Below are 72,089 nucleotides of genomic sequence, written 5' to 3'. Positions count from 1 at the left end.
GTGAAATCCGGCCTCTTGACCGTTTACCGCAGTTAGGGTTTTTCCCCGGTCGGGTCACATTAAGCACTCATAACTGAGAGGTTAGAACAAGGAGACAGTTGGATCGGTGTCATTATAATGTGACCGGAGGGGGTGTCATGTCTGGTGTCTTCGGCATGATGTTGCAGTGGCGGAAGCACTTTGGCGGCATGAACTTGCCCTGCCAGAAGAAGACACTGTGTATATACATAAACGTACAGACTTCTCGTCATCATATGACGGAAAAATTGTTAAGCACGACGGAAAAAAACCAAGAATACGCACATGCATGTGAATGGTAATCATATATATGCATGATATGGTTAATCAGTTCCCTCATAATGGTGAAAGCCATGGCTTTTGTGTATGAAATAATTGTCCCATCAGTGTCCAGCGTGGTTGGAATTGTAAAATGAAGAGTTGAATATCCCTTGTAAAAAAAGTACTACGGTAAGTTAAGTATGTAGTACATTAATCACATCATCAAGAGATTCTACAGTGCCACTTTAAGAGGGCCAAAAAAATAAAACGATAGATGTGTGCCATTGAGTCTTCATATAACTTAATACACTGAACAAAAAAAAACAAACTTCACATTTGGAGAAATTAATTATATTTACATGGTAGGTAATATGAGCGAATATAATGGCCAGGTGTAACGTGAACCGTTTAAAACCACCCCAACGGGGGATGGGGGGGGAGTTTGGACTATATTAGCGGTAAATGTGAAAAAATCCTACTGTATCACGTGATCTGTCAATACTGTTGCAGGGTCAAATTTACTATAACACGGACGTCTGAAAAAAAGTTTCGTAAAAATTTTTTTTTAAGGTTGATAAACTATGGAGAAAACTGAGGGGGTAAAGGTTTGTGAACTTGTGTAGTTCTCATGCTCCAGACTACCCATTACCGGCATACTGTGTGTGCAACAAAAGGGTACAGCATCTGGTCTCCTCAGGTCAGGACCGTCACTTGTGACGACACATGTCGAGGGCGCTCAAATTCGGCTACGTCATTTGCGTAATCGTTTTACGGCCGCAAAGCCAACAAGTAAACCATTATTTTGGGGTGACGTAACTGAAAATTGCTTGCTGTCGGAACGTCTTTATGCTCGAGTTTCTTACAATGGGTTGCGCAAGCGTGGCGTCTTAGCGGTGAGTGTCTACGTCCAATGTTGCGTACAGGAAGTTGATCGATTTCATGGCGGTAGCCCTCAACCATGTCAAGAGGCCGGATTTCACCGGTTACGTGTGATCAACCATGTCAAGAGGCCGGATTTCACCGGTTACGTGTGATCAACCATGTCAAGAGGCCGGGTTTCACCGGTTACGTGTGACCAACCATCACACTGTTGTTGGTGTTTAGTTTTCTTTCTGGCGACAGCGGGAGGTTGTGACCAGATCCTTGCCCTGGAGCGCGTGCCCTTCATGGCTGCCCATTGTTCAGGTCTCCAATTCCAACATGGCAATGCGACACCACACCACAGCAATGGCGCAGATTGCTTAATTCTGTGTTCACGGGTGTCACGTAGTTAACGGGACGACTTTGCTGTTGTGAATGCCAACTGGCTACAATACAAATGGCTAGTCCCAATGAAATCAAATGACCACAAGGAAGCGCACCTTCATACCTAACCCTTTTAATGTTCATTACGTCCATAAAGCAGATATCAACGTACTTTATTTTTTATTTGGGTATTTTGGAACATAAAGTAAGATATATGAAGTTTCTTGTTTTGTTCAGCATGCTATTTAAGACAAATTCATTCTTAAAACGAGCGTAGGGGCAGTTAGAAAAGCTGTTAAGCCAGAACTTCCGGGCCTCTAAGACTACATACTGTAATATTTTACGTGACAAATTACTTTTGTCGAATGTAGCTATTTTGTCATAGTTGATCAGTATGGTACTTTTCCGGCATAATGGCGACACGACTCCAAGATGACTTGATTGTTAATATCTTGCAATCAGCAAGTACTATGTCAGCGGTTTGCTCACTAAATGTCTTTGCTAACTTCCGGAATGAACTATAGACTACATGTACAATTTTGACAAAGTTACTTCCAGCGGGAAATTTTCCCCCATTTTGCTTAGGTAGCTGATTAGGACAAACTATATCATCTTTACGAAGCTTTTGAATTTCCAAGGTGAAATATCAGTAGGATGACATGTCTGCGTGTCGGTGAAGAAGGACCAGCGAAGACTGGCTAAAATTTTCAACAATATTAGAGAAGGCAACATGTTCTGACTTCACTGATATTTAGCAGCATTTTTAATTTTCTTCGAATTGTGAGTGTTTGACAGGCAATATAGCTTATTAGTATTTGATTAAAATCTGGTTAAATATTAGCTTTCTTTTTAGTCAGAATATGTTTATGTTTTGAAGCTTATTTCTAAAGGATTGTTAAAATTGTTGTGCTCTGAATTATGGTTAATTTATGCATACGTGCTCTTGTCATTAGGCATTAATGCAAAAACTGTTTAACAGTTCTGTTGGCATATATTGGCAGAGCATTCAAGGCCTCTAGCGATCTGTGTCATAACTGTCACTAACTTGAAGATTAGATTCACTAGGGACTCATCAAATCCAACAAAGCCTTCTTGGCTTTCAGAGTTATAGATAATTTCAATAGATCTTAGCTGATATCTGAATTTCAGGGTGTTTTGTACAAGATCGTCTGGATATAGATTCTGGAGTTGGTCTAAAATCCAGATCTAATTTTGAAATATTTATTTGATTTCAGTTTTGTGTGGATCAGGATAAATTGAATACCTTCGAAACTGGTCCAGGAACATTATTTATAACTCTGTTTGAAACTCTGCATAGCTCTGTGTCAAATAAACATAGTGCAAGGTAGACAGCAATTTTGAGTAGTCCCCAAGGGGATGTTGTTGGTAGTGCATGGTCTTTTATATGGGTGTACATAACCCAAAAAAGATCCACACACATATGTATATATAGTGTGACGAAAACTTATGGATAATCTCTTATTCATATCAGATTGACTGGTGTTACCTAAAACTAACTGTCGTCTGCAGCTTACCTGCACCTCTGCTGTTAAGTTCTAAAACAATAACACAATACAGCATGAATATTCAGAGGAACACACGTATCGACTGATCGAATCAGAGACAAGCGATCTCCACTATCGAACATTAGACCTAGAGATTTTTTTGGACACTGCGAGGGGCCTCCGTGGCTCAGTCGGTTAGCGCGCTAGCGCAGCGTAATGACCCAGGAGCCTCTCACCAATGCGGTCGCTGTGAGTTCAAGTCCAGCTCATGCTGCCTTCCTCTCCGGCCGTAAGTGAGAAGGTCTTCCAGCAACCTGAGGATGGTCGTGAGCTTCCCCCGACTGTGCTCGGTTTCCACCCACCATAATGCTGGCCGCCGTCGTATAAGTGAAATATTCTTGAGTACGGCGTAAAACACCAATCAAATAAATAAAATAAATATTTGGACACTGAACTGTGAGTCTTCCTACACCAAAGGTATGTGTTGTTGACAATTGATTACAACAACAACAGTCGAATCTCCGTGACCGATTGTCACAGAATTCTGGTATAAAAATGTACTCAGTGTTGGCTTAGAACTCATACTTTATGAAACAGGTATATATTGCTGTAGTTTCTATGGTCTTACCTTAATTAGAAGCTATTTAGATATTTATTTCCGACCGAAATGATTCACGTCGCTTCGTCGTGGTTTGTAAATTCCGCCATGACATTCAGCATTTCGGATTGGAGGCTTTAGAATCTAGGAATTTGATAATTACGAAAACGGCTCATGTGTTATATTGGTATCGTTAGAAAGAGGAGATTTTATAGTGTCTGTGTTCTTCAAATTAATATTTAATATAACACTATTTGATAGAAATTACGGGGCTTTTCTTTATGTTGGCTTGGGGGAAATTACGCTATTTTAGCCATATTTGCTTCGCCATCATAGTAAATTATAGGCGGGGCGTAGTAAGAGGCGAACGCTGTGCAAATGCACGTCAGCCAATCAAAATGTAGAATTTTTGTTGCTTAGAACAGCCTACTCGGTCTACCCGCTACAAAATGGCATCGTTCAGGCGTCTGACAGATGGTTTTGGAGGTGTATAACAGTCGAGATTGAAGACAAAGACAAGAGCAAAGTCCAAAACAAGATTTAGACAAGGCACTGAGGATTCGTTAAAATATACCCCAGATGAAAATGTACAGCTACTGAAGTATACAGATGCAAAACAGCTATACAGTCTCAAAACACAGCCTATACATCGATGAGCATCCCGTTGGGATCCGCATAGAGATTTGCCAGGGATCGCCGATCTTCCTGGGAGGAGCCGATCTTGATTGACAGCGGGCGAAGCTTGTGTATTCGAATCTTCGGGAGATTTGCTCGATACCGCGAAATTTGCTCGATCCCGCGGGAGATTTGCTATCTTCAGTATATTACGCAGGAAGGATTCAGTGTTATACTGAAGGGACTGTGATTATATGAGTTAAGGAATTACTTCTCTTATATTAAAATATACCTGAGGATTACGATTAAATAGAAATTCCAGCACAAATGCCTGTCGTAATATTTTTAAATTGCTAAAGACTGTTCACCGTCCAAAGCGTGTCAACAAGCTATCCAGAGTTATTCCCCCTGAAACTCTCTCTCGCAAATGGTATTGCTGATTCTGGAGGAACATTTGATGATTTGAGTGTATATATGTGGATAAATGGAATTCACTGTTTAGTGTTCGAACTGGAAAACAAAATCTTCCGATCTTCTATTATGCCTTTCTTGTTGATTTACTGAAACAAGTAGTTAACCCGGAACAATACAGACTGGGAATGCATAATTTGGTGTATTAAATAAAATAACAGCATTGAATTAATGATTGGAGTATGGAGAGTAAATCCGTATTTCAGTAGTGGTGTCTTCAAATACTTGAGGTAAATATCGGTCTCATACGCTACCAGCTTATAAAACTTTTTATCTCGGAGTCGATAAAGATTAACTGGTGATGAACAGAGAGCTGAGCAAAGCCTGTATAATTAATCTCTAAAGGTTATAGGACTGGGTTTTGAAGAGAAATCCGCTACAACAGTATCAATATGTGTGCTACATTACTTCTAATCTTATCTTAATCTACTCTTTTATTTTTACGATATGTCAGAAGGTGTCTAACCTATTCCTCAAATGTTTGCTCGATGTTATCCAATAAGTATAGTAAGACAATGGTTTGAATTTAAGAGCGAAAATCAATTTTATACCCTTTTTGCCTCATCTAGCTTTCTGTAGAATGTAGAGAATGATTTACAGGAATACATTCTTCGCCTGCACTGAACGAAATGCGCTCAAATTTATTGCATTTTAAATCGACAAACATAGGTATAAAACTAGATGTTAACTAATGCAGTAAGTGTGAATTTCAAATCTGAGATATAGTGGCTCATCAAATAACGGTAGACAGACTTTATAAGTGATGACGCATTCAAAGATGTAACCTGTACGTACATTGTCAATGTTTTCGAAATGGACCTTAAATAATTTATGACAAACCTTCCCAAATTTATTTCGGTGTTCTTCCCTTTGCATGATTCCGTCCTGTTTTCGTACGTTATATACTTTCTTTGGTGGTTTGTGCTATACGATTGTTTGTTTCGACGCATAGATTAAATACGATTAAATACATTAAATTGAAAATATTTTCAAGAATATTAAATATTTATGTTCTTAATGTTACGACCCAAACTGTCTGTATTATATAAAGAGATGGCTTGTTCGAAATACACGACAGTTTAGCCGCACAAAAAAGTAACCAAAACCAGCAGATTTTATTTTACAGCAATTTATTAGCTTTAACAAGAACAGATAATAAGACTTATACAAATACTAAAGTACTTAAGTTTAGCAAGAAAGAATAGCAGTATCTATACAAATACTAAAGTACTTACGGTGTCAAGTCCAAACGGACGCATATATTCCACAATATATACCACACAGGCATAAATGCTCAGAGGCAAATTCACAAGAGGGAAAATCCACAGTATAACTGAGTGTATGACGAAATATACACAAAATTCCACAGACAGGGTCCGTGTATTAAGCACTGTGTACACAAAAGCACGAATCAAATATACAAGCTCGGACTGAACAAGTGCTCGGTGGAGATATAACAAAGCCAGAGGCTATAAAGACACCAAAATTCAGCACAAAAGGCCTACTAAAGTTATACACAGCGAAACCATCCAAAACTCTCAATAATTCTCCTTTCTCCGTTCTCTCCGTTTGACCTGCTTTCATAGGTCTTATATAGCCTGGTGGAATTGTCTAGAATGAGAAAATTCCTAAACACTTGATGTAAACAAACAGGCACCGAACTGAGCGCATTCTGGAATATTCAAAGGTAGAGGCAGACAGCAGGCGCTGAACTCAGCGTATGTAAACAGTGGCAAGCTAAATTTAGAAACTGACGGCAGTCGTGCACATAACATTAAAAAAATAGTTTTACAAATTTTTTTAAAACTAGTACAAGCCTACAAGTATTGTCCTACAGGAAAGTGACAGTGATTACTGGTGACAACTGTTACTAGTGAAAAGGTCACTGAAGGCAGCGATTTCTGGTGGTAACAGTTACTTGCGACAACGGGTACCGGTGACAGTGATTACGGGTGACAAGTGTTCCTGGTGACAACGGTTATTGGTGGCAAAGGTTACTTGCGACAACGGGAACCGGCGACAGTGGTTAGTGGTGACAACTGTTACTGGTGACAATGGTTACTTGGTAGCAATGATTACTGGTGTCAGCAGGTACCAGTGACAATGGTGACTGGTGACAACGGTTACTTGTGGCAACGGTTACTTGCGACAACTGGTACCGATGACAATGGTTACTGGCGACAACTGTTACTGGTACTAACGGCTCTTGGTGGCAATGGACACTGGTGGCGGCTGTTACTGGTCATAGCGCATACAGGTTTTAACAGGTCTTGATGGCAGCGGTTACCGGCAGCGAGAGTTACTGGTGACAACGGCAATTTTAACTGATAACATCTATCGCTGATGGCCAGGGTTCTATCTGTCCAACATTACTAAAGGCAATCTTCCTGCTCATTTGCGTAGGCACGTGTTCACCTTTGGAGGGACCCTGATGAGCTCTACTGGGCAAAAGAATGCAAAGTTTTATGCCCCATGTATAATAGTACCAAGTCATTACCGTTACAGTTTTAAGGGAAATGCAGAAAATTATGATAAAAATAAAACAGAAAACAAACTTTTGAAATAAAAGAAAAACAAATACGTTAGCGTCAGTGTAAAAGTCCATAAAAACCATATTAAAAATATCTTTACTCTTTGTTTAGCAGAATACAATGCTGAAATGAATTGTTTATATTCTAGTTACATATAGAAAGGTTTCACTTGACATTGCTGTCCTGCAGTATTATCATTATGACTCATAAAACCAAACGCATTCTTTTATATGGTGAGAAGTAAAGTGGTGAATGGAAAATCTAAGAATGAAACGTTAAGGTTTTTTTATGAGTGGTGATTTCGTGGCTTTCTTATTTTTTTTTTTAAGCCCATTATATTTTGCCGGTGGAGGAATCCTTTAATTTAACTGTCAGTTTATGTGCCTCACCTATATTTTACAGGAATCACCCGCACATACCTACGTACACAATTAGGTCAATTAAGAAAAAGTCAACTTGTGGGTAGATGAGATTTGAACATGCACAAGCAGCAGAAATTAGTTAACTGCCCCTAGCGAGAGCTTTTCCACCACTGTTCCAGTAATAACATAGACTGTAACACATGGATTTAGTAAAAGTTACCTTCTGAGGGTTTCTCACATGCAGTGTGCATGGGTTGAACATTGGCCTCGTTGCAGGGGAAGTCCGCCCACATCCCGTCTGTACCAATCACAGTCTTCGATCAGACGTGGACCACGCCCATGCTCTCCTGTACGATATAGAGGACTGTATCACGCAGAGTAAGAGCAACGCGGCGACAACAATGTTAAAGTTGTCAAATGATAACACATAACCGGTGAAATCCGGTCACAGTTTTATCTCGGTAAAGGTTAACTATTCGAAACAAAATTTTAAATCAGTAGATCTAGACCAGTGATCATCTAAGTAATTGCAGTTACCATCACTGCATATATATTTTCAACTGACTGTGCGGTCTTAGAGGAAGTCTCATTGCTAACATTACAGCATTTACATGACCAGTTAGAATCAAAACTGACACCAGTTACTTCACCTGTTACGTGTAAACATTTGCCGACTATCACACTGCCGTCGATCCTATGGTTTTACCCTCTGTACTGTAGCCTTTTTTATAAGCACCGCAAGATGGAGGATACATGGGCTCAGTTGGTTAGCGCGTTGGCACAGCGTAATGACCCAGGATCCTCTCACCAATGCGGTCGCTGTGAGTTCAAGTCCAGCTCATGTTGGCTTCCTCTCCGGCCGTACGTGTGTAGGTCTTTCAGCAACCTGCGGATGTTCGTGGGGTTCCCCCGGGCTCTGCCCAGCTTCCTCCTACCATAATGATGGCCGCCGTCGTATAAGTGAAATATTCTTTAGTACTGTGTAAAACACCAATCAAATAAATAAATAACCAACTATAATTAACGACTGTTACAAACATTGTAATATGCTGAAGCAGATTGTTCTAATACAGGAGCTATAAACCGTATCTGCAGAGGGCTTGGAAGCCGTAAAGCTGTGTGCAGTTTTCGTGAATAACGTTATGGATCAACCAGAGACCAGCTCAGCTCTCTCCGTTTAGCCAACCCACTACTCGCTGCATTAGCAGTTACTTAATGCACACACTGACAGCCGATCCTTTAGGACATTTGTAGATGACGTCCCAAGAAGTCCCAAAGAAGTAACCTGAGAGGAAGTTTTTGTACCTATGCGTATGTCAGTATTCATTCTAAACTGTATATTAAGAAATAAAACCAAACGTTTCATGTGTCCTGTAAGCAGAACGGTTTTTTTTTAATCTCCGGAAAGGGTTGGTAGTAGCATAAATACATCCCGCTTTACGGCTTCCAAGAGGTCTGCAAATGCGTTTTGCAGCTTTTGTATTAGAACAATATTTTCCAGAACATCATAATGTTTGTAACAGCTGTTAGGAAAACAGTATTTTTGGTATGTTAAGACAGATAGCCGTATAACCCATCTCTGTTTGATGGACTACAACCTAAAGCCTGAATCACAGCTTTCAACACAAAAGTCATATATTAAGATATTAAGTGATTAAGGTTTTATTTTCCTTTTTAGCTTAACTCTCTCCATTTCCCTGGTGCATAAAAACAGCCCAGTAAACTGAGAATACAGCGTCGGTCTCAGTAACTACGCGAAAAGTTATTTTTTAGCTCTTCCATGGTCTAATTACAGTAACAAGGCTCAGTGTCCTTTCGGGACTGAAGGGAATGCGAACTGGCCGCTTGACGTTTACGTCCATATATTACCCATCGAAGGGAAAACGTAGGTTTCAAATCAACCATATCAGGAACCAAATATTAATAAAATAAATCAATAAGTATTAAATCAATTAATTAATTGATTCCTGTACCGGAACCAACAAAATTTGGACTATAATAAAAAGTTGTGGCAATCTGAAAAGAAGTAGTCATCAGTTGTCAATGGTGTCAATAGAATAAGGGCTAGAATTATGAGAAAAGTTGACAATTAATATAAACTTTAACTAATAATAATAATAAAAATATAAAATGTTATTCCGAAGATGGGTTAAAAAAAAAAACACCTAGACCCTTATCTGGAATACTTTGTCGATGTATATATCTATTTGGCCCAGTGCTGTTTTTTTTCTTTTAAAGGTGGAGAAAACATAAAAACTACTAAACGTTGAGAATAAAGAGTAAATATGGTTTTGAATAATTTTTTTCGATTTTATTTTAAACAGCAAAAGTCTCTTGAAAATCATTTTTGCATGGTATATTGTCTGTAATGTTGTAAGTGAGGATGTAACTCATTTTAATAAACATATTATAATATGTTATATATGGTCTTTTCAGCTAACAAATGTGTTTCGCCAGGATTCATATCATATTTATACTTTTAATATATGCATAACTATTATCATTATTCAGATTAAATACATGTGGATATAAACAACAAATTTACATTCAAATAAATTTATTAGACATACATTATAGTCCTGATTAGATCATTATTCTGCAAATATCCTTTTGTAAATACGTTTTTATTCTCTTTCATCCGATTTTGGAATAATTTTTATATTTTAAACCTTCCCCATGTTGTCAATTTTCCATTGCTAAAATACCATTGATATCAACAAACAAGGACACCGTTATCGCACCTGTCCTCCACCTAAGTGGGTCAGCCTTTGATCCATCGCCCCACCTATACACCCCTTCTTCGTCTCGATCGTTCAGCCCAATGCGGCTGTATTCCCCAGTGCTGAAGAAGAATCGGCGGCCATGTTGTTCAGCTCATCGTCCTTTGGGTTCATTAAAGACCCTTTGTTTGTCTTGCACTTTGTTTCAGCTTTACTAACACTGCTTACGGCTGGGTCGGCCGGAAATATTATGTAGCATGTTTCTCTGCTCTTGATCCAACCCCTGGGGCAATAGCCTGGGAATGATCATTAATGTGTATTATCCAAGAGACCAGCTGTCATTGTGTAAGGGTAAGGTGAACAAATAAATAATTTACTCATTGGAAAAGTCAGTCAGACACGACGTTAAAACTGTACCAAAAATACCTTTACTTACTTTTTTTGTTTTGTTTATTTTGTTTTGTTATTGGTATTTTTTTGTCTGTTTTCGTCTTTATTTGGTCTTTTCAGAATTCTTGAATAATATGCAATACCCGTACATCTAAATATTTAAATTTAAACATGGGCTAGCTGACTCACAGTTTTTGCTTTGGCATGAAAAAGACATTTTGTAACCCTTGTCATGGGCAACATTCTCTTGAACACGTAAGTGGGCTGTGGCCGAGTGATTATGGTGGTCCCACTTTAATAAAGAGCTGTAGGTCATACGACAGGAACTTGGGTACTCTACTGCACTCACTATTTGTGGTGCTTAGGTGACAGTAAGCTGCTGATGACGCATGTGCAAACTTTTGCGCAGTCACATGTTTTATTGAATATCAGTCGTTTCCTATTGAAACAGTGTTCAGATCTGCACGTCACACGTAGGAACGTTCGCTAATAACTTGCCAAAGGTCGGTGATTTTTCCTGGGTACTCCAGATTCCCCCAGTCTCAAAATTGGCTGCTATCGTGTAAATGAAAGATTCTTAAGTATAATATTGGGGGCCTTCGTGGCTCGGTTGGTCAGTACAGCGTAATGACACAGGATCCTATCACCAATGCGGTTGCTGTGAGTTCCAGTCCAGCTCAGGTTGGCTTCCTTTCCGGTCGTACGTGGGAAGGTCTACCATCATTCTGTGGATGGTCATGGGTATCTTACAGGCTCTGCTCGTTTCCTCCCACCATAAGGCAGGTCACCGTGGTATAAGTGAAATATTTTTGAGTACGGCGTAAAACACCAATCGAATAAATAAATAAATTAAGTATAATATTAAACAACAATCAAATAAACAAATACACTAATGACCAATCAAATATGTAGCTCAGGACACAAGAAAGCTTTTCACGTCATCGTTGTCCAGCTCTGCCTTTTAACTTCGTGAAAACATCTTCAGAATCTGTACGTCGAACAGACATTTGTGTACCAGTCATCATCCATTATGGATATTCCAGGTCAGTTATCGTAAAACCAATTCCAAAACACGTTCGACATAAAAGAAGACCAAAAAAACTAAGAAAGAGAAGCGGCCAACCTTTTCCGATAATGTTGAAATGGCACAAGGTATGCTCTACGCTAATGAGTAAAATTACGTGTCTTAAATATTCCATGGTGAGCGGTTTGATAATCTTGCATATGGATAACGCGACTAGTATAATTTTGTACATTATGTACACTTCATCTACCAAGCTTTCGAACTATAACTATAGTCATCGTCAGGGTGAGTAAGTGGCAGTCCGCTTTGATTGCAGCTGCTCATATATCAACGTAACACGATGAATATACTTTCCCTTGTCCCGGGTTAAGCGAATTAGAAGCTACAATTCGTGTTATTATACCACTTAGTGTGATTCTTGGTTGCCATTGGTCAGTACGCGGACACAAGATATTTCGCAAAATATGATGTATAGCGATAACAAGCTCAACCAAACAACGTCACGCTTACACGTTAGTATTATCCCAACGTTCACTGGACAATACTCAACGGCCACGTACTTTTTTCTATTGTAGTTATCGAGGCCTTCATCCCCGAAATGTTTCGCGTACAATGCGGTCGCTGTAAGTTCAAGCCCAGCTCAAGCTGGTCGTACGTGGGGCTGGGTCTTTTTGACACCCAGCCACAGAGATTCCTTGCTTCACACTAGCTAGATGAAAGCCCTGGGTAACTTAGCCACAGAGGCGAATATGTATGTTCTTATTATTTTTGCAGATAGAATGCAAATCGCCCTAAATTTAGCTGATATTGATGACCTCAAAAGACTTGGAGGCTAATTCTTACAATTATTTTTACTCACCTCTTGCTACCTGTACAGTGAGCGTTTAGAGGACAACAAGTCTAGATATTGTCATCATCCTGAAGTTCTCCATGGCCTATTTGCTCAATCTCCTTTCTGTCTGTGGTTATTTTAAACAACACTAACACATTAAGTGTCAGAGGCTGAAGGCATTCGTTATGTCTCCAATACGAAGCAACTCCCCTTTTCCAAAACTGATCTGTGTTGCGCGCCTCTCTAATCATCTCTTTGTCTCGAGCAAGGACGGACTTCTGGTCAACGATCAGAGTGCGTTAAGTATTCATGCGCATGTCCGTGATACTTGTGATTTATAGACAATAGATATACAATGAGTATTACTTCCAATTGTCCCTTATACGCATTCTCGAATTTTCTCGTTCGTAGGGCATTAAAAATTATACTCCGTAAGTTGGAAACAGTAATGAAGCTAATTACAGATATTTATGCTTTGTTTCAATCTCGTACATGTATAATGAACAGTTCTACGTACATGTATAATGAACAGTTTTACATATTTATTTGTCCAGTTTGCTTCTCAATGTCTGATTTCGTTAGTGTATGTAAATAATAGAATAAAGTGTTGAGCCCCAACTATCACGACACAAAATGTATATCATTTACTCATTGTTTGAATAGTGGAAGACAAGTGGTCTTCAACGAGCGTTAGACTGGACAAACGGCCTCACGCGTTGACCGCTTGCCCACTTGTATGCAATGAAAGCGGGAGAGACGTAACAGTGTTATAGTTAGAAGCTTATCGCTTGAAACGTATCTAGATGACACGAGAAAAGAGTTTTCTCCTTTTCATTAAAAAGAAAGACAACGCTAGACCAAATGTACATATACATGTACATTGATAAAGAGCTACATTTAAAGTTCACAAAATGTCACTTTTATTTCTGTGATGTAGGGTAACCGGGATACATGTATTTCATTTCAAAGTAAGCAAAAAACGCCCATGTAGGAAAAATCAAAGGAGCTGCCATGCTTTCAATTTTATCAAATCAAGGGCGAGATATTTCTACAACCCGAGAGGGCATCTGTTCCGCTGTGACGTCACACGTTCCTGGTTCACTATTTTGCCATATAGTAGTGTTAAATCAGCTGTTTTCCTTCTGATTACGAGACAAATCTGATATACTTTAAAGCCATTTTCATGCAGAAAGTAGTAGTGGGATACGTCTGACAATATTTCCCAAGGTCTCAAACAGGAGGCCACAGTGCATGGCTGTCGTAGACGTTATATGTCGTTTTTGGGAATTGGCCTTGCGCTTACTAACATGGAACGTCCTTCTCGGTAGACTTTTGCCTGTTTCGACACACGGATTCGCCTCTAACACTGAACACCGTAGGGTACGGTTGACGCGACATTGTGTTTTCAGTTTCGGTCAAATGGTGTTTCCCAAAGCATCGTAAGAATTCCACCGGCAAATGTCTGTGCCTGTTTAGGCCTGTATGGATCCCTCTTCTGAAATAACTTCGGTTATATTTGTTGTTGCCTTTTCTTTTATGTTTGTCTTCAGATTACTTTCAATTTTCCATTTAGGCCTACCTTCATGTTAACCTTCAGTTGAACGAATGTATTCTGGTATAAACGTATACTTAGGTGGGTGACTGTTTTTGTGGGTATTTTTGAAGCATATGCAGGTCCCTCTAATGTCAGAATTTTTTAGTGGCGTTCAAAGGCTGGTTTACCAGTTGACTCAAACATCCATGAGCTTTACCTTGTGTCCAGTAACTGAGCCGTCAGTACAGATCACGCTGTGATGTTCATACAACGTGACTCATACCGAATACATTAATATATGTAGAAATATTTGCAACCCAGTTATACGGCTTTATTTCTGTAATAATAAACAACTGGAAGGCAGCGCGTGTCGCACGTGGCCTGTTCTATCCATAGGTGCGAAAGTGCGATTTATGAAATCGGTAATAAGGCATTAAGTAATAACTGATTGTTATGATGCATGATTACGATTTAAACAATCCATGATAACGGACACATAACTCGCTTTTATGGACTTGTAAATTGCACGTAAGGCTTACTAGCCCAAGAAAAAAGTGCAAGTTATATATTTCACTTTCAGAAATAACAAAATATAAAGCTGAAATTACTTATGAAAGGTTCTTTAATGAGGATTAGTATGACAGAAATACGATTTACAAATTCACTCGTGGGAAGGTCTGCCGGCAACCTGCGGATGGTCGTGGGTTTCCCCCCAGGCTCTGCCCGGTTTCCACCCACCATAATGCTGGCCGCGGTCGTATAAGTGAAATATTCTTGAGTACAGCGTAAAACATCAATCAAATAAATAAACAAATTCACAACATATTATTAAATCAGGTTACAATAGCTACTGTGGAAGGGGAGATCATTCATTTGCTTTTGTTGCCTTCCTTGCTCTCAGAGAAAGGGAGATAATCATTGTAAACGTAGAACATAGTCTACAGGGAAGGATTGTTTCTGTTCACTTGTACACTATATGGCCTTTATATGACAACCAAGTGTTTATCAGAAATCAAATTTTATGTATGCATTTTATGTATATATTCGATGATTTGTAAACTATATTCTGTGAAAATTTCACTTTTACGCCTACATCTCATGGTAAATGAACCTACAGTACTTATCTGTTAGGGGCCTCAATGGCCTGGTGATTAGCGCTCAAAAACCCTCAAAACCACCATTGCGGTTGCTGTGCGTTCAAGTTGAGCTCAAGCTGTCTTTTCTTCGGTTGTTCGTGGGAATGTCTGCCAGCAAACTGCGGATGTTCGTGGGTTTGCCCCGAGTACTGCTTGTACACGAGTCTTGACGCTTAGACCCACCATGATGTTGACCCCCGTCGTATAAGTAAAATACTCTAGAGCACGGCGTGAAACACCAGTCAAATGAATAAATAAATCAAATCTAAAGAAATTCTCGTCACACTTAAGCCATCCAATGTCATGCCATGAGATCAAAGGCTTCAGTCCTGCTTTAAATCACTCTGTCACTGGCTAAATCTACTGGTGAGTGAGTGCTTGGGGTTTAACGTCGTACTTAACAATTTATCAGTCATATGACTGATTTTATTGTTTTCTTATCGTCATACTCAGAAAATTTTCCATTATACGAATGGCGGTCAGTTTTATGGATGGAGAAATGCTCGGCTTAAACTACCGACTTTAAGCAAGTTGCTGAAGAACTTCATCAAGTAAATTGTAATCAGTGAGTTCTTGAGGCTTAACGTCGTGCTCAACAATTTATTAGTCATATGGCGACAAAGGAATCCTTGGAGTGCATGTAATGTGCCTTCTTGTTGCAGGATGCATTTCCACCGCTCTTTTATCTAGTGCTGTTTCACTGAGACAACTTACCGAAGGCAAGTAAGCCACCCCGCGCGAGCCATTATACTGATACGGGTCAACCAGTGGTTGCACTATCCCCTTCATGCTGAACGCCAAGCGAGGAAGTTACAACTTTCTCTTTTAAGGTGTTAGGATTGACCGGACTCAGGAATGACCCTGGATCTACCACCTCCCGAAGCGGACGCTCTACCAGCTGTGCTATCGGGGCCGATAAAATGTGCAGATATGCATACCATATTGCATGGAGGTAAAGGAGGTCGAGATTCGTCGACTGGTGACAGTCACCAAGGCCCAACAAGCAGCGAGAGCGTGGGGATCCCCTATCCAATGCCGCACTCTGCATGCGAAAGGACTAGGCAGAGTCAACGGCTGTGTGTGATGGAAAAGGCAGAGTCAGCGGTTCAGTGTAAAGAGTGAGTGAGTGAGTGCTTGGGGTTTAACGACGTACTTAACAATTTGTCAGTCATGTGACGATGAAGGAATCCTTAGAATGAATGTAATGTGCCTCCTTGTTGTAGGACGAATTTTCACCGCTCTTTTATCTAGTGCTGCTTAACTGAGACGCCTTACCGAAGACAAGTAAGGCGCCCTGTCCAAGCCATTATACTGATACGGGTCAACCAGGGGTTGCACTATCCCCTTCATGCTGAATGCCAAGCGAGGAAGCTGCAACTCCCTCTTTAAAGTCTTAGGTGTGACTCGACCCAGGGTTGACCCTGGATCTACCTCAGTGTGAGGAGAAAAGGCAGCGACTAAGTGTGAAGTGAAAAAGCAGACAGCGGCTGTGTGTGAAGTTAAAAGACAGACAGCGGTTGTGTGTGAAGGGAAATAGATACAGTCACCGACCGTGTACGGAGGGAAGAGAGTCAGCGGGCTGTGTGTGAGGGGAAAGGATAAAGTTAGTGGCTGTGTGTGAAGGAAAAAGATACTGTCAGTGGGTGTGTGAGAAAGGAAAAGACAGGGTAGCACTTATATATATATAACAATGATTTTATTTCTAACAAGCAACCTTCCAGTTCTGCAGTGTGAACAGTAAACAGTCTAATGGACAGTGAGGTTGTAATATAATATGTAAATAAATATAATACAAACAATTACCACACTATTTACATAAATACTAACTGTGACAAATAATTAGCATTTAGCGTCTGGATGTTATAGAACCTTACAGTACATGTTATCACTCTGAGCAGAGATCGATTCGTGCCTTCGATCACGTGACGATCACCCACATAAAACAATAATTGTAAATACACCAAACTCCAAGGGGATATATTACAAAGGTTTAAGTTGTGTAAGGGAGAAAGGAAAAATATAACACATTAAAACATTAAAAAATAATGTGCTGAAAACTTACAGATGATGTCCATTATGCCCGAAACTAAGAACCAAAAAGTCAGTAATAACGTGATAAAACCAACCACCAATGGACATCACGAAGATAACCTTAAGACGTACTGCACAAAAATACCTTAGTGGCTACTGAGGGTTTTGAACCAGCGACCACAGAGTATATATCATGCTTCCAAACAAAATATTTAAGATTAAGATATATTTAATTTACGTCTGAAAAACGTTTTACAAAAAGTTATTTAAATTACACGAATGACGGAGAAGACTGAGCAGCTGAACTTTTGTGAACCTGAGAAGTTCATCCAGGAAAAAGGTATCATTTGTGCTTCTGGAACTCGGTGAAAAACGTAATCAAGTTTCTCCAGGAAAAAGGTGTCATTTGTGCTTCTGGAACTCGGTGAAACACGTAATCAGAATATTAATATCAGTAAAGATTACCAAACATTTTTCACAAGGCGCATGATACAGTAAGACTGTTTTACCTTTAACTTGTCCGGATAACGTGTAACCCTTACAAGCAGGAAATTAAACAACTGTCCTAAAGTGAGAGGGAAGCCTGAATACGTTACACACATGAAAACGATTAAAGGTGAATTACACACCAGTATTCGATTTTAGTAAAAATTTAAAGTTCTAACACACCATATTATTCTCTCCCCAGATAGATCGAAATGAAATATTTGTGCTGGCGAAACGCTTCTTATATGTTCCCGATGTTTAGTCCACGAATCTAAAAACTAACTTTTAAATCATATGTGAATTCGAATCAACAGTGGTTTTGTGCAACTGGCCCCAGGATCTTAGCAGATGAAGCTTGGTGTCTTTTCACAGGAGCTGTACAACTTAGAAAACAGACACGACTTTAACAAGGCATGCCAGGCATATTCACACAACCGATAAACAACACTTTCAAAAATACATCAACATTGCGTTTTTCATTTTTGTCCAAGTATTTGACGTCGACGTAGGCGTGTAGAAAACAGGCAGATGTAAGTTTGAAACCATCAAAATATAACTGAAGACACACTGCACGAGGAGTATGACCAGAACAGCGACGACAGTGTGAAAAGCTGGCAAGTGTTTACACTTTAAAGGTGAAACGTGACCTCTTGTCAGTTTACCATTGTTAGGGTTTTATTCTAACTGTTCATGTAAATGCTTAAATGGTAGCAGAATTCCCCAAAAGAAGACAGTTTGACATACTGTACAGAAATGTTAAAATAACGTATGTACAAAAGACGCTACACAATGAACCAGGAACCTCTCACCAATATGGGGGGCTATATGTTCAAGTCTCATGCTGGCATCCCTTTCCAGCGAACAATTTCCCACGGGCTCTGCTCGGTTTCTTCCCACTATAATGACGGCCGCTGTCGTATAAGTGAAATTTTCTTGAGTACAGCTTATAACAGCAATCAAATATATCAATAAATAATAAACCATTTTATCGCGTGCCCAGTACGGTAGCAGTGGTAGCTCAGTTAACTGACTTTTATACGTTTAAATGTGTAATGTGAAAACAAAAGCAAAGTTTTCAACTTCGGAATTCATGTACGTGTTAACACAGGCCAGTAATAGTGAGCTGAACAGTTTAATAACTAAACGTATTCAACCATGAGTGTATGTACATTTTGCTACATTACTTGGATATACAACATATAAAATCATAAAGATTTCGCTTTATTTTGTTGCATATCATCAACATAATGTAATTCACTTCTTAACTTGTCATCGAGATAAAAAATATAGGCCTAAAATATATAACCATTGTAGCCTTCTCAGCCAAAACTTTCTGTTGGGAGATACACTAACCCGTCTCCAGTTGTGGAGGTCAAAAGAGACAAGTCAACTAAATAACTTTACAAGCTGGAGAGTTACAACTTAAGAGCGCTGTGTTTGACAAGAACGTTGTAGCCTACATCATTTCAAAAATGAAATTGTATAATTTGATTGACATTTGTAATAGACGTGTCCATTGCGTTCTGGGCGGCACAAGACGTTTCAGCGTGTGCCAAACTTCCGCCTTAACGCCTTTCGGCCTTTTTTTTTAGTAACTACAAGTGGTTATGACGTCATAAAAAAGAGAGTAGCGACAAATAATGTCGAAGGTCGGATGCAAAAATTTGCCACATCAGAATTTGTGGAGGCGATGAGTATTTGTATATTTCATGGTTATGTCATCATCTCGCTTTTAAGAATACAGAACTGCTTTACCTAACCTTTTTGCGACCTCAACTGCTCTCTAAGGGTCAAAACTTTCCGCCTTCAAGGTTTAACAAAGCTAAACTTAGTGCTGCAGTTTTCAAACAAAATATTATTAATTCATCCAGCTTGCAGGTAAAATTTGAAAATTTTCTAGTACTGTAGAGTTATTTAGCTGAGGCGACCCTCTTGCATCCGTGTTTCGTAATGGCTCATCTCCACGATGATGACAGATACACTTGGTTTTAATGCGCATACGCTGCCACCTTTAGGCGTTTGCGTAGCACTTTTTACTACACTGACATTTTTTGATCCACATGAAACTGAAGAACTCCCTGCGTCCTCCGCTACATTCGAATTCCAGCATGACAGTCTTGACTTTAGCTGGGTAACAACAACGATTCTTTTTACATGTCGTGCAAAATTTGAGAGTCCTCTTCTTGACGCTTCGGCAGTCTTGGTAAAGAATTCGGTGTTTGTCCCGGCTTTTCGTCGTTGGTGTACATTTGTCTCGGCCCTGAAAGAATACACTAAATGATGCATAAAAAGGAACCCTAAAATGAAGTTTATGTTTATAAGGGAAAGGAAGAAAGTTATACCCAGCAAAAAAGTAAAAAAAAATTACTGTTTATTTTATATCATTTAATAACCCTTCTACTTTATGTATAATGATCGGAAATTTCCAAAATGACGTTATCGATGAACATAGTGGGAATCTGGAACCAGCTTACACTCTACTTTATAGCTTGATAGCTATTACCGTTGAGGTCAACACTACAGGCTATTTAATCTCCGGACTGACCGCTGAGGACTTGGGAAAACTGTATAGTATAATGCCATTCTTGTGTCCGAAGGAGACAATTGAGAAGCTTTTTATTTAATTTCATATGTTAGAACAAAAATTGTATATTGAAAATTAAAAACAAACCGTTTCATGAATGCTTTAATGATTTGTAAATTTGACACCAAAAGCTACGTGCTTGACGTATATTTGTGGCCTTGGAGCACGTGTATGTGAAACCTCAGCCAAGTGTCATTCGTGGGTCTACAATTCACGAGCTGCTTTCGCAAAACTGCATACGCGGATTTTCAGTGATCCCCCCCTTACGGGACTTTAAAGCAGACAGGGTTTCTTTACACGTAGTTTTCAGCGATGTCGGACAAAGATACAGCGCATATTTAAAGGAAAAGTGAATTCACTTTGTAAAATGTAAAGTTCGTCACGTGGTCCAGGGTGGTCATCAAGGAAGAGCGGAATTCATTTACTTGTAAGACCTACTTTGCTCTTGATATACCGTTGAAGATTTTATGTAATACTTTCACTGGGTTTTAACAAAAGTGTCCCGAAGAGAACACTGGCCTTCGTCATATCCCTAATAAACCTGACACGAATGTGGCCACAATGATCAGGGTAGTGGTAAGATTCCCACCCTTTTCCCAAGTAGTCGTGACCTATCAATGAAACACATCACCGGAAATTTGTTTGTAGGGTTAGGGTTAGAAGATAGGGGATTGGGGTTAGACGTCTTTCATTAATATTCATACATATGCCTCGCTGTGAGTTTAAGTCCAGCTCATGTTGGCGTTTTCTATGGCCGTAAGTGGGAAGGTCTTCCAGCAACCTGTGGGCTGTCGTGGGTTCCCCCCGAGCTCTGCCCTGTTTCCTCCCACTATAATACTGGCCGTCGTCGAATAATGGAAATATTTTTGAGTACGGCGTAAAACGCCAATCAAATAAATAAATAAATAAAAACATTAATAAATAAATAAATAGGCCACGTCTCTTGCGTGGTCACTGGTTCATACGACGAAGTCTCTAAATGCCCGCCTTGTCCTTCTGAATGATTTATTTGAACATGTTCCATGAAATAACGGAGTCTTTGCACAGTTGCACTTCTGACTAGGGCCGAAGTTGGTAACTATCTTTTCAACTTTACACATTTTGAAGAACATGTATGTCTGGATACCCTGTTAAGGAATATTATAAAAATATAATAAACTTCAGGTGAAAGAGTTCAAAAAGTTAGTGGTAAAAATGGTCTTCAATGTTCTTTTTTATATCGTCTTTGCATCATATGGGAATGTAATGTATGTGTAATGAATACATTTGTGCTGGAATTTGCTCTTTTCAGCTGACAAATGTGTCAAAAATGAATATTTATCAAGTTTATATTTTCATATATTCATAAATATTATCGAAATTCAGATTAAATGCATACTTGTGGATATAAACAAAAATTAGAACTGCATCACATCCTTATTTAAACTTTATTGTACAAAGACGATATATAGCAAGAGATCGGTTCAAATACCCATCATACGAACAAAGCATTTTTGCCCTGAAAGAAAGAAAAAAGAAGATCATATTTGAAATAACTTTTCAGGGTCTTTCATCTGAACTAAGAATCACTTTCATGTTTTCGTCTCCATTCAAGAATGTCGTCACGATACCGCTGAAATATTGCTGACGAGGCGTTAAGCCATAATCATTCATTCATTCCTTTAAAGAATAATATGGCCAGATGCTGGAATGTCAATGCTTGAATGTAGAACACCATAGCATATACAAGGACGCGTGTCAAGATTACTTGCAGTGTCCACATGACATTTCCGTGAGGAACCGAAATCTCCGTCCTGACAGGCCAGCGTTTATCTGTGGCCATGTTATCGGGACCAGACATCTGGCAGGCTCCTGCAGAGCCATCGACCTCTGGCAGAAAACTAACGTTCTTAATCTCGTTCCAACAGGACGCAGACAGACGAGATGTGAAGATAATCCTACGGGCGGGGAATTATGGATATTTTCGCCCGGAGCGGGGCTAACAGAGAATGGTTTTCCTGCCGCTCACAGAAATGCCCTGATTCTCCCTGGCTAGTATGGATATGAATTCATACTAGCTTATTACACATGTACGATTATCCTTTGAGCCAATTCCCGTTCAAGGAGCAGCAACACGTTAAATAGACGCTTGGCTAATGGGACAAATCGTCCGGCTTAGCAATGATGGACAATGGACAAATAGGAACTCGCACAAGATTGGTGTCTGACAGGGACGGGCAGTCATTTCAAGTTCCAGACAAGACATTTGTGTGTTCCTCGAAGCAGTACTAAGCGTGAATAACACAGTAAAACACCTCTTAAATATGCCGCACGCTTGCAGAGCACTCGGTCTTAATCTCGGAGATCTCGGAACGCGAAAACACCCCCCAGTCTCCAACGTTGTAGAGTTGTAAATCGTCTGTGTAAAACACTTGGACAAATTACAAAAAGGATGAGCTAGAACATTATGTGGCGTCTCTCTCTCTCTCTACGCCGCTATTATGTGCTAAGCATAGACACTGTCGAAATACACTCGATTTGTAAGTACATTTCCCATCATGGCGCCGTTAAAAAAAAAGCGGACCAGTTATCATCATGGCGAAAATGCTGTGATACATTAGAACAGAATGTATATGAAGAAGATGCAAGAAGGCCTTAAGCAGACGCTTGCACTGTCTTTCTTCCAATGTGCACAGGGAGAGATGGGTCCAGCAAGGACATATGAATGTATGAATGGCGTTATAACAAATAAATTTTTTTCACTTGAGTAAAATGCATTTGAAACACTGGCTTCTACAAAGGCCTTTTAACAATATTGTAACCATTGACGTCACTAGCGGTTCTTTTGCCACTTAAGACAAAGAGACTTCTACGATTCTGCATTCAAAATTCATATACTCAGCCATGAATACATTCGCTGAATGCACGTTAAAGCGAACTACTGCGAGCAAACAATAGGGAAGTGACGTCATTGGTACCCACTGACTCCCAACAGGCCACTCAAGAACGTGACGTTTCAGAAGTTTATATGTTGGAATGTTTATGTTTTTCCGTGACTAATGGTCTGTTTTGTGTTGTAGTCTTTTATGTTTCATCTGATACATACTTCATTTCATGTTTTCTTTGCATTTAACACGTCATGCCTGAAATCTGAATTCACAACACTCAGAAATTATGTACATCTTCAAGATGGTACCTGTACACATTGCTCGTCTCGCACAAAATGAGTATACGTTAACGAAAGCTTACATCTACCATTTTGATAAATACCGATCACATGGACAAGTGATATTTAGAGGATTTTCTTTTGTTCTGAGCCTTTGGCGAGGAGCAAATGAAGATTACATAAAATAGGTCAAGAATCGCATATCCTATTCATCAACGTCTGTTTGTTTTCACAAGTATGTAAATGAGATGCGTACTGATATAGATATATGTGAAACGGTTGGAGCCGAACCACACATTTAAATTAATATAGGTCTAGCAAACCTTAAGGACATCTGTGATTTCTTTAAACAGTGAACATGACACAGCCCATTAGTGTGCTATAAGACAACGTGCCCTGATTTTTTTCGAAACTATCAGCATTCATAACTGCTCATTTATCGAAACATTTGCAAAAAATCTGTGACCTAAATCTAGGTCATATCTCAATAACGTCAAGTAATGACTTGCAGGGCGCGACAAGCGGTAATTTCAAAAGTCATACTGAAAGAAATATTAAGATATAGGCTTTTAAGGTGACCGGGGGACCTCCGTGACTCAGTTGGTTAGCGCGCTAGCACAGCGTAATGACCCAGGAGCTTCTCACCAATGCGGTCGCTGTGAGTTAAGGCTGGCTTCTTCTCCGGCCATACGTGGGGAGGTGTGCAGCAACCTGTGGATGGTCATGGGTTTCCCCTGGCTCTGCCCGGTTTCCTTCCACCATAACGCTGGCCGAAGTCGTATAAGTGAAATATTCTTGAGTACGGCGTAAAACACCAATGAAATAAATAAACTTAAGGTGACCAATTCTCCTCAACACTTATTTGTTGGTCTTACTAACCATGATGGAACTTGAGCATACAACAAAACAGTGTCTACGATGTTTCCAAGGGCTTAGTTTTTTGTTTTATTTTGAACTTTTCGTGTGATGGTAGACGTGATGGTAGACTTTTCGGATGAAAGGGTCGCAGTGAGACCAATTATCGATATGGCAAGTAGAATCGACCTAACCTAAGAATAATCGAAGGTACATCAGTTGTAGACCAGTTCATTTACACAAGACAACTCTGTAATGCCCAGTGCCCAAAGAAGTAAGTCAAGTTTGTAGGTTTTTATTTTAGTGAAAATATGACACCGAGGCATGCTGCTGTCGCTGACGGTTGAACTTGAGTTCACAGTTTGTGATTAGGCCTACCGGCACCTTACAGCGTCAAACGCTTCATTTCCTTTTCGCGGATATAAATTTTATACCTGTCCAGTGTCCCAAAAACTTAACCGGTTTGTACCAAGAAACCGCTGTCCTGGTGCAGTAAGTAATCGCTAGCCTGTTTTTTCCCACGCCAACAAACAATAGAAGTAGTGCGGTATGCAGTTGTACTTTTTGATTGGATAAGCTTGTCAATGAAAGTTCAGGTGACCTATCAAAAGTTCGGGTTATTTATATCACGTGTGGAATATTGAAAATTTACAACACTGTTGTTATAGCACTAACACGGGTAATTTATGGGATTAAGTTAAAGGTACATTATAATACCTTTGCTCGATTAAATCTTAAACATAACCAATTTATAGACAACGACAGTAGGGCCAAATCTCGAGAGAATCACGTGAGACTTTGGGCGTGCAAGTAATACGGATCGGCATTTACAAAATACCAGATCTCTACTGGCAGATAAATTAAACTTCTTAATTACTTTGTCAAGGATTTAAAATCATTGTAGTTCAGAAAAGGTGACATTTTACTGATTTTATAGATCATAGATTTCTTATAGTAGCAGTTGTAGGAATATTGCAATATTCCGATATTACAGCCTCATATAAAATCATGGAAAGGAACTTTCTAATTGACAACACCAAGTAGTAGATTGATATATCTTACCTCTGTATGAACTTCTACACCACAGGGCCGTAAGTAACACAATCGGGTTTGTTGAACTGGTTTACAGACGTAGTTATCATTTGTCATGCGTACTGACATTCCAGCTCCGCACGTGACTGAGCAGGGACTCCATTTTGTCGTCTGAATTTTGCACGGCGGACGTGACGTCACAACGATCGGTGAGGCGGTTAGAGGAGCTACAATCAGACACAACATCACTGCTGTAGGGGGTAAACAATTTGTAGACAGAACCATGGGAAACAGATGCTAAAATCACCGTCGACTACATTTTTTTTCTTCGAAATTACAATGGATATTGACATTATTACTCAAGAGGATGCCACTTACATGACAGAGTAAAGTTTGTGAATAAAGGAAACTGGGGTCACAGGAGTAAACCACCGAACATGAGAAGGTAATTGACAAACTCCCTGACTTATTTATTTATTTATTTATTTATTTATTTGATCGGTGTTTTACGACGTACTCAAGAATATTTCACTTATACGACGGCGGCCAGCATTATGGTGGGAGGAAACTGGGCAGAGCCCGGGGGAAACCCACGACCATCCGCACATAGCTACAAGACTTTCCCACGTACGACTGGAGAGGAAGCCAGCATGAGCTGGACTTGAACTCACAGCGACCGCATTGGTGAGAGACTCCTGGGTCATTACGCTGGGCTAGCGCGCTAACCAACTGAGCCACGGAGGCCCCCTCCCTGACTTAAAGTCGCAGCAGAAGTAGCGACAGCTGAATTTGAACTCCAGATCTATAACTGATCAGGGGTCTCATAGTCACAGCGGACCATGCCAGCGCTCACTATCAAAGTATTTTTTAAATCAAATCTATGTAACTGTCCGCGTAAATCACGTCAACTTCTAGCGCTATAACATATAGATAAAGTCATTTACAAAATCTCATGAAAGCGGATCCCGTGGTTTGACCGTCTGAGATATATGAGATTCAAATTATCTAATCGTCATTTTTTAGATATATATCTATAGTATTTTTGCCGCATAATATGGATAGCTTTAAACCAAGAAAAGGGCAAAACACAATAACCTTGGATTACACAAAACAAATATTTTAACATACAGGTTCGATGGCTTCCACTCCGTTCGTACGAAGGAAGGTTTTACAGCAACCTGCGGATGGTCGTGGGTTTCCTCCGTACTATGCCGTACTCGTATAAGTGAAATACACTACGGCGTTAAACACCAATCAAATAAATAAATAATAAATACTAAGAACTAAGATTAAGTTAGAAATAAACGTTAGTGTTATGCATGTGAAACGCGTGAGGTAATAACAACTGTAAACAACCGATCAGTTAGAAGACCGAATTTGGATGGCTGAAATACGTAATTTTTATGACAGTTCTGCCATAGAATTGTAGGTCTGAAAAAAAGTCTACAAAGTTCCTTTATCTCTAAGATCGGGATTGAACCCACGACTCGTACTACTTGCGATTGAGAATCATGTCCCGTACCACTGAGCCATGCACGCCTGGCCAAAAAGAAAGGGATTATATGTCAGTTACAGAAGTTACTCGTAAAAGGTTGCTTCCGGCGCAAATTTAATGAACCACCTAGTTAATGAGAAGCTCTTGACATGAAGCCGCGTTATCATGTTTGACTTTTCTCTACTTAAGTCTGCTCGGATCAGCGAACACTAGTAAAGCAATTCGCTCTTCAAAAGTACAGATTCCAGGGGGCTTTAATCAGTGGCAAAGGATATATGGGAAAAAATATGAACTTGCTCTTCCAATTTTACACTACACTGACCTCTTGGGTTCGCAAACGATGACAACATGAAAAAAAAAACAACTAAAAAAAGAATAGTTCGCCAGCTAGAAAGCAATCAGTCGACTTGGTGGTGATATTAACGGCAAATGAAGCGCCATTGTCGTGTGATTCAAATGACTCTTTCTTTATGGCATCATAAATCAAGATGACTTTCCAGCACACCGCAGACCACTGACACATCCATTCGATATTCCACCGGGCAAAATCCCCCGCTGGGACCAAATCAGTATCGAACGAGGAGACATATTTCCCTCGTCGTACCATCGGGGACCGAACGTGACCTTAGCGCCGTGCTTAACAAACGAAATGGCCGAGACTATGTCAGATTACAATCAAGCCCAATTAAAAGGCAAACAATCGCAGTAAAGGCTTCCTCTGTAACTGACAGACAAAGGCTGAGGAATACTAATTAATCGGCAAATCCTATAATCGTGCTCTGAATTTAAGCTACCAGATTACATGCCCAGCTACTTGTATACATTAACCTTCGCATTTCGGAAGAGCGAGTGAGTGCTTGAGGCTTAACGTTGTGCATCACAGAAGAAACTATGCCTTAAGTTTGTTACACACCGCAGTATTAAGTAGTAATGTTTAGGTAGTATATGACGTCCTGTGAAACACACTTGAGTACGAATAAATAGAGTAAAACCAGGGCAGTTGAGACAGTGTGATAGTGGGCAAATGGTCACACGTAACCGGTGAAATACGGCTACAGCATAGAGAGCAGCGACGACACTGTGGTAGCAGGCAAATCATCACGCGTAACAGGTGAAATACGGTCTCTTGTTCGCAACTCACATGTTGCAGCACTCTTGTATGTGAATGACATGTACAAAGCACGATTCACGCACAATGCATGAATTATCTTAACCTAGTGTATGTGACATAGGGTTTTGATTTCTCTTTACAATTTTTTTTATTGCTATCATAAAAAAGTCCATGCATTATTTTATGCATAAGTCTACGAAGTAGCCGTTTGAAGTAAGAGGACCTTCATAATAGAGATAACCTCTATCCAACCGTCTAATATGAAATTCTAGTTTTATAATATGACTACGTGGCATGTAACAATCCACGATTGAAACACCTTATTAGTAGATTCAAAGGGGGTACTATTTCCAGGACTGATAATTGATAATGCAATGCCAGAGAGCTACCCATTTACCCATAAAACCCCATCAGGAATGAATACACTACACAGCTTTGAACGGGAGCGGTTCTCTACTGGTCTGGCCGCTTCTACTAAACCTAGTTTTCTTGATCTGATAAGGGTGAACCAATAACTGAAGCTTGACGATCAACTCCGGGCCACCTGGCTACCATTAAAGTCCTTACAAGCAGGTATGAATGGTGTTTATTTCTCAGATTATCACCAACAGAGCTTGAATGTCGAGAACGTGGACGATTTTAAATTTCTAATCATGAATTATTCGAACAAAATAGCACAGCGATTTGTGTCACTGGAATAATGTTACATTACCGCCATCAAGCTAAATTTGATTGATTCCAATAATGGAATAAGAAATAATTCATTTTTTGGGTATGGGATGAATTTTACGTTTGCCACATTTACTGTGTTAAAATGAACAGCAAAGGCTATTCCTATTTACCTACTGTTAACTTTAAAAACATGAATTAGACACGACTTGTTCACATGCATCTCTTGTTTTTGAAATGTTTGAAACTCAACGCTATAATGTCCTAGGGAAACATAGAGTAAAATATTTACTTTCATTTATTTGATTAGTGTTGTACGCCGTACACAAGAATACACAGTGAAAGGAAACCAGGCAGAGCACGGTAGAAGCCCACGGTCGACTGCAGGTTCAGACAGGCCTTGCTACGGTAAAGTAAATTGAGAATAGTCGTTTAACACAAATCAACTCTATACGTATACACTTAAATAAACTACAATTTCCCTGCATTGTGCGGTTACAACTGCACGCTTCTTATTATACAATAAGTTTGCCAAGTTAATTAACAAATATCAGACATCCCAAACTTGCGTGGTGCACCACTGTCAGTATATCTTGTCATAGTAATATAACTGCCATGTGCGTGGGTAGTACACGTGGTTAAAATGCTTTCAGACAGAATCCTGATCTATTTGACTTGTGCAGGCGCAAAATAACAGTACACGAAAGTATTCTGGGTTATTATCAACCTATACGGTCTGTGTGGTAGTATTATCCAATCGATACCCCCAGTACCTTTCAAATCGAAAGCCTGTGTAACCTTGTATACCGCTTATAACTAAATTTGGAACATAGCACAGTGGCTAAAGGATGACGCTAAGACCGAAGAGGAACGGGTTCAATACTCGCTCTGGGCAGGAATTTGTACATTAATCCGCTCTTAGTGTGACTTAGCTATCGAAAAGCAGTGGATGACGCTCGGATGGCCGTTTCCGCATTGAACACTATTTGCCTTCCACCAATACGGTATGCATATGTTTAAGTCACGTGTGGGAAAGTTTGTCAGTACCTTCCCAAAGGTCGGTGGTTCAAGTCGGTGACTCCATTTTCCTCCACTCATATATATGACCGCCATCGTAGACTAGAAGGGAAATTTTGGGGGTATGTTTATCTTTACTTAGTATTATGTTTTAAACAACAATCAAATAAATGTAGTTACCGGCAGGAGTAATTAAATAAACAAATAGATTAACAATCAAGAGACGATATCACTACTCACATTGCAAGACGAGATTCTGCGCGAAGTCGTAAGTGGGAGCGTAGTCGTTCTGCTGTTTGCCCGTATCGCAAGTCCATTCCCGGCAGCAGCGTCCGTTAATGATCATCAGGCGGGGGTTCGAGCAGCTGGTCAGGGAGGGTCTCTTCTCTTCCTGAGGGCACAGTGATATACAGCCGTACTGGCCGTTCTGACAGGTACACAGTCTGGAACAGTCGGGTTTAAACTGTTCCCCATCCTCGTACATTATACCTTTGACGTAACAAGGACGGGACGTTTTGGCTGAGGAGAAAAAATAATCAATTTTACCGTATTTCTACTTAGGTAACGCTTGCTAAGGAGCGTGTAAATTGTTTCTAGTTAAACATTTACTTGAACAATTGGAGTGAAACCCTAACGAAGTGAAAGTTTGCCACATTGTCGTCGCTGTTCTGGTTTTACTCTATTTGTTATAGTCTTTTTATTTGTGTCAAGAATATTTCACTTGGTCAACGGCGGCCTGCATTGTAGAGGGAAAGAAATCGTGAAAGAACCACGATCACACCCAGGCTGCTGTCAGGCCTTCCCACATACGACCAGAAAGGAAGCCAGCATGAACTGGATTTGATCTTACAGCGATACCATTGGTGAGAGGCTCCTGAGTCATTGATATGCGAGTTGTCATTTTTTTAATGAAGTCGTGGTAGTTTATACGTCTTTGTAGACATTTATATATGAAATATGATGGGCAGCCCAGGATGATATTCCCAAGACCTATTTCCAAAACAACGCTTGAAGGTAAACCCCCAATGACCGGCTCGTAGAACCGACACGTCTTCGCACAAACACTAAGAAAGCCAGAATCGTATTTTTGGTTTGAGAATTTCAAATATGATCGCTTTTATCTCGCATGAGATATGTGGTTTTCCTTGGAAAGAAAATATCAACCATTTTTACCAAGGAATTGAACAATTACAGTTCATGTTTCCTTTCATTTTACTCTGATTCGACATTCGGGTTTCTAGATCGAACTCTGAGCCCTAAATGTATAAAATGCCCTACCGTGTCATGTGTGTTGTCATAAGTGTTGGGCAACTATTTTTTTAACACATTTACTACAACATGCAAATCTGAAAACAGACTGACAAAAAGTAGTTCAGAGGAGACGGACTATGGAGTGAATTGAGGTACTAAACGTTTGTGAACTTTAACTTGAAAAGTTTTTAAAGTAAAAATGTGCAATTTTTACATCGGGAACACATTGAGACAGTTAATAGGTAAATGGCACTGAACAAAGGTCGCCTAACAGTTTTCACAAGTCACATGGTAAAGATGGACTGTTTTTATTTCTAAGAATAAAAGAGTTCGAACTCGAAACTCCCCAAATGAGGAAAGACCTGAAGTAAGCTATCGAGTATATTGTCACTGCTCTTCGTGCCGTCGCCTTTTATCGGGTGAGCATAAAAATGGGCCGTACTTTGATGCTGCATTACTCCATTATCCTTTGTTCAAACACTTTCAAACTTTAGCCTCATAAACGTACGTTCTGGTGACCCACATTGCATCACCTGTCAGGGAATTATGAGAGTCGCACGGAAAAATTCACTGAGGATGAAATAAAAGCACACATCAAGGACTGCTGGAAAAAAATTACTCGTAAGGAGATTCGGGACTCAATCAGTTCATGGAAGAAACGTTTGCACCCCGTCTACCGTGAAGATGGTAACAAATTGAGGATAAGATGAGGACAAATTGATCATCTTTTCAAGTAAAACAAGCTAGAACATTATTTTGAAATGTCCGGAACATGCCTTTTTGACTTTATTTTGATTTTGGTCCCATGAACAGAAATCTTAAAGGATGAAATTGAAATTTGACCTGTATACTTAGGACGTAATGGCTTTTGAGTTTGTAAATTTTTAGAAGCTGACGTAAGAGGGTTTCAGGGATATTGAGTGTCAAAGTACGGCCCATTTTTTATGCCCACCCGATATATACGTGTACGTATAAATTCTTCCCTGCAACACAACAATAATTTTACGTACATCAGCTGGCGAACACGCAACCAAAGTCATTCCAATAGAACAGACTACAACATGCCAAGTAAAACCAGAGCAGCAACGACAGTGTTATTATTGACAAATGGTCGCTTGTCTTTTTACCTCAGTAAGGGCTTTATTCTAAATGTTCGTGTAAATGCTTAAAAATTTGATCTATTTACTTACACTGCACTTAAGAATATTTCACTGATACGACGGTAGCCAGCATTATGGTGGGAGAAAACCTGGTGAAGCCCAGAGGAAACCCACGGCCATCCACATATCTTCTCACGTACGACCGGAGAGGAAGCCACGATGACCTGGACTTGAACTCAAAGCGTCCGCTTTGGTGAGAGGCTTCAGAGATATCGCGCCACGCTGGCCCGCTAACCACTCAACCGTGGAGTCTGCTATATACTTAATAATTTATACATAAGTGTAATTTATTATACCTCAGTGGTGCAGAATTACTCAAATATGCTGTATTGTTTTCACACTTAATACGAAAAAAGGGAACAATACAAAGGGAACACCTACACAGCCAGATTTTTTGGCGTTCCGTTCATTCGAAGGATTCACGGACAAGCAAAACAAAAGAATAGTTCGGAATGCTGTGAGCATGGCTACTAGAAGTAGAAATACCACAAATAAAGCAACAATGCCTCATGCATTGTGCAGGTAAACTTAAAACATACATATGTAGAGGAAAGCAGCATAGAATCAAAGGTAAAAAAATTAAGAAAAAAGTTATGAAGTTATCAGAATTACTGACACACTGTACTTCAAAAAAAGAGACATAAGCAATGTTCTCAGCAATCAGCCCCTGTTGTACAAGTAAGCTGTATGTCTTTGTTCATTGTTGCAATGCATCATTTGTCACTATGAGTGTCACAGAGAAGTGTCACCTTACATTTACAGACGCCTTGTCCATCTTCCGAGCCGTCACAGTAGAGACCTTTTCTGTCGTCACAACGAAACTTTCTGTTACACAGCTCCCCCTGCTGGCGAGCACACATGTTACAACATCCGCAGCCATCTTGGATGATATTGACACCAAGTCGACATTTCAGCTCCTTGATGGCACAGTTACACGGGAGGCGACAGTCCAAGTCCATCTGCAACAGAAAGCTATATATATATCCAAATGTCTTTTTCTCATTAAAGAAAAATGCCATAGAGGCATATATATATATATATATATATATATATATATATATATATATATATATATATATATATATATATATATATATATGTTTGTATGGTGGTTATTTGGGGCCTCCTCTTCATATATATTTTCTCTTATGTTCTAAGTAAGGTTGTTCATTCAAAATATTTTTCTCACAATTTAACCTTTTCAGTTAACAAATGTATTCAACCTGAATTTTAATCATATTTATATGTTATTTAGGTTCATAAATATTAACATAATTAAGATTTTGGGTATAAAAAAATCATTTTACATTATTTTAAATTTATTACACATGTATCACATCCTTATTTAGAAGATTATCATGCAAAGATGATATATACCGAGAGGTGGCCCCAAATACCCACCATACAAAAGCATTTTCAAATACACTTTCCTCCAGCAAGAAAAATTGCAAAAAATGTTACAGACCATATTTGCAAATAACTTTTCACGATCTTTCGTCTGATATTTGTATCATTTCTTCTTTAAATAAGTCGTGATACAGTAAAAAAAAATATATTGGCGCCATGCCCCTCCCAAGGTCACAATTTTACTTGAGTATATACATAAGGACCTATTCTGTTCAGTGGACCCAGACCGGAAATGACCCCAGGAGCCTATCACCAATGCGGTCACTTTGAGTTCAAGCCCAGCTCATGCTGGCCTCCCTTTCCGGCCGTAACTGGGAAGGTCTTGCAGCAACCTGCAGATAGTCCCCCGGGCTCTGCCCGATTTCCTCCCACCATGATGCTGGCCGTCGTTGTATAAGTGAAATATTCTTGAGTACGGCGTAAAACACCAATCAAACAAATGAAATAAATAAAATTTGCCATATTCCTAGTTTGAGGGTTGAAGTTCTATATTTTCACCCTTCCGTACTTTAATAGTATTCTGTATGATAAATTTGCCGCAAATTCTCACTAGATCTGACAAAAAGTTAAGATACAGGGTAATGTAGCACAAAAAAAATTTGCAGCATGGAGAGTTAACGGCATTGTTGGCAAATGGATTTTACGTAACCGTTGAAACCCAGGCATTGTGTCAATTTTCCTCTGTTGGGATTTAATTGCATGTAGTCATAATACTGTGCTGTCATCAAATACATGTATAATATAAGGTAACATTAAGATAATGCAAGAAACTGGCAAGAACTAAACTGTTTTCTTTGCAAAACAGTACGCCTTGTAAAACGATTCAATTTCGAAGGTTTTCTGGATTTTTTTTTATTTTTACAAGAAAACGAAGTGCCTTGCCTAAAGCATTCACCCTCGGCTTGATTTAAAGCCGCAGCAGGATTTGAACACGCCACCTCATTGATCAAGGAACTCTATAGTCGCGGCAAACCAACTCTTTAATCCTCCTGGCGAACGAGGACTCAAAACGATTGAAATGCACAGCTAAGTAAGCGAACAGAAACATCCAACATCCAACAGGCTCCAACATTCTGGTTCCAAAGGATCACCGCGAAATCATTCAGATTTATATTGCTTGGTCAGGGTACAGTTAAGAAATTCCAAGGAGTTAGCTCTTGTACAGAAATCAGTAGCCCTACAAAAACACTTATAAGAAAACATCTGAATGGTGCTCGGAAGGAAGGCTTTATATTAAGCTTGGTTTCCATTTAACCTAGCTTAGATTTCTATTTTATGTCTCTTCAATGGATGTGTATTTTTTCAGGGTAGAGTTCTTATTTCACAGCTATTTTATTTTACACTTCATTTTTTTTTTCAAGAGTACAAGTTGCGCTGACTTCCTGAAATAGAATTGCAGGTACAAAAAAGCAGAGAAAACGATAATCAAACGGTCCGAAAAGTGACATTCATTGATAATGAAAAAAGGAAGATAAAATCGCGCCGAATTGCGTCAACAGGAGAGATTTATCTTCATCTTGAAGTCGTCTGAGACGATAAAAACTCATCCTTTAAATTTCATCTCGATCAATAGAGACATATAAATGTCCTTTTCATCCCTCGTATGTTTGTATGGTTTTGCCAAAGGGGAGCAATCTGTGCGGTTTGTGGCTGGTAATTTGGCTAAATCGAAGAAGAGAGATATTGCTAAAAAAAAAAGGTAAATGGAGAAAAATTTTTTGATTTACTGGAATTGCGGAGAGATTTCTTTAGATGGGTAGAGCTATTAAACCCGGAACTGTCGCTAAGTGCGGAACTGTTATTAACTGTGGAACCGCTGTCGACGTGTCCAATTGGTTTGCAGTCGTTTATGTAAAAGCTGCGCCTAATAGAGTAAGGTCCCTCAAGGAGCCAGGAATACCGTAGACTTCCCAAAGCGATTGGATCGGAACTGATCTCTAAATTAGTCCGATTCAGGCTCTCAGAGTATCGTAATTGTCGTGTTCATTTCGAAACGGGTTCGCTAACATCGCTGCGAAATCCCCGGGGGTAGGAGACTTGCCGAATCCTAATCAGCCGTACTCTTTTGGGAATCATTTACAAAGATGGCGGGTTATTTGCGATATGCCAGCCAATATACTCCCTCAAAGGAATCTTTACAATTATTTTCGGTACGATAATGAGATAGCGCAAATTGAAAAGGCCGATCAGAACGGATGAATTGCTTTCCTTGGACTCCGCTGAAAGCGTCTCGTCTGTGTTTCGACGCAAAACGCAAAGTGGCGTGAACAACGCCATTTGAGGGACAGAAACATTCCCAGAGCGCTCGTCACCTTTGACTCTTTCGCGTCGTAAAGGGGGCGTCTAAAAGACATAACCTCCGATCCCAGACCCGGATTAATTTCCTCTGGCACGATGTGGTCAAACCAACAGCTGGAAGTATCTTCAGATGAAATCCCGTTGGAGGGAGGTAAACCCCTGGCTGAGTGCACTAGACGCAATGATTGCTTTCAATAGCCTGCTTCTATTCGACTTGGCGAAAACACGGCAAAGCTAGCCTGATTTTATTAAAATCCAGAGGGATAAGGGTTGAGAAGACAGTGAGTCTTATATTAGGAATTGATTTTTGGATTAGGCTCTATTGATTATCATTGATTCACCACACCGTTTGTTCCCTGTAACGTTTGTCGTGCTAGATTTGAGTTTCCAAAGCTACTATTGTGTAACCTGCTAAACAGAGAAAAAGCTGACGTTACACTCTAAAAAACCTAAGCTATACACCGTTCGAACACACTAGAGTCAATAGTAGTCAAGGTACAGTGATATACATTTATGATTCAGGTCAGAGTGGTTATTGTCATATCGACCACCGTGCGAGTGATCATTTCAATGACAGCTTGTCCGGAGTATTCACAAAAATGCTCTAAATGTATACGCGTCGAAACATTCGTATACCAGCCGTCCAACACAGAAGAAAGTTTTCTCTTTCTTAGCCTGATCGAGAGTAAGTCATTTTGCTGCATAAGTAGTACATGGGGGGAAAGTCTCGTGAACCTTATGTTGCTTGTCTCCGCCACAAGGTAGTGATGGGGGGGGGGGGGGGAATGTCTTAACATAGACTGACTGACTGCTCGATTCCTGGTGTTTGACGACGCGATCAACGGAAACTGACATACAATTATGTTGCATATTGGCTGTAGGGAATAGGGGAGTCTCGAGTTCGAATTTTTTGATCGATGAAGGTAGAAACAGTCCAACTATGTCATGTGATCTGTCAAAACTGTCTAAAAAAAGTTTCATAAAAAGTAATTTCAATTAGACAAATGATGGAGAAAATTGAGAATCTGAGCGTTTGTGAACTTGAGAAGATCTAAAAGGAAAGAGGCATCATTTGTGCCTCTGAAGCAGGGTGACACCGGTAATTGGTAAATTAATGTGGACAAAGGTTGCCTGACATTTTTCACAAGTTACATCATATAGTATGACTGTTTTTACCTTTGAGGACAAAAGAGTTACGACTCAAAACCCCGAATTGGTTCTAGTCGCCGATGGACTGAACCGCATACTGAATACAACTAAAGCCGATTCGAGGTGAGTCGCGTCGTGATTTCGTTTACCCGACGTAACGGTCAGGTTGAGTTTTTAAGCTCCAGTGTATGCCGTGCTCACGGTGGGAACTCATGGTGATGATTGACGTTGGTTTGATCCAAGAGAGTAGTGACACTAAGCTCCCGGTGGGGGACCTGTTTACCAGAGTAAGATTTGACCCGTTTATCAATGTAAGATTTGGTCCTTAAGCAAAATATCATGTGACGAATGTGAAGAAAATTGACAGCTGCATCAATACCAGTTACATTTATCAGTACTGATTACAGCTCAACTTTATGCAGTGTTTTTTTTTCTATACAGTTTTTATGTGTGTTTTCCAATTTTTCCCTAAATTTTAATAACAAATGCTATGTTTTCCTGGAACCATTTAAACTGTTTCGCGCCTGACACACTCAATCATAACCCGTCCCTTTTGTTAGTGCTACATTTAGATCGCGAAGCTGTTTTTGTCCAAGGATTTCGGCGGTGAGAAATATGAGGAGGATTTTGCCGTTAAAGGGTTCAGATTTTCTGGGGCATTAAAATGCCATTGAACGCGTGGACTGAATGATCGAGGTTTTAGATTTGAAGGGCTTAGTGTCAGCGAGCTATGATCACATTTGCACAGACAGCAATCGGGTCGATAGCCTAGCAAGTACTTCTGATGGAATTATTGGTTTTGGAATAACGCATTGAAGAGCATTTTATCTTTTCCATACAGCAGGTGGAGTGGCAAACACTGCCAACTCTCCAAGCTCATGCGTATCAGGGTCTTTAATAGCCGGTCCTGTATATGCTATAGCATGTGGTTCCTTCTTACTACGTAGAAAAATGCTCGAGGGGTATCGTGTGATTAATACAAAAGACTACAAGCTGGAGAGTAAAACTAGAGCAGCGACAACAGTTTGATAATTGGCGGAGGGCCACACGTTACAGGTGAAATCTGACCTCTTGTCATTTTACCTTAGGGTTCATGCAAATTGCAACAACTTATCCCCGTCAAAGAATGTCATCGCTTAGGCACAAGTAGATAAAAAACAAATGCTGTGATGGCAATTACACTTTGTTAGACCTCATTGGTCAAAAATTACCGAAATGCTGTGTTGTCATCACATTTAAAAAACATGAACATTAAAATAAGGAATAGATTCTTTTCAACCAATAACAATTACTGCGCTCAGCAGGTGGCTGGAAAATCAAACCCCCACCCCCACCCCACCCCAACTCACCCGCCCTTATGAAATAAATGGTATCACCTTGGATGCAAATGATGGGCTTGTAATTTTAAATGTATTGTAAAACAATCTCGAAAAATCGTATGAAGTTATGACAATAGGAAATGTAACTGATGCAGATTTTCTCACTTTGAAAGATTATAGTGCATATTGTTTTTCCTTGAGAGGTTTCAAATCCGTGTTCAAGTCTATAATCACTTGAATGATGACAAAAAGTTAACTTAAAAAAGCCTGTTAATAAGGCCAACAGCATCTCTGCTGCCTTAGTAAAAAATCGTAAACAATATTTGCATAAGTATAAGGTGATACATAATGTATCATAGGCTATTCTTTTCTCTCAAATACTCATTTTCCGATCAAGTTCCATGAAAACTCTTTCTGGTTGACATCAATAGTCCATCTCTATCCATTTAGAGCAATTTTGCACCTTTTCTACCAGGAATGATGGTGTACCACTCCCGACTTATACAAAAGAGCAATTGTCCCCTGTTAGTCCGATGGTGCCGTTCTCGCCTGCACTACAGAAACACCACTTTCCTGTTAAGGCACTGTATTCCCTTTCTCGCATATATCAATTACATTACTTTTCGAGTTTAACTTCACGCTTTTTTCTCACTTAGAGTTAAGAGATATTTATTGCGGTAGGTCTTTGAAGTAATTTTGATACTTTTGAGCAACGGTGTACCTTTTTCTCATGAAATCAAAGGTATATTTTTCGCTAATAAAGGAACTGTGCGTGCTTTCCTGGTTAAAACAGATTTCTCGTCTACACACATATGTGTATCAAGGATACAGACTTAATCTCTCCCTCGTCTACCTATTTCTTCCACGGTGTGCCCTTTCCCGTATGCGTTATATATGTATGTACATTTTCTCCCTTAGGGCTGAGCTGGTGTGTACTTTTCCTCAATAGCAGTGGTATTTGACCTCTTCACAGCAGTAAGTCCTGTGGCTCCTTGTTCCCTATAGTGCCATCATGATCATTTGCACCTTAGTGCCTTTGGTACCTTTATCTTTAGCTTTGTTTTGTACTTTTTAACCGGGCCTCCGTGGACAAGGGTATTATCTTGGGGGGTTATTTAAGTCTGCATCTGTCATGACTGTGAATGATTTAGATTTCGAATCACTTCTTTTGTTTGGACTAGCTTATAAGAAAGAAAATATTAAGTGTATTTTTTTTATAAACATTATATGTAATATCGCACGGCTTACCAAACCACGTTCTATGCTTATGTACCATGGAAAACACATTAACATTGTTTCTCTTTTCAAGGCTATAGTAGAGCAGGAAGAGAAAATGGCGCACCTGTATTTCACACACCGGCCGGATCGGTTCTTCGCACGACATGTCAAGATTAATCTCTTTGTCAGTATAAATGACAACAACAATTTGAGGATTATGCTGGAATAGTTTGTTACTTTGTTAATATAATGTACTGGTAGTTTACATTTAGTCCTTTTCTTCTTTAGCATGTAAACGATGCAGTAACCATCGTATGTCCTGAAGTCTGGTGAATAAATATATATCCAAAACATAAATAAAACAAGCCATCACAGCGCTATGCCCCAGGAGCTTCTCTCCAATGTGGTCACCCTGAGTTCAAGTCAATCTCATGCTAGCTTTCTCTTTCTTCGTCCGTGGAAAGGTCCGCCTGCCACCTGCGGATGTTGGTGTTTTCCCCCCAGTCTCTGCCCGGTTTATTCCCACCATAAGAGAAATATTCTTTAGTACATCGTAAAATAACAAAGAAATAAATCAATACTTTTTACCCTAAGGGCTGTGATGTACCTTTTACCCTCCGCCTTGTAGTGTACAACAATGCTGTTTTGTACATTTTCCCCACTTTTTCCACTGCTGTGGTGTATCTATTCCCCGCAGGAAACATCGCATGCCAAGAAAATGACTTACACAGTCCATTATTCCATCTAGAAGATTCAGAGGGTGATATCACTCTACCTTACGACTGTTATGATCCCGGCATTCCCACACCCTGTCCCAATAAAATGCTCCCTGTCTATGCCTCTTTTAGATTACTTGTGCAAGCAAATGTAGGCCAATCAATTAGTGTTATCAGTACCTTCAGGCTTTTTATATTGATTTGTGATTAGCAGGTATCAACTTAATGTGTTATTATGAGGTATTACTTTGAGAAAAGTCGGTTTTGTCGGTGATCCGTGGCCATAGCTGCGTGTCAAACGTGTACTTATCACCGTACACACGATGCAGTATCGTACATCTACTGTGAACTTATCACCGTACACAAAATGTAGTATTGTACATCAATTGTGAACTTATCACCGTACACACAATGTGGTATCGTATATCTACTGTGAACTTATACCGTACACACAATGTAGTATCGTACATCTACTGTGAACTTATCACCGTACACACAATGTAGTATTGTACATCAATTGTGAACTTATCACCGTACACACAATGCAGTATCGTGCATCTGCTGTGAAAGTTTAACTCAAAATTACTGTGTATAAATGTACGAAGTACCGGTAGTTAACTTACCACACTGTATACAAACTGCGAATTGTTAACTTATTTATTAAATACTGTATACAAATTGACAACCGGTATATTATCACTATATACATATTGTCAACTGTTAACTTACCATTATATACAAATTATCAACTTAACACTGTGTACTACAACTTGTTATTGTACATGTATTGCCAACTATAAACTTTTCACCATACACATACTGTCAGTTGCTGATTTACCACCGTGCACATTTCGCTCTACTGCCAGCTGTTGATTTACGATCGTGGCTCTACTGCCAGCTGTTAAATTATCATCGTACACCTACGGCCAGCTGTTGATTTATCATCTTGGAACTTACCGTTCACCTATCATCGTCTCCCTACAACCAACTGCTACCGTATCAATGTGGCCCTACTGCCAGCTGTTAACTTATCATTGGGCACTTACTGCAAGCTCTTAACTCGTAAATATGTCCTACTCCTAACCGTTAACTCATAATCATGGCCCTACTGCCAAATGGTAACTTATCATCGTGCACCTACTGCCATCTGTTAACTTATAATCGTGGCCCCACTGCCAAGTGTTAACTTATCATCGTGCACCTACTGCCAACAGTTAACTTATCATCGTGCACCTACTACCAACTGTTAACTTATCATCGTGCACCTACTGCCAACAGTTAACTTATAATCATGCACCTACTGCCAGCTATTAATTTATCATCGTGGCCTAACTGCCAGCTGTTAACTTATAATCATGGCCCCACTGCCAACTGTTAATTTATCATCGTGCACCTATTGCCAACAGTTAACTTATCATCGTGCACCTACTGCCAACTGTTAACTTATAATCATGCGCCTACTGCCAACTGTTAACTTATCATCGTGCACCTATTTCCAACTGTTAACTTATCATCGTGCACCTACAGCCAACAGTTAACTTATCATCGTGCACCTACTGCCAACAGTTAACTTATAATCATGCACCTACTGCCAACAGTTAACTTATTATCGTGCACCTACTGCCAACAGTTAACTTATAATCATGCACCTACTGCCAACAGTTAACTTAGCATCGTGCACCTACAGCCAACAGTTAACTTATCATCGTGCACCTATTGCCAACAGTTAACTTATCATCGTGCACCTACTGCCAACAGTTAACTTATAATCATGCACCTACTGCCAACTGTTAACTTATAATCATGCACCTACTGCCAACTGTTAACTTATCATCGTGCACCTATTGCCAACTGTTAACTTATAATCATGGCCCCACTGCCAACTGTTAACTTATCTTGGCCCTACTAACAACTGTTAAGATTATCTCTTACAGTGTATGTCTCAAAACGCGGGCTAAACCCAACACACTAATCAATTATACTAACAAACGTATTCTGTATAGCAGTAAAGTCTGTCACACATAACAAAACAGTTTGCAGTAACATTACAATCAATTCTGTCATCACTCAGAAAACAGTGCATTCTGTCAATTTAACAGATTAGCTTTCACAGTATTTACCCTCTTGCAGTTGATTTCGATGCACCTATTTGTCTCAACAACCGTTACATCTATATACGAACAGCGAAAGGACTTCGGTTTGTTCATAGGCTGACACAGTCTAACATCTTGGTATATATGTGGTGTACAAATGTACACTATGGTACATAATGTACAGCACTTTAGGGATGTGCAGTACTGTATAGGTACACTTTCTTAACCACTGTACTGTGTCTACAAATATCTGAGTATTGCACAGATGTATTTAGGATTGAAGTTTAACGTCATACATTGTATAGATGAACAGTACAGCATTGTAAATATGCGTTGTTTAATGGAAATGTAGTGCACAGATGACTAGCCCTGGCGGCCATGTTGGATCTCCAGCAAAAGAAGTTCATGTTCTGTTCTGTAGAGTGCATTTAGCTAAATACATTGTACCATGGAATTCTATCCATATTTAATATGGCGGCAAGCGTAAGCCTACTTTAGTGCAAACCTGCAGTCTTAACAGGCATACGTTACTGATGTACCACGCAGTGTAGACAGGGACCTACTGTCTTAACAGATGTGTGCTATAATCATTGAATCTAATGACACAGTTAAACAGATGCACTCTACTAGTACTGTCGATGTACTGTTTCTACAGGCTTACTATGCCGTATACGGGGCCTTGGGCGAGTGGCTACAATGTTTGTCCTTCAATTGTCATATGACATACAAGGTGTAGGTTCAGTCTTGGCCGTGCATGGGCAGGGACATTCTGGATGTCTGTGGTCTCCCTGTTCGTCGGAGTTGGCCCGTGAAACGTCGATCGTGGTTGATGGCAGATGTACGAATGACGTATAGATTCATCCACATCACACTGTCGTCGCTGCTCTCGTTTTCTCTTTATGCTATACATTTTAAATATATTGTACGTCTCAATTTTTTACTATTTATGCATTTACATGAACAGTTAAAATAAAACCCTAACTGAGGTGAATTGACAAGTTATATTTTGTAAGAATTAGCGGTTGATGGCGCTCACATGGCCGTGACTTGTGATCTGTCTACCTGTACGTCACTTCCGATAAATTTCATTTCAATTTGCATCAAATCACTTGCCACAGGTCGGTGGTTTTTGGCCGCACCTTACGGTTTCCTCTACTCGTAAAACTAACCACCATATTATTGAAATTATTCACCGTATTGGTGAAAATTTCTTTGGTATTGTGCTAAAAACCATGCAATAAAAGAAAGACATGAATAAAATCTACAGAGATATGTACATTGCAGTATATGGTGCACGGATGTATCCCCGAAGGTACCTACTAGCTACAGTAACATGCACCCGAAGTTTTCATTGCACGCGACAAACCAATACAGAAGACAAGCGTAAAATAGCGGAGAACACTGGAAACTGACAGGCATTCAAGTACTCATTTATAAATAAATAATCTTAGCACATACCGGTGAGTTCCAGGTATATGGAAGATCTGCACATTTTTAGGCCTATATATCGAGTTAACCTTTGGGTACACGGCAATCTACCATACGTATGACGCACGTGGCTATGTATTTATACCCCTCCTAATTAATTAGTCACGCTGCCATGAGGGAGAACAAATATACGTTAGTTATCGAAGTACCGTATTCAGTCAGCATACACTTATCTAATTTTGCAGCTGGACGGGTTTATCATCCTATATACGCTGGCTGGATCTGGATGCCCTTCCGCTGATATCGGTAATTATCGATAGCTGAACGGAAATTACCGAAGAATTCCGAGACTGCCGTCTGCTCATTAGAGCCCTGGAAGGCACAACACAAAATCTTGAGGGGATAGCCGCAGTATTTCTACAGAAATCAGTGGACGGGGACTTATTAGTGGACGGGGACTTTGATTGTTCAGTAATAATATAACACGTAAATTTATTTAATTATTTATTTACTTACTTTTTATTTATTTATGTGGTGACTATCAGCATATTCATGAATGTTTTGCACTTATCTGATGGCTGTTAGGTTTATGGGTGGAGAAAGTGCCCGGGAGCATAGTATCAGACGTCTTATTCAATACCTGACAAATTTCTGATTTAAAACCGCAGTCAATCAAGCGAGAGCAGGATTTGAACTTGTGACCTTATTGGTCAGGAGCCAATTGTTAATATCTACATCTACCCATTGGTCGAATAGCCTGTAAAGTTATAAAAAGATAAACATACCCATATACAGGAATGCGGCTGTCGAGGGATTTCCAGTACACTTATGTTTTGCATACCAGATCAGAAAAAAGACATGTATTATATATAGGAGTTGACAAATGACAAGTATTAATTAAATGATTTGAATCATGAATTTGAACTACGCTATGTTAATTACTATACCAAAACGGCCATCTTTGTGAAAGTTTCCTTGGTAAATGTTAAGAGTGCTTTTGGTGCTTATAAACACCACAGATGTTTTTTTATTTTTCTTTGATGTTTACAATAAGGCATGATTGTTACGATTTATCTATTTATTTATTTATTTCATTGGTGTTTAATGTCGTACTCAAGAATATTTCACTTATACGATGGCGGCCAGCATTATGATGGGAGGAAACAGATCAGAACCCGGAGGAAACCAATGACCACTTGCAGGTTACAGGGAAACCTTCCCACGTACAGTTGGAAAAGAAGCCGGCATGAGCTGTGCTTGGCTGACGGCGACTGCATTGGTGAGGGGCTTCTGTGCCGATCTGGCACGATAAACACCTCGGCGAAGGAGGCTTCCATTTCTGCTATGTACATACGCTTGGGGTATAACGTCTTACTTAAACAATTTTTCAGTCATATGACGACGAGGAGTTAGTAGGTGTGTGTAGTATCTTCTTGTGGCAGGGCGAGTCCATGCCGCCAAAGTGCTATCGCCTCTGAATTACGGTATGGAGACGAAGACACCAGACATGGAATCCCACCCAATCACATTATACTGACACCGGATCAACCAGTCATGTGTCCTTACTCTAACCTCTCAGCGCCAAGCGAGGCAGCAAAATCTAGCATTTTTTAAGGTCTTTGGCATGGCCCGACCCGAGTTTGATCCCATGGTCATCTCTGTTATGGGTGTATTTGATATATTATTGCCTGCTGTAGGAATGTGTGTTTTAGTAATATCTGTTATGGCGAAATGTGTTATACCGGTATGTGTTATTGGTCTACGTGAGACACATTGTATGAGGCTGGCTCTGGAGATAATACTTTGTACAGATAATATGTGAAAAAAAAATTAATTCATTACTGTCTTATAGCACAAGTGCAAACTCATATGTTTCAAATTTAAAAAATTCACTGACAGATGGAGAGGTTTACTGATGGATTGATAGGTTTGTTGTCTTTTAGCGCAAATTTCTGTTGATATGGGTCCCTTGCTCTAAGAAATGCTTTTCATGGTAAGAAGGACACAGTACGACAAAAGTCAAACAAATTGCGCAGCTCCCCATTTATACCAAGTAGTACGGTGATAATTCCGTTCACAGGTTGTTTGCGTGCCTCCGCCAGATAATTTAGTTCCTCTTGTAGGCCTAAAATGTAGCCAATGCGCTACTTAAGGCAAAAAAAACCAACAAAAAAACATATTACTATTCCGAAATAGCTTTAGGCGAATACAAGTCTGTTGTTGGTAGTTTTCTGCCACGCACGAAGTCTTCTTTTCCACTTTCTGAATCAGGTTGTCGTAACCCTATTCAACGTTCCCCTAACGCGCGATCACTTAAAGGTGAGCGACTACGAGGAATCGAGAAATGCCATTAGCCAGACATTTGCCACATTATGACCGGATGAGCGCTCTGGAAAAGAGCCTGCATTGGGTAAAGACATAAAGAACTTCCTTATGATGTTTAGCCTTTTCGGTTCACGCGGTTGCCGATTGTGGCTCGATTGCTTGGTAAAATTTAGTTTAATTGTAAAAAAAAAAAAAAAAAACATTCCTTATGTCGTTTGAAACATAATCCTATTCAGATAGTGAAACTTGGTAAAGCACGTTTTGCATGATCTGATGTGTTGCATGGACTCGTCTAATACCACAAATGGAATGAAAATAAGACCAGTCTATTCACTATAAGCAGCATTCAGGCCATGCCATTTGTCGTAGTGTAGCCTACACTCACGAGGATATAGTTAAAATATTGCTGTTGCGCGGCTAAGCCATTATACCACTTCTATCATTCCTCGAAAGTATTCATAGCTCTGTATATGAATACGCATTTTGAATACAGAAGTTTGGCTGAGTATGCCGCGTGGTGACCACGCATGTGACAATTTGGCCAGAAAAGGCTACTGTAGAATGCTGTGTTTCAAATGCAATTGAAAACATTCTAAAATATAATTAATCCAACCATTGTCCAGAATAGTTTTTTATGGTCTTTCAGCAGGCATATGCCTTTTGTTAGTGTTTGCGGTCTGTTTAAAAGAGAAGACAAGAAATAATATCATACCTTAATTATTTTGGAAGAGGAGCCTAAATGGCCACAGCTATTTTGTCCTGACGTAACAGGCAACTCTATAGCTTTAATTTGGTACTCTTACTAGGTTATGAGATGCGCCATGTTAGAGAAACCGGAAACACGATAACGCATAACTCGCACCACAATGCCCATGTGGCTAAAAGGCAAAGCAGTATCCACGTGACATCAGTGGACAGCAGGTGCGATCTCCGACTATAGACATAATAATCGCCTTATTAGATAAAATTCATAACATGGCGACGTTTGATCACAAAAACAAAACAAAACGCTTTATGTTTAACTTTCTGTGAGACAGTGTTTCGATGCATATGAACATACATGTATCTGTTGTCTTGTCTTTCAAGCACAGCAATTTGAGGTCGCCGTGACCAGATCGGATTAAGATCCCCCTATTATAAACCGACTAACTTTTATGTCTGTTTATCAGCTGCGATTTAATTTCTTATCCACTTTGGGATCCCTATCCTCTAGGCAACTTCCCAATTAGTCCGCACCGGTGGGCACATCCTGGATTACGTAACAATCGATGATAGGTAACTCCAGCACCATTATGCCAGGGAAGATGTGGAGATTCGAGTTGGCATGAATTCGTAATGAGTAGCTATAACAAGTGACGTTATATGTTGGACTATATGAACTAAACAACGGCTTACTTTAAATTTATTTATATATTTGACTGGAATTTTACGGAGTTCTCACGAATATTTCTCTTTTACGACTGCCGCCAGCATGGTAGAAGCTAACTCCGAGCGAGCCGTCGGAACCCATCACGACCATTCGCGGGTTACCGGAGTTAGTTTGTGTGAAAAGGCATAAATCATTCCTCGAAAGAATTCAGTGTTCCAAATGAATATGCATTTTCACGCGTTCGATCACCTGCCTTACAGCTGCAGTCGAAGTTGTGACATTTTTATTTGTGCGCGCAACTTGATTAGTCTGGAAAGAATCGGCTTCTCCGCGAATAACTCTTTAGGTCGATGAGTCAACAGAGAACTCCACTGGAGTGTCCAAATGAACCAAAAATTGTGCAACACGAACGTTTCTAGGATAAAAACAGATACAAAATGTGAAAACTATGCTGGTGGCTTCCGATTATGTGTCGCACATATGATTCAATCGGAAGAACCGCGTCAAAAACAAGTGATTAGTTTAATAACATACAAACTGATTGGTATTTTAACGCCAAATTCAGCAATATTTCACTTACACAATATAGCAGTCAGACTAATGGGCGGAGGATACAACCAAAGTGGAATAATTTATCGATTTTTGGCAAGTAGTCAACTTATTTTTCAAAGGATGCACAGATTTTAACGCTGCCAGACTTCAAAAAACACAGTAGAAAAAAATAAAGGAATAAACACTAACTAGAGCCCTTTGAAGAAGACAAAGATGATATCCACTCTATCAGATGTATCAATATGTATCAATGAAACTTAGATGAAAATATAAAACCTTTGCTCTAATTTACTACTTCTAGTCAGAGTGTTATAAAGCATCTATATTTTACACTGATAAAAACTGGTTACGTAAATCAAGGTAATGAATATGTCAAACTGTATCTCGAATTGGGCAAAAAAATCTAACTATAGCTAGCTTTTTATGCAGATAATATACAGCAACGGAATTGAGTCAGCTGAAGTACGTATGCTTGCGGGTTTACGTCGTACTTGACAATTTTTCAGTGATATGACGTCAATAGTCAGATGAAGACTTGGCGTGAGTAATCTTAGTTTAATAAATCGTTTAATAAACATCATTGCATTTTATACCTACTATTGTTTAAGGCGTGTATAACTTGTTACTGCTCAGGCGTGTGCATGAGCAAAGTTCAAGATCACGCATAGTGAACATTACCTCCGAACATCACAGCCGTCCAAGCTACCAAAGAAGTAAAGTCACGTATTCGTAATTAAAACAACCCCCTAAACGAGCTAAGAATGGAAATAAAGAAGAAAAATGGATCAGCGATGATCTATCACTTTTTAATACAAGAAAATTTGTAATTGCAGGGTAAGTTATTAAGAGTAACAGAGACTTAACATTGCTAAAGTTTGTTTTGTGCGTCCTTGACACGTCAGGTCAACCAAAAAGTAAAAAAGCTTGGTTTCCTTTCTATGAGCTAAAGCCTTCATATTTCCATGGGAAAGGCGAAAAGCAATGGAATTCCCAGTTAACCAGTCCATAGAAACCGAATTTATGACGTAAGCCATTATTACCTCCGGGCTTCATTAGAGGTGGTTAGAGTGCCAGCGAGACGTAATGACCCAGAAGACTCTCACCAATACGGTCGCCGTGAGTTCAAATCCAGCTCATGCTGCGATCCACTCCGATCATACATATACGTGGAAAGGTCTGCCGGCCACCTCCGGATGATCATGCGTTTTCTCCCACCATAATGCTGACCGATGTCGTATAAGTGAAATATTCTTGAGTAAGGCGTAAAAACTTCAGTGAAACAAATAAATTACACCCTTCCGACGTGATTGTCGCTTAAGGTATGGATACTACTTACCCTAATCAGTTCATTTCTAGATTTACTTGTTTATTACCTCCATTCTTACCCTTGACCGAAAGCTCATTCTTCAAATCAGCACTCTCCGGCCGTATGTGTGATGGTCTGCCAACAACCTGCGGATAGTTGTGGGTTTCTCCCGGGCTCTGCCTGGTTTCTACCCACCATAATGCTGGCCGCCGTCGAATAAGTGAAATATTCTTGAGTACGGCGTTAAACACCACTCAAATAAAAAAATAAATCAATCAAATCAGCACAATTTTGACAGTGTGTTATCGTGTTTGTTTTTTTTGTATTTTGTGTTTTGTCTTTGGGCTAATTTAGATAACAATCACATCACTATAATGCTCGTCCGTCATTCATTTTGTTAACATGGCATTATTAGGAGCATGCTCTGATCGATTTTCTCAAATTTCATGCTATCTTTCTGTAAATGTCACATTGCAAATTGCGAAAGAGCATTAACACAGTGCCAAACCCTGAAGGCTGCTTGAATGATGAAATGACAGTTTACGTTCACAACGTTAGGTGTTTTTAAGTGTAATTAAAAACATTTCGTTACAGTTAATGATGTTGCTATAAGTGGCCTAAACATTTAACAAAAAAGAATGCATTATCATCTAGTTTTCTGCTAAAGTAACACAAACCAAAGATACGACGTGATTTCAGACCATTTAAAGCAATCTCTTCAGAAAATTTTACAAATACCAATGTTGGTTATTTTAGCACATCATCATCCCACCTCATCAACCCATCTCATCATCTCACCTCATCATCCCACCTGATCATCCCACCTGATCATCCCGCCCCTACTCAATAGTGTTGTTCCATCCTGCCTACCAGTACTCAGGTTCTGGCTGCCTTATATAGCTTTATATAGCTTATTTATTCTGTGCTCCTATTTATCAAGCATCTTAATATAAAAGACTTACAACATAGAGGGTACAACCAAGGCAGCGACGACAGTGCGATGGCTGGCAAATGGTCACACGTAACCGGTGAAATACGGCCTCTTGTCAATTTATCACAGTTAGTGTGGGGTTCGTTGACGCGGCTTGATTTATAAGATAAACTCATAAATTGCAATGTCTAAAATGATAAACTTGTGGTTGGTACATTTTTCTTCAGTAAACTCTCGGTGGCAAGTTTTAAACTTCCTCAAGCAAAATATTGTAATTGTAGCTGTGCTTGAGTATATGTGTTAAGACGTTTCATAACGTCCCTGGTCACAGCCAATAATGTTCTGATGGCGGAGGACGTGTGTTCGAATCCGACTCTGGCGTAAAGTTACAAGGTGCGTTAATTACCTGTTAGAGGACAGTGTTTTATTTCTGGTAATACGGACTCCTCCCCTTATAAACTTGGTGGTGTCATCCAAGTGAAAATTTCGGGATTGCGTCATTTAGCACTAATCAAATATATCAATAGATAAGAATAGATGACGTACAAGACACTTTGACTAAATGACACATAATGGTTGCAATACTTACCGTAGAGTTGTACGTTATTTGCCGTTTGTGTTTCATCTTGTAAAGGACACAACTGTAGCATGGCGAGTGCACCTCGTTGAGGACCAAGGGCATGAGGTGCGCAATTACTAGGTAACCCAGTACAACATTCAGCGGCCCAGACATGATCCTGCAAACGCGTCTGAACTGACACATTGAGTTAATCGCCCACGACGCTCTTTCCGATAAAATACGACCAAGCCGGGTCAACGAACCCCAACAGTCGAAGGCTAAAGCTGCCTTTCTAGAAACGCGACAGGCAAAAGGGCAACAAGCATCCACAAGCGGGTTAAAGAGTTAGGGCGTCAACAGCCCACCACACCACGCCCTTCTTCGCTCATCCAAGAATAGCTAACACTGGCGGCCTTCTCAGTGTTCGTCGTGGTTTGCCGATGAAAGCTTTTATAGGTGCCCCGTAAGAGTGACAAGTCATCGAAGTCGGGGGTCCGACCCGTTTTTCTTGGCTAAATTAATGACCTGGTACGGGCCTATCAAACACCTGTCTGCCGGGTTATGATCCTTCGATCCATCAGGCTTCCAAATGGCCCTCCAAGTTCCACAGTAATCCAGAGCTCGCCTGACTGAGGCGGACGCACTACCTCGAGCCGACGGCAGACCTCGCGTCTACGAGCCAGGGGAAAAATCAATGACGGCCATTTTTCGCTGTCATGCTCTTGGCCAGCGATCATGTGCTCCACCGCCGGGCAGAGCTTGATAACACCTACCGTACCGTACGTAATGGATTGCTCCGTAATTTATCCCTGGCAGATTAGACAAAATTGACCCTGTAAAAGCCTTGATGCTCGTGTCGTACACAGCTGCAAACGAACAAATCACGTTTTTGTTCGACAAGTCAACAAGATCCAACTCGTTAATCTTCTAAATCTGACCTTACCATTCTTTCTCCTCCGTTTTTTGTTTCCGCTTTTTTTTTGTATTCCTGGTCGCCGTGGAAAAGTAATAAGATCAACAATAAACGACTTCCACAAAATGGCATTCTGAAGACAAAAACAGAAAGCAAAATGAGTGGCATTTGTTTATATTATGCGTCAAAGCATCACAGTGCCTATGCGTTTAAGGTTACAGTCTGGTATAAGATGAATAGTTATGTGTTAGGTTATTGTGCACCGCCTTAATTAAGAATACTTATGGCGGTCAGTTTCCGGCGTAAACCACCCACCTTTGGCAAGTTACTGACGAACTTTCCCACAAATAACGTGCAGGTATGCACACCATGTTGGTGGAAGACAAAGTGGTCTGCAACGCATGCAAGACTGCTCAAACGGCCACACGAGCGTTTGTCACCAAAGCCAGTGAGAGAGCCGGAATCTACGTCCATGGCCGGATTTGAACCCATGTCCTTGAGCATACTAGCTATTGAAAGACAAGTGACGTTAGACCATGGCTCGTTCTCTAGTATACGATAAAGTGTAGGAATATAAAACTGACGGCTTGAACATGTTAAATAGAGAAACCCCCGGGCTCTGCCTTGTTTCCTCCCAAAATAATGCTGGCAACCGTCGTAAAAGTGAAACATTCTTCAGAACGGGGTAAAACACCAATCAAATAAAAAAATCAGATAAAATTATATAGAGGAACAGAGGGCCTCCGTGGCCTACAGTGGTTAGTGTACTAGTAGCACAGCAAAATGGCTCACGTACTTACTCTCTAAGCTGTACGTCTTTAATAATATTATATTCCTGCATAAACCAGGATTCTGCTGGTGGACTAAGCATCCCCCAAGCCTGGCCCCTTAGCATTGTTTTAATGTGGTTGTACACTAAATGTGATGACAACAAAGCCAAATTCTGCTTAAGCCATGGTGCAAGGGGGGCGTGTAAATCGCTACTATTTATGCATTTACATAAACAGTTTGAATAAAACCCTGACAGAGGTAAATTGACAAAAGGCCGTACACGTGTGACCATTTGTCAGATATTACACTGTTACTCTGCTCTGGTTTACTCTCTATGCTGCACGTCTTTAATAATTTTATCTGCTTTCTTAGTTCTTTGGTGGTTGTGCTATACATCGTTTAAGGGATTGGCCTTGTTATTATTGACCTGGTATATGAATGTCTGTTTTGAGGCATAGATTCAGGAGACACACCAACGCGATCGCACATTCGTACGTGGAGAGGTTCTCCAATAACCAATGTGGCTTACCTCCCGGCTCTGCCCGGTTTCCTCCCACCAAATGCTGGTCACCGTCTTGTAAGTGAAATATTCTTGAATACGGCGTATATCACCGATAAAATGTATAAATAGAGGAACATCTCTGGTAATGTGTGATCAGTCGCCTAACATTCCTGTGTATGAATTGATTTTTTCTTCCGCTTACACTTGATATTGATATCAAGCTTACTGCTTACACTGATATGCATATAGATACAAACAAATCGATTTTGTGTGATACGTTTTATGGCGGATGAAACAGACTATGTCCAGCAAAACATGTTGGTCATGATGCGTGTAGGAACAGACCAAGCCTAATGAGGGAGCAACAACATGGAAACATTTTACATAATGTCGTATTGTAGGTGAAAGAAACACTAAATTAAATTAACAAACCACCTGTAAGTACAGTACCCTTCATCAAAAAGACTATTTAGTACTTATTCCAAGTGTGGTTTTCATATTCATATTAAAGTCTCTTTAGCTGGAAAAAAAAGAATGCTGGATATCACTTTAAGCCTTTTCAACTTGGCCCAGAAAGTTTTTGCCCATGTGCATTGGTCGTATTTCATCGCTTGCGTGTGACCATTTGCCAGCTATCATACTGTCTTCGCTGCTCTGGTTTAGTCTCTGTGTTGTACTTCTTTAATTATAATGTAACAAATGTAAAAAATATAAATGAAGGCCATATTTAAAGATATGTGCATTATTCACATTCAACAGAACAATCTCAGAGCCTTAATTGTTTGAAAGAAATTGCATCGATCCAAATTTTAATCAAAAACCTGTCAGTACAACCTGAAGATTTGCAGTTCAATCAAAAACGGGAAATTAACTCATTGTCCATGAAACCATTTATCAGTTTTGTTGAATGTGTTGAAAATGACTTAAATATTAATCAGGAAATATTACGAATAAATCTCTCAGTGTTTTGATCATAGACACTTGTTTGTCGTCTGCTCATCATCAATATTAGGACAGTTACTGAGCAGGTCCATACAATGTAACGTAATTTTAATGTCTTTGTCGTTTATTTTAGTACAGTAAAATTGGAAGAGCTAAAATTGTAGAACAAGTCGCCGCACTAATCTATTCTGTTTCATCTGTTTTGTATGTCTACGTATTAATAGGCTGGAAGTGTGAGCAATCGTAACATAAACTAAGCGTCTCTCCCACCGCCTCGATGTCAAGTCTCAGGCCACAGAAATACGTAAATCCACAGTCTCTCGTGAATTCCAAAGCTGAAAGATAACACTGGTATTCACCTGACAATCAATCTTACACTGACAAATGGTTATATCCAACCTCTCTGACCGGCCCGGATAGCACAGTTGTTAGAGCGTCCGCTTCGGGAGCGGTAAATCCAGGATCAATCCTTGATCGAGTCACACCTAAGACTTTAAAAGATGAAGTTGTAACTTCCTCGCTAGGCGTTCAGCATGAAGGAGATAGTGCAACGACTGGTTGACCTGTATCAGTATAAAGGCTCGGGCGGGGCGACTTACTTGCCTTCGGTAAGTCGTCTCAGTGAAGCAGCACTAAATAAAAGAGCGGTGGAAATCCGTCCTGCAACAAGGAGGCACATTACACGTACATGCACCCTAAGGATTCCTTCGTCGTCATATGACTGAAAAATTGTTGAGTACAGCGTTAAACCCCAAGCACTCACTCACTCACCCCAACCTCTCTGATAGCCACACTCTTCCCTTGGAAACTGGTTAGGTATAAAGTCCCAAGCCTATGCCAGTAGTTAAAAATGTAGTCCTCGGGTCTTGACATGATGTGGCCTCGAGGGCAACGCCACCTGTAGTGAATCTTGGATAAAAGTACGTCACAGCACGAAGAATCAATGAGTAATAAAAGCTCAGAACAGATGTCTCAAACACAAGATTACTGGGTGACGAAAAACTCACTAGATGTGTGATCGTACACGAAAGCAGAGTTTCCCAAATGACCGTGTTAAAAGGCACGAAGGCATAATCAGCTCTCAGTAGCAAAAATTCCCTAATTTCAAAACGGAATTTCCCGACAGGCGAAACTGCCGTTAAGATTCCCCATGACATGGAATATCCGGAAACAAAGGACCAGACCAAACATTAAACTGCCCAAATCTAGGTCAAACACAGACCCGTTCAGCATCAGTCTGGACGAGTTCATTCCCCGAGCATAACAATGAAGAAAACACGATGTATCAAATAGGGGGTCAACCCCAATGACCTTAGAGAGCGTTGTGTGCATGGGCTGTAAGCAGTGTAACATAACGAACGTTATAACAGGAAAAATATCCAAAGTAAGTGCTTTCAGGTGGCCGTCACACGATTTAAACAGATCGAGCCGTTAATGTCCCCTAAGGCTTCTAAACACGTTTACAAAACTTACACAACGCACTTTTTACACTTAGTCTTCAAGAATAATCCTATCTCTTTTCTTCACCTTGGTCATTTTTTTCAAGGTCATTTCTGTTTTCTAAATAATGTTTTATAATAGGCTTTTAAACATAAAATCTCGTGAAATCTTTAAACAACATTCATCAATCGTTTATCCCAAGTACATCTAGACATGCAGAGGAGCCCAGCTGATGTTTTCATTGGCCTTTCTTAAGTTTTCTAAATCGTTGGAGGTTTACCTTGTAAACACAGTAGCTCTTGCAATCATATTTATGGCCGAGGGTTCTTTAACACACTGCAGGTCATTTTTTTTGTTACGTCATCTAGAGCTCACAAACACGTGGTTTGCAACAGAATGTGAAAAAGAACGAAAATGGTTATATGTACGTTTCTTGCGCGTCATCCCACACTCTCCTTCCACTTCCTCCATAACAAGGGCTTCTCCACACACCCCTATCACCCAGTGATCATACACATCCTATGCCAGGGATGTATTTGTTTACAATGTAGTCCACAGCGTCTATTTCGGCGAAGGTAATTCAAAGGGTTAGTACTTTCCAGTGGTTGACCACGTTACTGAAGGATAACAATACCACCGGTAGACATCAATTGACTTAGCTGGCCCTGTATCCGATTTGATCTGTCGCCGTCCATGGTTTATTGCTATATGGATCGCTTCCCGGTCTTATTGCTTACCACGTGGAAGTAGGTCTGTCTAGCATAGGATAGCTGAAGGTCAGAAGTCAGTCCGGTTCGAAGTGTTTATGTATTGTGAGAGATACTAACGTGGAATTTTTAATATTTTCAAGTGAACGGAAACGATCATAGCTTTTAAAAAAAATGGATCAAAATTCGTCTTTTGATGACTAAAATCGTCCGGACTGCTAAATAAATAGGGTATTAATAGCATTGTACTCCACAGAACTTAATTCACTTTGGTCAATGCTAATCCGTATTTGATTCAGTGAACTGCATCTGCCAAAATGTCTGGGTTGTTTTTTGCCTTATTTCTGTTGGCAACAATTGCAGACATTTTTTTGGTAACTGATGTGATGAAAACAAGGCATGCAGTAGTGACGTAATAATTTGAGTCTCTTTCATCATCACTTCTTGTGTCTTTTGATACTAAAAGTAAAACCTCACAAATCCAGTCGTCCGTCTTGAGACTTCGTCATGTCAGCATACCCTCAACCGTCACATTAATCAGCCTTACTGAAGGTAAGTAAGCCGCCCCGCGCGAGTCATTATACTGATATATAGTTGCACTATTCCCTTTTTATGCTCAGCCCCGGGATTGACCCTGGATGCACCGTCACCGAAACGGATGCTCTACCAAGTGAGCTATCGGGGCAGGTCAAATCAAGACAGGAGTCCGTTTTAAGACATTTTTCTTGAACTGCGGGGTATCACTCTATTTCTAGTTACTCTTTAATATCAGGGAAAATACAGTATTATTGAATTCTGAGTGAATTTCGATTGGCGAGAGCAAGTGAAAAAGTGTCTCCTTCGGACTAAATCTTATGAAACGATGTACGGAGGTCTGGGAGTGCTCTGAGTTTCTATAAGGTCGCTATTCATTTAAGAACATCTCAACCGTTTGGACTATGATGAAGTCGTGTATCCTTCAGGACAACTGTGCAGGCTGTCTAGTGTGTCATTGAGAATAGTACCTATCATCATCAAAATAATTGCTGTCAGCCTCAATCGACCAGACCTCGGTCCAGTCACATATATATCAGTTTACGTCCAGACATTCCCCGCCAAGTCTTACGACGGGGCGCCACCTGTGGGGCTCAGTTGAATGGCCAAAAGGGCGCTAACTCGCATAAATCACAATTTACACCGACATCCCAGTCATGGCAGGAACATTATTAAATTCCGGTGATACTAACCACTGACCACTCTAGGGAAGGCCACCAACAAGGGTTATCACGGATTCCAGTGACATACTGTAAACGTATTGATTTCTCTTGAAACGCCAGTCTAAGTGAAGTGAGATCTACTCGTTACCCTTTAGTACCAACAGTTGCTGTCTCCAGGAATTTCGTTCCGACCTTAACTGACCTAGGCCCATACACCCTCTAACGTAATTAACAGCGCTTCGCCTTCCATTGTCAATATGTACTATTCGTTTCGAATCTAACATCTCCTTCAAAGCGTCCACGCTGGGTCAATAGGCTAAAGCGTTTGTTCTCGCTGCAAGGTAAACTTAAACCTTTCGACCTGAACTGTTTAAGCTTCATATTGCATAAACGCAGTCAGATAGAATATCGCCTGTTTGTTTGCTATATTCTATAATAAAAGACTTACAGTAAAGGGAGTAAAACTAGAGCAGCGACGACAGGGTGATATCTGGCAAATAATTACGCGTAACCATTTAAATACGACCTCATGTCAGTTTACCTCAGTCAAGGTTCTATTTTCTGAAAATAAATGTATTTACAGATTTTGGCTGCGAGAAACGCTTATATTATGTCGCTCTGTCTGTCCATCAGTCGGTCGTTCTGTCAAATCTTTGGCATGAACGATTCACTGAACGACTGGACTTTATGTAAGACGACATCGTGGTTTTGCGAAATGTCACAGCTGTTGGAAACAGCCAAAATTGTCACTGTAAGTCGTTTAGAAATTTCAGTTTGGAGAGTTTCTTGTTGGAAGTTTTGGCGTTTTTCGTCAGGAGGTACTAAGCTCATGATACAGAATACTCAGTTATGCAAACCCGCATACTCAAGGATTGTTTACTTTAAAAATACGACGGCGACGAGTATATTATGAAGGAATCAGTGAATGCACGAATGAATGATTATGATTAGAGTAAACTAGAGTGGCGAAATAAACCATCGACCTTTGGCAAATAATATACAATGAAAACACGTTTGATATACTGTATGCCATATTGGTGAATCTGTGGCCGAAGGATTAGCCTTCTCTGTCAATGACCCAGGAACCTCTAACGAATGCGATTGCTGTGAGTTCTCTCTGGAATACGTGCGAATGTCTGAATTTGTGCGTCGAAACATTCGTATATCAGCCGTCAACCATTAAAGAAGTTCCAGGTCAATAATCTCAAGGCCAATTCCCGAAACAACTTACAATATAAACCACTAAAGAAATATGAAAGTATATAAAGTACGAAAATAAGACGGAATCATTTAAGGAGAAGTCAATGATGTTGGAAAGACGCAAGGGATGTTCAAGGTACCGAGCTAGAATATCAGCTGTCGATAACAAAATATGTATGTCAGTTGCGCTTTGATTGCAACTGTTCATATATCCAACGTGGCGATCTAATTCAACACGATGAATATACGTTTCCTAGCCCCACGTGAAGCGGAATTCGACACTTACATAAATCAGAGCGCCAGAGATTAGAGATTTGAAACAGAGACAGTACAAAGACAAACTACACGCCATCTAAATGCCTGATACATTTATCTTAATAGCACTGAAAAACGTTTACTCCATTTAAGATATATGTTGTGTATATCCATTTTGAGTCAATGTCTCATTGGGCTTCATCGCATTACCTAATGTTGAACTTGCTCAAGTCAACATGTATGATTAGATGGGAATAAACTAGTCCACATAGAGTCAAGTTAACTACATTAAACATTGTCAAATGGCCCTTATTTTAACTTTCCAAAGTCCACAGGTATTACTACAGTCTAGCTGTCCGTAAAATCAGTCGTACGCGCTACAAAACTTACCTTTTGTCAGTGACATGTAACAACCCAAAATCTACATAATGACATGTTGAACGTCTATATTACTAAGAAAAAGCAGTTAGAATACTTTTTCTAATTCACAATGTGTAATTCCATGGGCTTAATTTCGAAAGAAAGAACTCATTTCCTCGGCTAAATAAAAGAGCGGTGGAAATCCGTCCTGCAACAAGGGGGTACATTACATACCCTCTAAGGATTCCTTCGTCGTCATATGACTGAAAAATTGTTGAGCACGACGTTAAACCCCAAACAATCACTCACTCATTTCCTCGGGTGACCTCATAATTATTTAAAAGCAAGTTGCCTGCTGGACCATAGGCGTGGAGAGTAATTTGTTTTACAATGACTGCACCAATAAGCGTTTAGAACAAACTCCACGCAGTAATACAGCCTACACTACTGTCTCTGCGAATAGACTACTTGGCTTTAATTTCCCAACATTCATGTCTAAATCACAATGCAGTGAGATCATATACTACAAGAGATAAAATAAAATTTATTTCTCAAGGTTATATTACGCTAAAACCTGTAAACAATTCCAAATATGGCAGTGTCAGTAACAGGGTTTACAGCTAAGTCGATAGCAGTTTAGGTAACAAGTGTCGCCCTCCGTCAAACACGTTGAACTCCGTCTTTTATCCCGTACGTCATTGGCCTTTGAATAATTTTGACGTCGAAGAGGCAGAAAGGTTCTTGCCTTCCAAACCGATCATATCGAGTTTAACATCATGAATTGGAAAAACTGTTCATTTTCGTTCGCAAGAATATGGACATCCAACATATCCAAGTGTGGAACCTGTGTTGTTACGTGTCACTGAATAAATGCAATTATGGAAGCAAGTATGAGATTGCATACCAAATTTTGTCAAGTTAACTGCATGACAGCCCCTGAAAATGAACACTTGAGTGAGTGGTTTAAAGCCTTTGACTTTCCTCGGGATTATCTTACCTTCAAACTCTATAATCATCACGCTTAGTGGAAAATCGAATTCTTTTGCATTAAGGCAAGACTTCAAGCTAACCTACTACGCCAGCTTATATAATTCTTAATCTGGGAAATCAATTAATCTTGATTAGAACTGAACGCTGAGTTTACCGCAATGCTGTTGTCGCACATTTATATGTAATGGTAGCCTGGCACTTCTTGCTTGAATTTCTTCGCTGATCCAGCTGTACGCCGGGCTAATGGACGATTTCCATTTCTTTATAATCACCAATGTTTGCACAATCCTTGATTTCTTTCGTCTCCCAGTCCAATGAACAAAACCCTTTTATGTTTATTTTAGCATGCACAGGTTGTGGCTGAGAGTTAATGTAAGACAAGCAAGACCAGCAAAATGAGTTTGATTGGTCATTTGGCGAACTCGTGGTACGTGGTTACGGGATGTATTAATCCCCAAGGATATGAGGTAATGAGGAGGTCTCAAGTCAAAGTCAAAGGAGACATCTTTAATTTCACCGAGTCCCAAATCGCTGTTATCTTAACTTCGAATTAATAAATCGCTTCCTTAAGCGTGGTCTTCTCTTTTTACCTGCATGACGAAGAAAATTGAGTGCTGTTGTGTTTAGCGCTGTGCATCATCACATCTCTGTTCTCAAACAATATGTGTTATTCTGCGAGCACAGAATATTAAACACACAGCAGAACGGCCAACGGACATTGGGTCCAACATTTGACACAATAAGACTTACAGGATACTGAGTAAATCCAGAGTATCGACGACAGCGTAAGATTTGGGAAATGCTAACGCATTTGCTTGTTTAATAGGAACTTTTCGGCTAAATAATGTTTGTCTTCAGTTTTGCCCATTTTGTTGATAAGTTTTTGTGTTGCTTTTGTAAGATACAAAATAAAAACATAATGGGTCATTATGTGAAGGACACATACTTGTCATGAGTGGAATGTTGGTTTTATTTCAAGAAGGGTCAATGCAACACATAAACGCTAGCAGTGAACTTAACATGTTTTGAACAGTACTGTGAAAGTTATCCATCGGGCCCGTGTGGCCTGTTGGTAAACGTTCGAACGTCGCACAATGATCCACGAGCCTCCCTCCTTTGTCATCGCTCTGAGTTCAAGTCCAGCTTATTCTGGCTTCTCGTCAGTCGTGGTCTTTCCTCCAAAGTTCGTGGTTTCCTCCCACCATAATGTTGGCCGTAGTAGTATAATTATGATATTATAAATACATAATATATAATTAAACTTTTCCCAGATTAATAGATATAGCTCTTACGAGCTCTAGCCAAAGTATTATCTTTCTATTCGTCAGACAATCGCTTTGATTATGTTTAACATCGTATTGTAGAATATTTCTTGCCAAATAAAAGATGAAGTTTCTGATGTGTGGCACAAACATGTTGACTCGTAATCCGAAAATAGTGTTCATGCCATTTTAATAACAAGTACGTGATCCCCAGGAGATTTCATGTAAGAACACATAATCAGCCAAACGAATACCACGTGATCCCTCCGAAAATGAGGCAAGGGCATCTCAAATGTACCCTGTCCAAAACTGGTATTGAACCCTCGCTTCGTGTGTTCAGACGATTGAAAGGCAACCATCTTATACAACTAACCAACGACCAGCTCCTACAAACACTGACAAGAGGCAGTCGGAAAAGAAACGGATGCCTCAGCTCTTCTCTGTCTGGCTTAGCGTACATCAGTCATCTGCAATCAATATTGTATGGGTTTACCAAGACATTAGAAATGAAGGCAGCACAACAATCACGGTGTTTTTCACTGCCAGGACCGGACTATCACTACTGTAGAGATAGCTCGACCTGACTGACGCTGTGTAAGTGAAGCCACTGTGTTGAGCCTGTAACTCGATCAAAGGGTTAAATAATGTAGCAGGTCACTGATTAATTGGTGAAAGAAGCCGATGAAATCCCAGCTCTCCTAAAACGGAGGTAGAAACGGAGGCTGACAAACTTTCCCGCAGTTTTCACCCTCATAGCGAGCTTAGTGTGTTTGTCATGTTGTTGGAGTCGATTGGGTGTGGCTTTAACTTTATAATACAGAACTATAAAGATGGCAGCTATAGGTCTAACCCACTTCAAAGTAAAAAGATTACTATAGCACCCAAAATTTAAGTTTTGCGATGACGGTGTGGTTTTAGGTCAAAAAAAAAACCCCCAAATCTTCGGATCAAGCTATAACCCTTGTTTATCTGTTTGAAACATGGACTGCATGGGGCACCGTCATGTAGATGGCCCAAATTTTTATTTTTTTTTCAAAGTCACATACATGATTAAATGGGGAGAAACAGGTATCTGCATGAGGCGCTGTTAGCCTAAATTTTAACTTTTTACAAGTACACATGAATTATTAGATGCGAACAGTCCACATTTTCCTCCCCGGCCGTAACTGGAAAGGTCTGGCAACAATCTACGGATGGTCGTGGGTTCAACACGCAATCTGCCCGGTTTCATCCCACCATAATGCTGGCCGCCGTCGTATTAGCAAAATATTCTTGAGTACGGCGTAAAACGCCAATCAAATAAATAAATGAATAAACAAGTCCACATTTTGTCAAGTTAACTCAAAAACAGGCCTTGGCAGGTAACAACAGATTCATTTACTTAACGTCTTTGTCCTCTTTCTGGATTATCTAAATCTCAGACTCTGTTATGACTACAAGTGGTAGAAAATCGAATCCTTATGCATTAACGAAAGAATTCAGGGTAATGAATTAACTTATATTGTTCTACATATGGGAAATCAGTTTAACTCGATTAGAACTGAGCGTTTACGAGTCTCAACCTCTTTCTTTCGCTTACCGCAATGGTGTTGTGGCATATTTATATGTAACGGTAGTCGGGCACCGCTCGCTTGAGTTTCTTCGCTGATCTTTCTGAAGGACGGCCTAATGAACGATCTCCATTTCTTTATAATCACCATTGTTTTCACAATCATTGATTTCTTTCGTCTGTTGGTCCAATCTTTAAAACCGATTGATGTTTGTTTTCGCATGGATAGGTTGAGCCTCAGTGTCAGTGAAAAGTTGTAAAGTACGGCAAATAAGATGAGTTTGATTGGTCATTTGCGGACTCCGTGATTACATGTATTAACCCCCGAGGATTTGAGGTGAAGAGGAGATCCTGAGTCAAACTGAGCGAGACATTTATGTTTTCATCAAGTTCCAAATCGCTGTTATTTTAACGTCGATTTAATAAATCGTTTCCTAAAGCCTGTCCTTCTTTCACCTCCAAGGAAAACTTCTGTGTTTAGCGCTGTGCATCATTACACTTTCGTTTTTTAACAATGTGTGTTATTTTACGAGAACAGAATACTAAACACACAGAAAAGGACAGAGTATCCAAACATCTGACACAATAAAAGACTTATTGTTGAATTAGACCGTCACGTTGGATTTATGAACATATGAAATACTTCGTTATCGTCAGTTGACGCTCTATCATAGTACACGATTTCAATACTGATTTCATCCAGTCGCCTAGAACATACCTTGCGTCTTTCCTACATCACTGAAAACTGCAAACTGCTTCTCTTTGCATGATTCCGTCCTATTTTTTGTACTTTATGTTCTTTCTTGGTTCTTAGGTGGCTTGTGTTATACGTCGTTTTTAGGAATTAGCTTTGCGATTATTGACCTGGACGGTCCTTATTGGTTGACGGCTAGAAACTAAGCCAGTCAATGTTGTATGGGCTTACAAAGACACTAGTATAGAAGGCAGCACAATTGTCGCACTGCCAATAGGTGACTACCACAGCTTTACGGGTAGCACGACCTTACTAACGCTGTAGAAGCGAATCCATTGTGTTGGGCCTATCGTGTAACTCGACCAAAGGATTAAATAATGTATTAGGTCACCGACAGATGAACACAACAGACTGACAAATTACCCAGCTCTCCTGAAACGGAGGTGGAAAAGGTGTGTTTCTTCTATGTAACCTCCAAATCATTAGTCTCGATAATCAAAAAACATTACCCCTCTTTTATCATGCAATGAACAATGAACACTGGTGTGTTTCATCTGAGTAAAACTCCAAATCACTAGTCTCGATAATCTAAAAAGATTACCCCTCTGTCATGTTACAATAAACAATGGACCGTGCAACCTGGGGTTGGCGTAAATAGAAAGTCGTAAAAAATGGTATATAGGCTGGGCGACTAGTTTCGTTTGGTGTATATAACAAGAATTGCACCTACAACCTACAAAGTGCTCTGTTTTATAGTGTTTTCTACGTAGAGTAAAGATTCTTTACATAAAACGATCACAGCACAGAGATTAAAACCTGAGCAGCGACAACATTGTGATAGTTTAAAAAGGGTCAGACGTAATCGGTGAAATACTTCATGTTGTCAATTTATTTCAGTTAAGTTTTTCTGCTAACATTTCAAGTAAATGTGCAAACAGTAGCAAATTACACGGTACCTACCACCTAATGCTCCGAATTGGCTCAGACCATTATCTCCCTCAGTCGGTCCAAACGGTTGACATGCTGCTTACGTTTATAGATGGATGAGTAGCGCCATGGCCAAGTAGTTAGCGTGCTAGGGCAGTATAATGAAGCAGCAACCCCCCCCCCCCCCCGCACCACCACCACCACCACCAACCCCCAACCAATGCGGACGCTGTGAGTTCGTCCTGTGTTTGCTGGCTTCCTCTCCTGTTATATTTCTCAGAAGATCTGACTGTAAATCGTGGATGATCGTGAGTTTCATGCCTCGCACCATAATACTGGCCGTCGTCGTATAAGTGAAATGTTATTGTGTACGGTGTAAAACTCCAATCAAATAAATAAATGTAGTCGGATGTGAGGATACTGGTTCGAAACCAGGGATGGCCAATTTTCTGCACTATGTAAAATCTGAGATATACTCAACGAATGAAATCGTTATACCAGGTTTCGACTCTTCTAAAACACCATACAAACACCTAAGGCATTTTAGAAGCAGAATTTATCTCCCTCAGGAACTTTACGGTATATTAAAAAATTCTACATTAAAGAAATCAAAATGACATCGTGTGTCTTCTCTGCCGAAACTGAGACAAAATCCTACCACTAAGGCAACATCAAGACTCCTATATCCTCAGTACAAAGTTAAATATCGTCTAAAGTTGGGTTTTCTATGAATAACCTCCAAATCAACAGACTCGATAATTAAAAAGATTACTCCATCTTACAGTATAGATTAAATAATTGAATTTCAAGTTGAGGTTAATGGAAAACCGTGAACTATATCACATAGCTTAAGTGATTAGTTGTTGTATATAACGAAAGTGGACTGAACTTGGAAGTAGAAGAGGACTTTCCCACAGTTGTCACACAAATTTATCCATCACAGCGAGCTCACAATGTGTGTCATAGTTTGGGTGTGGCTTTCATTATGTAAGATTGTACTATGGAAATGATAACTGTAGGACTCGCTACAAAGTAAAAAGTACAACACTCTACACCACCAAAATGTCTCAGGTATGTTTAAGTTACATATACAAAGACGTTCTGGTTTAGGTAGAAAACCACATAGTCCTGTCTAGCTCTTTGAAAAATTACTGAGTTGGCTCCCGTCATATGGCCTAAATTTTAACTTTTCAAGACCATATAAATGATATAGATGATAATAAACTGGTCCACACTTTATCCCCTTCACTTCATGGCCGGGATTGGCAATGAACAAGCGACTAACTTGTTTGACGTCTTCGTACTTTCTCTGGATTATCTAAATCTAAAACTCTGTAATGACCACACTTGGTAGAAAATCACATTCCTAAGCAATCAGGTAAGACTTCAAAGCTAATGAAGTACCGTAACTTATATTGTTCTACCTATAGAAAATCAATTAATCTCGATTAGAACTGAATGCTAAAGAGTTTCGCCACTCCTTTCGTTTACCGTATTGTTCTTGTGGCACATACATATGTAACGGTAGTCTGGCACTGCTAGCTTGAGTTTCTTCGCTGATTCTGCTGAACGATAGGCTAATGGACGATCTCCAATTTTTTATAATCACCAATGTTTGTACAGCCATTGATTTCTTTCGCCTCCCAGTCCAGTGAGCAAAACCCTTTTATGTTTATTTTAGCATGCACAGGTTGAGGCTGGGAGTTAATGAAGTCGCAAAGTAAGACAAGTAAGATGAGTTTGATTGGTCTTTTGCGAGCTCCGTGATTACATGTATTACCTCCGAGGATTTGAGGTGATGAGGTCTCGAGTCAAAGTGAAGAAGACATCTCTGGTTTTATCAAATTCCAAATCGCAACCATTTTAACCTCGATAGAATACATCGTTTCCTGACGCGTGTTCTCTTTTTGACCTGCACGACAAGGAAAACTGAGTGCTCTTGTGTTTAGCGCTGTGCATCACCCCACCTCTGTTCTTAAACAATGTGAGTTATCCTGCGAGTACAGAATATCAAACACACAGCAACACCACCACGATCTGCAGAAACGGACAAGGTGTCCAAACATTTGACACAATAAGACTCACAGGATACACAGTAAATCTAGAGCATCGACCACAGTGTGTCTGTTGGGAAATGGTCACGCATTTGCTTGTCCAATAGGAATTTTTGGTAATGTAATGTTTGTCTTCAGTTTTACCCATTTTGTTGATTAGTGTTTGTGTAACTTTTGTAAGATACAAAAGAAAAACATAATGGGCCATTTTGTGAAGGCCACATACATGTCATATGTTTATAAGTGGAATGTTGGCTTTATTTAAGTAGGGGGCCTCCGTGGCTCAGTTGGTTAGCGCGCAAGCGCAGCGTAATGACCTAGAAGTCTCTCACCAATGCGGTCGCTGTGAGTTCAGTCCAGCTCATGCTGGCTTCCTCTCCGGCCGTACGTGGGAAGATCTTGCAGCAACCTGCGGATGGTCTTGGGTTTCCTCCGGGCTGTGCCCGGTTTCCACCAACACCATAATGTTGGCCGTATAAGTGAAATATTCTTGAGTACGGCGTAAAACACCAATCAAATAAATTTATTTAAGCAGGGTCAGTGGCACAAAAATAGGCTGGCAGTGAACTTAACATCTTTTCAACAGTGCTCTTGTGTTTGAATGTCTTCTCGAGGGCCTCCGTCGCCGGGTGGTGGCGCTCTAGTTTACTCAGTGCCATCGCTCTGGTTTCTAGTCCAGCTCACTGGCTTCCTCTCTTCATTCGCGGCCATTCCTCGTTTCCTCAAACGATGATGTAGGCCGTAGTAGTATAATTATAATATTTTTGACTATGACATAAACCAAATAAATAATTAAATATATAAAAAAAGTTATTCCAGATTTATAAGTAGAGTCTTAAGTGTTCTAGCCAAAGCATTGTCTGTCTATTCTTCTGACAATCGCTTTGATTATGTTTAACACCGCGTTTTGTAGAATGTTTGATGCCAAATATATGATGCAGTTTCTGATGTGTGGCAGAAACATTTTGACCCGTAATCCGAAAACAGTGTTCATGGAAATTACGGGACTCAACAGAGGCATCGTGTACGAACAAGTAATCAGTCAGGCCCTTCGAGGAGGAGGCAAGGGCATCTCAAATATACCCTGTCCAAAGGTGGCTGTCCACACTTCTGCTTTTACCTGCATGATAAGAAAAACTGAGTGCTTCTGTGTTTAGCGCTGTGCATTATCAAGCTTCTGCTTTTACCTGCATGACAAGGAAAGCTGAGTGCTTCTGTGTTTAGCATTATCACTCTTCTGCGAGTACAGAATATTAAACAGACAGTAACACCAGAACAACCGGCAGAAACGGAAAGGGTGTCCAAACATTTGACACAATAAAAAACTTATTGTTGAATTACACCGCTACGTTGGATATATGAACAGTTGTAATCAAAGCGCAACTGAAATACATATTTTGTTATCGTCAACTGTGCTTGAGTATGGTACACGATTTGAATACTGATTTCACTGAGTCGCCTAAAACATATCTTGCGCCTTTCCTACATCATAGAAAACTGTAGACTGCTTCTGTTTGCATGATTCCGTCCTATTTACGTTCTTTATGTACTTTCTTAGTTCTTTGGTAGTTTGTATTATGTGTCGTTTTGAGGAATTAGCTTTGCGGCTACTGCCCTGAAACGTCCTTACTGGTAGACTGCTGTTGTACGAATGTCTGTTTGGACGCCTAGATTTACAGGATAGACAGTAAATCCAGAGTAAAATATTCTTGAGTACGGCCTAAAGCACCAACCAAATCAAATCTATTTATTTATTTATTTATTTGATCGGTGTTTTACGCCGTACTCAAGAATATTTCACTTATATGACGGCGGCCAGCATAATGGTGAGTGGAAACCGGACACAGCCCGGGGAACCCACGACCATCCGCAGGTTGCTGCAGGATCTTCCCACGTACGGTCGGAGAGGAAGCCAGCATGAGCTGGACTTGAACTCACTGTGACCGCATTGGTGAGAGACTCCTGGGTCATAACGCTGCGCTTGCGCGCTAACCAACTGAGCCAAGGAGACCCCAAATCAAATCTATTAGACACCTCTATTTAAAAATGAAAATTGACAACGTTCTATTCTCGTTTCTTTGTTAAAATACTGTTTAACAAAATGCACGAAACATGTAGAGGTATATTCTAATTGTAGGAATTGTTGAGTTATATAATGTTCAGTTTTATCCATTTTGTGGATTATTTTTTGTGTTGTTTTTGTAAGAGATAAAAGAAAAATGTAATAACCCAAATTAAGCCATTATGTTTACATACAAGTCAAATGTTCATAAGTGGTAAGATGGTTTCATTTTATCAGGGTCAATGGCAAAAAGCAGTCAACTTAACATGTTTTAAATAGTACTTTTCAACTTAGCCTGGGGGCCTCTGTGACCTGGTGATAAGCTCGCTAGCTCTGTGACCTGGTGATAGGCTCGCTAGCTCTGTGACCTGGTGATAAGCTCGCTAGCGCTGCACAATGACTCACGAGCCTTTCTCTTGTGCGATCGCTGCGAGTTCAAGTCCAGCTCATGCTGGCTTGATCTCTTCAGACGTGGTGGCACGTGGGAAGTTCGTGGATTTCCCTCGGATATATAAATACATTTATCCCAAATGCTTAAGATTATATCAAAATCTTATATATTAAGATTATTACAAAAAAGAGTTTTTTGTTTCCATTCTCTTTCTATTGACCTGCCAATCGTTTTCATTATGTTTAACGGGGTATTGTAAAATATTTCATAGCAGGTAAGTAATGAACTTTCTGATGATTGGCCCAAATATTTTGGTTCGTAAACCGAACGAAGTTTGCACGCCGTTTTAGTGGAAAGCACGTAATCTCCATTAGACTTCATGTAAGATCACGTATTCGACCAGATGGGCACCACGTGACCCCTCCGAGAAGCGAGAAAGGCCATCAAATATACCCTGTCCAATGCTGGTAATAAACCATCGCTTCGTGGGGTCGGCATTGGCAATGAATAACTAACTTGCTTGACGTCTTCGTACTTTCTCTGGATTATCTAAATCTTAAACTGAATAATGACCACACTTCTCAGAAAATCGAATTCCTATGCATTAAGATAAGACTTCAAAGCTAATGAACTACCGTAACCTATATTGTTCTATCTATAGGAAATCAATTAATCTCGATTAGAACCGAACGCTAAAGAGTTTCGCCACTCCTTTCGTTTACAGCAATCCTCTTGTGGCACATTTATATGTAACGGTAGTCGCGCACTGCTGACTTTAGCTTCTTCGCTGATCTCGCTGAACGACGGGCTAATGGACGATCTCCATTTCTTTATAATCACCATTGTTTGCACAGTCATTGATTTCTTTCGTCTCCTAGTCCAATCTGCAAAACGGCTTTATGTTTGTTTTAGCATGGACACGTTGAGGCTGAGAGTTAATGAAAAGTCGTAAAGTAAGACTAGCAAAATGAGTTTGATTGGTCATTTGCGAACTCCGTGATCATATGTATTAACCCCCGAAGATTTGAGGCGATGAGGTCTCGAGTCAAAGTGAAGGAGACACCTTTAGTTTTATCAACTTCCAACTCGCTGTTGTTTTAACCTCGATTTAATAAACTGCTTCCGGAAGCCTGTTGGTCTCGTTTTACTTGCATGACAAAGAAAATCGAGCGCTTGTGTGTTTAGAGATTTGCATAATCACAGCTATTTTTGAACAGTGCTAAAACTGATGGTAATGCGAAGTGATCCGTTATGTTACGAGAACAAACTATCAAACACATATGAAAGGCCAGAAAAGACCAGAAAAAAACAAAACAATATAGAGCCAAATGTTTGAAACTTAGTTTATACACATGTAGAGTTCTACGTGAAGCAATGAAAACTGATATGACACCCAAGGTCTTGACACAGCAAAATACTGTGTACCAACATACGTGGAATATTGTTTATTAAAACGCACAAAAAAATGCTTACCAAAATACACGAAATACTATTTAACAAGAAATGCTGTATTTTTATTATTTAAATTGTTCGGTTATTTGGTTTAATTTACTCGCAGTTTTATGTACTTGCTGTAAGATACCAAAACATCTGATGGCGCAAATTATGTAATTACATTCTACATATAAATGGAATGTTGGTTTTAATTAATCAAGCTGAATGGCAAACTACTTTCAAACTTACACCGGATGCCTCTTTTGGACTAGTGATTAGCGTGCTGGCACCGAACAATGACTCACGAGCCTCTCACCAATGCCATCGCTGTGAGTTCAAGTCCAGCTTCCTCTCTTCAGGCGTGTATTCGTATATGTGGAAAGGTCTTCCAGCAAACGTAACGCTGTATCATGGAATATTTCATTCGCGTCACGCAAAAAAAAAGCCGATTCATGGTAAGTAAGTGACGACCTTTCTGACGTGTGACAAACACAATTTGTCCCTGAAACCGAGTGTAGTAAATATGCCATTTTAGAGAAAAACCCAAATTAATCCCCTCGTTCTTCGCGTTGTCATGGACGTGTTACCCAGGGGACAGTTTTTAATCTGTGCGTCGAAAGAGACATTACTATACCAGCTGTCAACCAATAAGGACGTTCCGGGTCGATAATCGCAAGACCACTTCCCAAAACAGCCTTTAACAAGGCGTGTATCCGGCCAGACGAGCACTGTCCACCACACGGTGCCTGCGATAAGGAGGCAAAGTCATCCCAGATAATCCCTGTCCAAAGTTGGGGTTGAACCCATCACCTCATTATGTCAGTCGATTAAAAGACAGCCATTTTAAGTACTTAGCCCGCGAGCAGCTCTTACAAACGCTGACAAGAGGCAGTCGAGAAATAAACAGTCGACGATTGGCATGTATTGCTAGCTCAGCACAATGGTCCATAGGCGTCTCACCAACCTAGACGCCGTAATTTCAAATCAATCTGATGCTTGCTGATTCTCCAGTCGTACGTGGGAAGTTCTATCAGCAACCTGCGGGTGGTCGTGGGTTTTGCCTTGTATCCTCCCACCATACAGATTAATCTATTCTTGAGCACGGTGTTAAACGCTAATCAGGCTATTCTGAAACCCGGTGTGGCGTCAACCAGTTTTCTCAGTTTTTCTGAACCAACTTTGTCAACTCAGTATATGTTGTCATAGACGTTACCCCGTGGACAATCTATGCCTCGAAACATACATTCGGATACCAGCCGTCAACAAATGAGGACGTTGCGGGTCAATAATAGCAAGGCCAATTCCCAAAACGACGTTTAACACAAAGAACACCGAAAAACTGAGACAGTGTATGGAGTACGAAAATGGGACGGAGTCATACAAAGAGAAGCAGTCAGAGGTTTTCATTTATGAAGGAAAGACGCAAAGTATGTTCTAGACGACTGAGTGAAATCAGTATTCGCACTGTGTACCATGCTAGAATATAAGTTGTCGATAATAAAACATGTATCTCAGTTGCGGTTTGGTTTGCTACTGTTTATATATCCAAAGATCTAATTTAAGACGATGAAGATTTGCCCTTTGCCACGGGTTAAGCGGAAGTAGACACAATTATCACGCAGAGTGCCAGAGATTCTGGACGTTCTGTCCATATTTACTTACAAGAGAATTATACTCATTGTAAAACTTAAG

General features: G+C 40.0%; 1 protein-coding gene across 1 annotated transcript; it reads right to left on the bottom strand.

Moving 5' to 3' along the window:
- Positions 1-19,316: 19,316 nt before the first annotated feature.
- Positions 19,317-50,800, bottom strand: LOC135480706 (CCN family member 1-like). The gene is made up of 5 exons (XM_064760616.1): positions 50,779-50,800; positions 32,833-33,037; positions 29,908-30,186; positions 25,406-25,602; positions 19,317-20,019 (listed from the first exon to the last, which is right to left on the bottom strand). The coding sequence occupies exons 2-5, from the start codon at positions 33,035-33,037 to the stop codon at positions 19,771-19,773; spliced, it is 930 nt and encodes a 309-aa protein (XP_064616686.1). The 5' UTR covers positions 50,779-50,800; the 3' UTR covers positions 19,317-19,770.
- Between the last annotated feature and the right edge of the window lie 21,289 nt (positions 50,801-72,089).

The sequence above is a fragment of the Liolophura sinensis genome, chromosome 13, assembly GCF_032854445.1.
Source record: "Liolophura sinensis isolate JHLJ2023 chromosome 13, CUHK_Ljap_v2, whole genome shotgun sequence".
Classification (NCBI taxonomy): Eukaryota; Metazoa; Mollusca; class Polyplacophora; order Chitonida; family Chitonidae; genus Liolophura; species Liolophura sinensis.
The sequence above is the reverse complement of the archived record's forward strand: the minus strand, read 5'-3'. Positions and strand labels throughout refer to the sequence as shown.

What these genes read in the sequence shown, in the direction of transcription:
- LOC135480706 (XM_064760616.1), bottom strand. Translation starts at nt 33,037, where the DNA reads ATGGACTTGGACTGTCGCCTCCCGTGTAACTGTGCCATCAAGGAGCTG. An exon ending in TGGACAAGGCGTCTGTAAAT is followed by an intron (nt 30,187 to 32,832) that starts GTAAGGTGACAC and finishes TTTTCTCCTCAG; the next exon opens with CCAAAACGTCCCGTCCTTGT. An exon ending in GCAGAATCTCGTCTTGCAAT is followed by an intron (nt 25,603 to 29,907) that starts GTGAGTAGTGAT and finishes GTCTGATTGTAG; the next exon opens with CTCCTCTAACCGCCTCACCG.